Genomic DNA, 64,973 nt, shown 5'->3' on the forward strand with positions numbered 1-64,973 from the left:
AAGTCACATCGCAATCCCTAAATTGCTAAGTTAGTAAGATGATACCAGAAACCACACATCATGTTTCCGGAATCGCTAAGTTAGTAAGATGATACCAGAAACATCACATAGCAATACCTGAACTGCTACGTTAGTAAGATGATACCAGAAATGTGACATAACAATAGCTGAACTGCTAAGTTAGTAAGATGATAACAGAAATGTGACATAACAATACCTGAACTGCTAGGTTAGTGAGATGATACCAGAAAAGTCACATAACAATACCTGAACCGCTAAGTTAGTAAGGTGATACCAGAAAAGTCACATAACAATACCTGAACTGCTACGTTAGTAAGATGATACCAGAAACCACACAACACAGGTCCGGAATTGCTAAGTTAGTAATATGATACAGTCAATCATCAACAAAGATCTTCCAGGCAGGCAGAGGCAGAACATGCACTCAAGGTCAAAAGCCTAGTGTTATCAAATAAAGGAGGCACAATTTTAATAAACATGTACTGGGGGCATTGTAGAGCAGACTGTCTAGTTTCAGGAACACTTTGGATCATCTCCCTAGGCCACTGCTACCTGTAGTTATGCCCTGTCAAAGGACTCCATTCACTTAACATTGCCTACCATGGCAAATTCAAAGGGCCACGGCAGGACTTTGGTAAGGGCCACAGTCTTCAGACTGGGCACGGTCATTCCTGAAGGCGTCTAGTTTACGTGTGCCGAATTTCAGACCCATAGGTGGTACGGGTCAGTCGTAGGCCCCCCAGAAGTCCCCCTAGGCCATAAAGCGCATATCCGGAACCGCACGACGCATTTGTGGAAAGGTCACGAAAGGTCACCAAAAGTAAAGCCCATTGTTTGACATGAAGATCTGCTAATTAAGGTGATATCTATACATGAAATTAAAGGGCAGACTCTGTAGTTTTAGTAGCACTTTGAATGGTGTTCCTAGGCCACTCCTAGCTGAAGTTATGGGCCTAGAAGTGACAGGTGGGGTGCCTCCATTGACTTAACATTGCCGACCTCACTGACTTTGAGGGCCTATAAAAACAGTTCTGTGAGGTCTACACCTTTGAAACTCTACAGGTGTGGTCTTCAGTCTCCCATGTGTGTGCAGTAAAAAATCCAGACCTCTGGGTCGCACGGCCTAGGCCGCAGGTACCTTTTTGTACTTTGCGGCCTAGTGCTGAGGTCTAGACCGCTGATTCTCCAGTATGTGATATAGACCTCGGTGGGGCTCCACTGTGCCAAATCTCACGCTCCTAGCTCAAACGGGCCGGCCGTGAGACCACCAGACGCTAAAGGGTTAATAAAACCTGCCCCGTGTGGTCTAGACCTCCAAAATTCGGGTCACTGATGCAGGCCACCCTCCTCCGTCAGTATTCCAAATTTCAGACCTCTAGCTCTAAGCGAACTGCAGTTATGATCATTTTTCTAATGACGTCCCCTCCGAGCTTCGGCAGCCTTTCGACATGGGGTAGAGGGCCTAGGACCTTACCCCCATTTTTTGGCCCAGATGAGGCAAAATATCATCAACTTGTGCTCCTGCCGTATGTAGGGGGCATAATTCTAACGGACATATATGGAGGGACTTTGCGCCGCCGGCGTCCGGTGTCGGGAGAGCCTCGACCCGACCCCCTACGTCGCACCTCCGCCGAGATATCCGCTAATTGGCTCTAATATGGGGAGCGCTCATACGGCGCAGAGTGGTCCTCTTTGATGTTGGGAAACCCCTTCTACGGGCATCTTGGGGGCATAATTTTAACAGAGGTGTATGGAGGGCCTTCTCTGGAGGGGCTCGTAGTTCACGGCGAAGTTTGACCGGTCGTCCTTCGTCGCTGCTCCGCGGGGCCATTCCCTAATTGACGTCGATTGAAAGCTTAATGACCCAGAAATGCGTCGTGACAATTCTGGAAACGGGATTACGCCTAACAGTTCCGGCATTGCCACATCTGAAGGCACTCACCTGCTAATTTCAAATCAAGGAGGCATAATTTTAATGGATATGTATAGGGAGGATTGTACAGTACACTGTCCAGTTTCAGAAACATCTTGGATCATCTTCCTAGGTCACTGCTACGTGAAGTTATGGCCTGTCAAAGGCAGCCATTCACTTAACATTGCCTACATACTGAAATTTAAAAATTAACTGCGGGACACGGGTGCGAGCTACGGTCACGCAACTCGGCTCGGTCGTTCCGGCGGGTGTCTAGTTTTGCCGTGCCGAATTTCAGACCTCTAGCTCGTACGGCTTGGCCGTGACCCCCCGTGACGTTGTCTGAGAGGGGGAGTCGATCATCTGCTTAAAGATCTTCCGTCTAGGCAGATAAAGAAACAGTCTATTTTCAAATTAAGGAGGCACAACTTTAATAAACATGTATAGGGGCAATTGAAGGGCAGACCGTCTAGTTTCAGGAACACTTTGAACCATCTTCCTAGCTTCTACGGCCGTGCAGTTATGCCCCCTTAAGTTAGTTTGAGGCCTACACGGGCCTAAACAGCCTTGCCTACCATAGCAAATTCAAGAGATCACTGTAGGCCTTTCGTAAGGGTCACATTCATAAAACTTGGCAGACTTGATCCAGAGCTGATCTAGTTAATGCATGCCAAAGGCCAGATGTGTAGGTCATACGGTTCGGCCGTGACGCCCCCTAATGTTAGTTTGAGGCCTAGTAAGACGGGAAAACACTTAGTACTCCCGACATTGCTAAGTTAGTAAGATGATACCAGAAATGTCACATAACAATACCTGAACTGCTAAGTTAGTGAGATGATACCAGAAATGTCACATAACAATACCTGAACTGCTAAGTTAGTAAGATGATACCAGAAAAGTCACATAACAATTCCTAATCTGCTACGTTATTGAGATGATACCAGAAAAGTCACATAACAACACCTGAAGTGCTAGGTTAATATGATGATACCAGAAAAGACACATCACAATGCCGTAATTGCTAAGTTAGTAATATCATACCAGAAAAGTCACATCGCAATTCCTACAGTGCTAAGTTAGTAAGATGATACCAGAAAAGGCACGTCACAATACCTGAAGTGCTAAGTTAGTAATATGATACCAGAAAACACACGTCACAATTCCGCCGTTGCTAAGTTAGTCAAACCAGAAAACGCACGTTTCCGGAAATATCACTAACAAAGTTGGTTTTGTAATATTAAAAACATTGTAGAAATTTTTTGGTCAGGTCTGCACTGATGATGCTGCACGTGCTTCATCAGGCATCCGTCTAGTATGTCTCCACCGAGTTTCAGACCTGCAGCTCGTACGGCTGGGCCGTTACTGCCCCTCATGTTCGTTTGCGGCCTACTCTCTCATATGTCCCCATTGACTTGCATTGCCCAACTTAGCAAATTCTACAGCCCACTATAGCTCTTTGGTAAGTGCTGCGTTCATGAGGCTTGGCACACTTATTCATACGTATACCTAGTTTGTGCAGGCCGAATTTCAGACCTCTAGCTCGTACGGCTCAGCCGTGACGCCCCCACATGTTAGTTTGAGGCCTAGTGAAAAAAGTGCAGCCACTAATGATAAAATATGCGTTGGTTTCAAATTAAGGAGGCATAATTTTAATGGACATGTATAGGTTACATTTAGGAGCAGACTATCTAGTATCAGGAACACTTTTAATCATTTTCCTAAGTCACTGCTACCTGAACTTATGGCCTGTCTAATGAGAGGTGTGGTGTCTCCATTCACTTAACATTGCCGACAATAGCAAATTCAAGAGGTCACTGTAGGCCTTTCGTAAGGGTCACATTCATAAAACTTGGCAGACTTGATCCAGAGCTGATCTAGTTTATGCATGCCAAAGGTCAGATGTGTAGGTCATACGGTTCGGCCGTGACGCCCCCTAATGTTAGTTTGAGGCCTAGTAAGACGGGAAAACACTTAGTACTTCCGACATTGCTAAGTTAGTAAGATGATACCAGAAACATCACGTCACAGTACCGGAATCGCTAGATTAGTAAGATGATACCAGAAATGTCACGTCGCAGTTCCGGGATTGCTAAGTTAGTAAGATGATACCCGAAAAGTCACATAACAATTGCTAATCTGCTACGTTAGTAATATGATACCAGAAAAGTCACATCGCAATCCCTAAAGTGCTACGTTAGTAAGATGATACCAGAAACCACACATCATGATTCCGGAATCGCTACGTTAGTAAGATGATACCAGAAACGTCACATAGCAATACCTGAACTGCTAAGTTAGTAAGATGATACCAGAAATGTCACATAACAATACCTGAACTGCTACGTTAGTGAGATGATACCAGAAATGTCACATAACAATACCTGAACCGCTAAGTTAGTGACATGATACCAGAAATGTGACATAACAATACCTGAACTGCTAAGTTAGTGAGATGATACCAGAAAAGTCACATAACAATACCTGAACCGCTAAGTTAGTGAGATGATACCAGAAATGTCACATAACAATACCTGAACTGCTAAGTTAGTGAGATGATACCAGAAAAGTCACATAACAATACCTGAACTGCTAAGTTAGTCAGATGATACCAGAAACCACACAACACAGGTCCGGAATTGCTAAGTTAGTAATATGATACAGTCAATCATCAACAAAGATCTTCCAGGCAGGCAGAGGCAGAACATGCACTCAAGGTCAAAAGCCTAGTGTTATCAAGTTAAGGAGGCACAATTTTAATAAACATGTATTGGGGGGATTGTACAGCAGACTGTCTAGTTTCAGGAACACTTTGGATCATCTCCCTAGGCCACTGCTACCTGTAGTTATGCCCTGTCAAAGGACTCCATTCACTTAACATTGCCTACCATGGCAAATTCAAAGGGCCACTGCGGGACTTTGGTAAGGGCCACAGTCTTCAGACTGGGCACGGTCATTCCTGAAGGCGTCTAGTTTACGTGTGCCGAATTTCAGACCCATAGGTGGTACGGGTCAGTCGTAGGCCCCCCAGAAGTCCCCCTAGGCCATAAAGCGCACATCCGGAACCGCACGACGCATTTGTGGAAAGGTCACGAAAGGTCACCAAAAGTAAAGCCCATTGTTTGACATGAAGATCTGCTAATTAAGGTGATATCTATAGATGAAATTAAAGGGCAGACTCTGTAGTTTTAGTAGCACTTTGAATGGTGTTCCTAGGCCACTCCTAGCTGAAGTTATGGGCCTAGAAGTGACAGGTGGGGTGCCTCCATTGACTTAACATTGCCGACCTCACTGACTTTGAGGGCCTATAAAAACAGTTCTGTGAGGTCTACACCTTTGAAACTCTACAGGTGTGGTCTTCAGTCTCCCATGTGTGTGCAGTAAAAAATCCAGACCTCTGGGTCGCACGGCCTAGGCCGCAGGTACCTTTTTGTACTTTGCGGCCTAGTGCTGAGGTCTAGACCGCTGATTCTCCAGTATGTGATATAGACCTCGGTGGGGCTCCACTGTGCCAAATCTCACGCTCCTAGCTCAAACGGGCCGGCCGTGAGACCACCAGACGCTAAAGGGTTAATAAAACCTGCCCCGTGTGGTCTAGACCTCCAAAATTCGGGTCACTGATGCAGGCCACCCTCCTCCGTCAGTATTCCAAATTTCAGACCTCTAGCTCTAAGCGAACTGCAGTTATGATCATTTTTCTAATGACGTCCCCTCCGAGCTTCGGCAGCCTTTCGACATGGGGTAGAGGGCCTAGGACCTTACCCCCATTTTTTGGCCCAGATGAGGCAAAATATCATCAACTTGTGCTCCTGCCGTATGTAGGGGGCATAATTCTAACGGACATATATGGAGGGACTTTGCGCCGCCGGCGTCCGGTGTCGGGAGAGCCTCGACCCGACCCCCTACGTCGCACCTCCGCCGAGATATCCGCTAATTGGCTCTAATATGGGGAGCGCTCATACGGCGCAGAGTGGTCCTCTTTGATGTTGGGAAACCCCTTCTACGGGCATCTTGGGGGCATAATTTTAACAGAGGTGTATGGAGGGCCTTCTCTGGAGGGGCTCGTAGTTCACGGCGAAGTTTGACCGGTCGTCCTTCGTCGCTGCTCCGCGGGGCCATTCCCTAATTGACGTCGATTGAAAGCTTAATGACCCAGAAATGCGTCGTGACAATTCTGGAAACGGGATTACGCCTAACAGTTCCGGCATTGCCACATCTGAAGGCACTCACCTGCTAATTTCAAATCAAGGAGGCATAATTTTAATGGATATGTATAGGGAGGATTGTACAGTACACTGTCCAGTTTCAGAAACATCTTGGATCATCTTCCTAGGTCACTGCTACGTGAAGTTATGGCCTGTCAAAGGCAGCCATTCACTTAACATTGCCTACATACTGAAATTTAAAAATTAACTGCGGGACACGGGTGCGAGCTACGGTCACGCAACTCGGCTCGGTCGTTCCGGCGGGTGTCTAGTTTTGCCGTGCCGAATTCCAGACCTCTAGCTCGTACGGCTTGGCCGTGACCCCCCGTGACGTTGTCTGAGAGGGGGAGTCGATCATCTGCTTAAAGATCTTCCGTCTAGGCAGATAAAGAAACAGTCTATTTTCAAATTAAGGAGGCACAACTTTAATAAACATGTATAGGGGCAATTGAAGGGCAGACCGTCTAGTTTCAGGAACACTTTGAACCATCTTCCTAGCTTCTACGGCCGTGCAGTTATGCCCCCTTAAGTTAGTTTGAGGCCTACACGGGCCTAAACAGCCTTGCCTACCATAGCAAATTCAAGAGGTCACTGTAGGCCTTTCGTAAGGGTCACATTCATAAAACTTGGCAGACTTGATCCAGAGCTGATCTAGTTTATGCATGCCAAAGGTCAGATGTGTAGGTCATACGGTTCGGCCGTGACGCCCCCTAATGTTAGTTTGAGGCCTAGTAAGACGGGAAAACACTTAGTACTTCCGACATTGCTAAGTTAGTAAGATGATACCAGAAACATCACGTCACAGTACCGGAATCGCTAGATTAGTAAGATGATACCAGAAATGTCACGTCGCAGTTCCGGGATTGCTAAGTTAGTAAGATGATACCCGAAAAGTCACATAACAATTGCTAATCTGCTACGTTAGTAATATGATACCAGAAAAGTCACATCGCAATCCCTAAAGTGCTACGTTAGTAAGATGATACCAGAAACCACACATCATGATTCCGGAATCGCTACGTTAGTAAGATGATACCAGAAACGTCACATAGCAATACCTGAACTGCTAAGTTAGTAAGATGATACCAGAAATGTCACATAACAATACCTGAACTGCTACGTTAGTGAGATGATACCAGAAATGTCACATAACAATACCTGAACCGCTAAGTTAGTGACATGATACCAGAAATGTGACATAACAATACCTGAACTGCTAAGTTAGTGAGATGATACCAGAAAAGTCACATAACAATACCTGAACCGCTAAGTTAGTGAGATGATACCAGAAATGTCACATGACAATACCTAAACTGCTAAGTTAGTGAGATGATACCAGAAAAGTCACATAACAATACCTGAACTGCTAAGTTAGTCAGATGATACCAGAAACGTCACATAGCAATACCTGAACTGCTACGTTAGTGAGATGATACCAGAAATGTCACATAACAATACCTGAACCGCTACGTTAGTGAGATGATACCAGAAATGTGACATAACAATGCTGGCATTGCTAAGTTAGTAATATGATACCAGAAATGTGACATAACAATGCTGTAATCGCTAAGTTAGTAATATAATACCAGAAATGTCACATAACAATACCTGAACTGCTAAGTTACTGAGATGATACCAGAAAAGACACCTAACAATACCTGAACCGCTAAGTTAGTAATATGATACAGTCAATCATCAACAAAGATCTTCCAGGCAGGCAGAGGCAGAACATGCACTCAAGGTCAAAAGCCTAGTGTTATCAAGTTAAGGAGGCACAATTTTAATAAACATGTATTGGGGGGATTGTACAGCAGACTGTCTAGTTTCAGGAACACTTTGGATCATCTCCCTAGGCCACTGCTACCTGTAGTTATGCCCTGTCAAAGGACTCCATTCACTTAACATTGCCTACCATGGCAAATTCAAAGGGCCACTGCGGGACTTTGGTAAGGGCCACAGTCTTCAGACTGGGCACGGTCATTCCTGAAGGCGTCTAGTTTACGTGTGCCGAATTTCAGACCCATAGGTGGTACGGGTCAGTCGTAGGCCCCCCAGAAGTCCCCCTAGGCCATAAAGCGCATATCCGGAACCGCACGACGCATTTGTGGAAAGGTCACGAAAGGTCACCAAAAGTAAAGCCCATTATTTGACATGAAGATCTGCTAATTAAGGTGATATCTATACATGTAATTAAAGGGCAGACTCTGTAGTTTTAGTAGCACTTTGAATGGTGTTCCTAGGCCACTCCTAGCTGAAGTTATGGGCCTAGAAGTGACATGTGGGGTGCCTCCATTGACTTAACATTGCCGACCTCACTGACTTTGAGGGCCTATAAAAACAGTTCTGTGAGGTCTACACCTTTGAAACTCTACAGGTGTGGTCTTCAGTCTCCCATGTGTGTGCAGTAAAAAATCCAGACCTCTGGGTCGCACGGCCTAGGCCGCAGGTACCTTTTTGTACTTTGCGGCCTAGTGCTGAGGTCTAGACCGCTGATTCTCCAGTATGTGATATAGACCTCGGTGGGGCTCCACTGTGCCAAATCTCACGCTCCTAGCTGAAACGGGCCGGCCGTGAGACCACCAGACGCTAAAAGGTTTATAAAACCTGCCCCGTGTGGTCTAGACCTCCAAAACTGGGGTCACTGATGCAGGCCACCCTCCTCCGTCAGTATTCGAAATTTCAGACCTCTAGCTCTAAGCGAACTGCAGTTATGATCATTTTTCTAATGACGTCCCCTCCGAGCTTCGGCAGCCTTTTGACATGGGGTAGAGGGCCTAGGACCTTACCCCCATTTTTTGGCCCAGATGAGGCAAAATATCATCAACTTGTGCTCCTGCCGTATGTAGGGGGCATAATTCTAACGGACATGTATGGAGGGACTTTGCGCCGCCGAAGTCCGGTGTCGGGAGAGCCTCGACCCGACCCCCTACGTCGCACCTCCGCCGAGATATCCGCTGATTGGCTCTAATATGGGGAGCGCTCATACGGCGCAGAGTCGTCCTCTTTGATGTTGGGAAACCCCTTCTAGGGGCATCTTGGGGGCATAATTTTAACAGAGGTGTATGGAGGGCCTTCTCTGGAGGGGCTCGTAGTTCACGGCGAAGTTTGACCGGTCGTCCTTCGTCGCTGCTCCGCGGGGCCATTGCCTAATTGATGTCGATTGAAAACTTAATGACCCAGAAATGCGTCGTGACAATTCTGGAAACGGGATTACGCCTAACAGTTCCGGCATTGCCACATCTGATGGCACTCACCTGCTAATTTCAAATCAAGGAGGCATAATTTTAATGGACATGTATAGGGAGGATTGTACAGTACACTGTCCAGTTTCAGAAACATCTTGGATCATCTTCCTAGGTCACTGCTACGTGAAGTTATGGCCTGTCAAAGGCAGCCATTCACTTAACATTGCCTACATACTGAAATTTAAAAATTAACTGCGGGACACGGGTGCGAGCTACGGTCACGCAACTCGGCTCGGTCGTTCCGGCGGGTGTCTAGTTTTGCCGTGCCGAATTTCAGACCTCTAGCTCGTACGGCTTGGCCGTGACCCCCCGTGACGTTGTCTGAGAGGGGGAGTCGATCATCTGCTTAAAGATCTTCCGTCTAGGCAGATAAAGAAACAGTCTATTTTCAAATTAAGGAGGCACAACTTTAATAAACATGTATAGGGGCAATTGAAGGGCAGACCGTCTAGTTTCAGGAACACTTTGAACCATCTTCCTAGCTTCTACGGCCGTGCAGTTATGCCCCCTTAAGTTAGTTTGAGGCCTACACGGGCCTAAACAGCCTTGCCTACCATAGCAAATTCAAGAGATCACTGTAGGCCTTTCGTAAGGGTCACATTCATAAAACTTGGCAGACTTGATCCAGAGCTGATCTAGTTAATGCATGCCAAAGGTCAGATGTGTAGGTCATACGGTTCGGCCGTGACGCCCCCTAATGTTAGTTTGAGGCCTAGTAAGACGGGAAAACACTTAGTACTCCCGACATTGCTAAGTTAGTAAGATGATACCAGAAATGTCACATAACAATACCTGAACTGCTAAGTTAGTGAGATGATACCAGAAATGTCACATAACAATACCTGAACTGCTAAGTTAGTAAGATGATACCAGAAAAGACACATAACAATACCTGAACTGCTACGTTATTGAGATGATACCAGAAAAGTCACATAACAACACCTGAAGTGCTAGGTTAATATGATGATACCAGAAAAGACACATCACAATGCCGTAATTGCTAAGTTAGTAATATCATACCAGAAAAGTCACATCGCAATTCCTACAGTGCTAAGTTAGTAAGATGATACCAGAAAAGGCACGTCACAATACCTGAAGTGCTAAGTTAGTAATATGATACCAGAAAACACACGTCACAATTCCGCCGTTGCTAAGTTAGTCAAACCAGAAAACGCACGTTTCCGGAAATATCACTAACAAAGTTGGTTTTGTAATATTAAAAACATTGTAGAAATTTTTTGGTCAGGTCTGCACTGATGATGCTGCACGTGCTTCATCAGGCATCCGTCTAGTATGTCTCCACCGAGTTTCAGACCTGCAGCTCGTACGGCTGGGCCGTTACTGCCCCTCATGTTCGTTTGCGGCCTACTCTCTCATATGTCCCCATTGACTTGCATTGCCCAACTTAGCAAATTCTACGGCCCACTATAGCTCTTTGGTAAGTGCTGCGTTCATGAGGCTTGGCACACTTATTCATACGTATAACTAGTTTGTGCAGGCCGAATTTCAGACCCCTAGCTCGTACGGCTCAGCCGTGACGCCCCCACATGTTAGTTTGAGGCCTAGTGAAAAAAGTGCAGCCACTAATGATAAAATGTGCGTTGGTTTCAAATTAAGGAGGCATAATTTTAATGGACATGTATAGATTACATTTAGGTGCAGACTGTCTAGTATCAGGAGCACTTTTAATCATTTTCCTAGGTCACTGCTACCTGAAGTTATGGCCTGTCTAATGAGAGGTGTGGTGTCTCCATTCACTTAACATTGCCGACAATAGCAAATTCAAGAGGTCACTGTAGGCCTTTCGTAAGGGTCACATTCATAAAACTTGGCAGACTTGATCCAGAGCTGATCTAGTTTATGCATGCCAAAGGTCAGATGTGTAGGTCATACGGTTCGGCCGTGACGCCCCCTAATGTTAGTTTGAGGCCTAGTAAGACGGGAAAACACTTAGTACTTCCGACATTGCTAAGTTAGTGAGATGATACCAGAAATGTCACATAACAATACCTGAACTGCTAAGTTAGTCAGATGATACCAGAAATGTCACATAACAATACCTGAACCGCTAAGTTAGTCAGATAATACCAGAAATGTCACATAACAATACCTGAACTGCTAAGTTAGTCAGATGATACCAGAAATGTCGCATAACAATACCTGAACTGCTACGTTAGTCAGATGATACCCGAAATGTCACATAACAATACCTGAACTGCTAAGTTAGTGAGATGATACCAGAAAAGTCACATCGCAATCCCTAAATTGCTAAGTTAGTAAGATGATACCAGAAACCACACATCATGTTTCCGGAATCGCTAAGTTAGTAAGATGATACCAGAAACATCACATAGCAATACCTGAACTGCTACGTTAGTAAGATGATACCAGAAATGTGACATAACAATAGCTGAACTGCTAAGTTAGTAAGATGATAACAGAAATGTGACATAACAATACCTGAACTGCTAGGTTAGTGAGATGATACCAGAAAAGTCACATAACAATACCTGAACCGCTAAGTTAGTAAGGTGATACCAGAAAAGTCACATAACAATACCTGAACTGCTACGTTAGTAAGATGATACCAGAAACCACACAACACAGGTCCGGAATTGCTAAGTTAGTAATATGATACAGTCAATCATCAACAAAGATCTTCCAGGCAGGCAGAGGCAGAACATGCACTCAAGGTCAAAAGCCTAGTGTTATCAAATAAAGGAGGCACAATTTTAATAAACATGTACTGGGGGCATTGTAGAGCAGACTGTCTAGTTTCAGGAACACTTTGGATCATCTCCCTAGGCCACTGCTACCTGTAGTTATGCCCTGTCAAAGGACTCCATTCACTTAACATTGCCTACCATGGCAAATTCAAAGGGCCACGGCAGGACTTTGGTAAGGGCCACAGTCTTCAGACTGGGCACGGTCATTCCTGAAGGCGTCTAGTTTACGTGTGCCGAATTTCAGACCCATAGGTGGTACGGGTCAGTCGTAGGCCCCCCAGAAGTCCCCCTAGGCCATAAAGCGCATATCCGGAACCGCACGACGCATTTGTGGAAAGGTCACGAAAGGTCACCAAAAGTAAAGCCCATTGTTTGACATGAAGATCTGCTAATTAAGGTGATATCTATACATGAAATTAAAGGGCAGACTCTGTAGTTTTAGTAGCACTTTGAATGGTGTTCCTAGGCCACTCCTAGCTGAAGTTATGGGCCTAGAAGTGACAGGTGGGGTGCCTCCATTGACTTAACATTGCCGACCTCACTGACTTTGAGGGCCTATAAAAACAGTTCTGTGAGGTCTACACCTTTGAAACTCTACAGGTGTGGTCTTCAGTCTCCCATGTGTGTGCAGTAAAAAATCCAGACCTCTGGGTCGCACGGCCTAGGCCGCAGGTACCTTTTTGTACTTTGCGGCCTAGTGCTGAGGTCTAGACCGCTGATTCTCCAGTATGTGATATAGACCTCGGTGGGGCTCCACTGTGCCAAATCTCACGCTCCTAGCTCAAACGGGCCGGCCGTGAGACCACCAGACGCTAAAGGGTTAATAAAACCTGCCCCGTGTGGTCTAGACCTCCAAAATTCGGGTCACTGATGCAGGCCACCCTCCTCCGTCAGTATTCCAAATTTCAGACCTCTAGCTCTAAGCGAACTGCAGTTATGATCATTTTTCTAATGACGTCCCCTCCGAGCTTCGGCAGCCTTTCGACATGGGGTAGAGGGCCTAGGACCTTACCCCCATTTTTTGGCCCAGATGAGGCAAAATATCATCAACTTGTGCTCCTGCCGTATGTAGGGGGCATAATTCTAACGGACATATATGGAGGGACTTTGCGCCGCCGGCGTCCGGTGTCGGGAGAGCCTCGACCCGACCCCCTACGTCGCACCTCCGCCGAGATATCCGCTAATTGGCTCTAATATGGGGAGCGCTCATACGGCGCAGAGTGGTCCTCTTTGATGTTGGGAAACCCCTTCTACGGGCATCTTGGGGGCATAATTTTAACAGAGGTGTATGGAGGGCCTTCTCTGGAGGGGCTCGTAGTTCACGGCGAAGTTTGACCGGTCGTCCTTCGTCGCTGCTCCGCGGGGCCATTCCCTAATTGACGTCGATTGAAAGCTTAATGACCCAGAAATGCGTCGTGACAATTCTGGAAACGGGATTACGCCTAACAGTTCCGGCATTGCCACATCTGAAGGCACTCACCTGCTAATTTCAAATCAAGGAGGCATAATTTTAATGGATATGTATAGGGAGGATTGTACAGTACACTGTCCAGTTTCAGAAACATCTTGGATCATCTTCCTAGGTCACTGCTACGTGAAGTTATGGCCTGTCAAAGGCAGCCATTCACTTAACATTGCCTACATACTGAAATTTAAAAATTAACTGCGGGACACGGGTGCGAGCTACGGTCACGCAACTCGGCTCGGTCGTTCCGGCGGGTGTCTAGTTTTGCCGTGCCGAATTCCAGACCTCTAGCTCGTACGGCTTGGCCGTGACCCCCCGTGACGTTGTCTGAGAGGGGGAGTCGATCATCTGCTTAAAGATCTTCCGTCTAGGCAGATAAAGAAACAGTCTATTTTCAAATTAAGGAGGCACAACTTTAATAAACATGTATAGGGGCAATTGAAGGGCAGACCGTCTAGTTTCAGGAACACTTTGAACCATCTTCCTAGCTTCTACGGCCGTGCAGTTATGCCCCCTTAAGTTAGTTTGAGGCCTACACGGGCCTAAACAGCCTTGCCTACCATAGCAAATTCAAGAGATCACTGTAGGCCTTTCGTAAGGGTCACATTCATAAAACTTGGCAGACTTGATCCAGAGCTGATCTAGTTAATGCATGCCAAAGGTCAGATGTGTAGGTCATACGGTTCGGCCGTGACGCCCCCTAATGTTAGTTTGAGGCCTAGTAAGACGGGAAAACACTTAGTACTCCCGACATTGCTAAGTTAGTAAGATGATACCAGAAATGTCACATAACAATACCTGAACTGCTAAGTTAGTGAGATGATACCAGAAATGTCACATAACAATACCTGAACTGCTAAGTTAGTAAGATGATACCAGAAAAGACACATAACAATACCTGAACTGCTACGTTATTGAGATGATACCAGAAAAGTCACATAACAACACCTGAAGTGCTAGGTTAATATGATGATACCAGAAAAGACACATCACAATGCCGTAATTGCTAAGTTAGTAATATCATACCAGAAAAGTCACATCGCAATTCCTACAGTGCTAAGTTAGTAAGATGATACCAGAAAAGGCACGTCACAATACCTGAAGTGCTAAGTTAGTAATATGATACCAGAAAACACACGTCACAATTCCGCCGTTGCTAAGTTAGTCAAACCAGAAAACGCACGTTTCCGGAAATATCACTAACAAAGTTGGTTTTGTAATATTAAAAACATTGTAGAAATTTTTTGGTCAGGTCTGCACTGATGATGCTGCACGTGCTTCATCAGGCATCCGTCTAGTATGTCTCCACCGAGTTTCAGACCTGCAGCTCGTACGGCTGGGCCGTTACTGCCCCTCATGTTCGTTTGCGGCCTACTCTCTCATATGTCCCCATTGACTTGCATTGCCCAACTTAGCAAATTCTACAGCCCACTATAGCTCTTTGGTAAGTGCTGCGTTCATGAGGCTTGGCACACTTATTCATACGTATACCTAGTTTGTGCAGGCCGAATTTCAGACCTCTAGCTCGTACGGCTCAGCCGTGACGCCCCCACATGTTAGTTTGAGGCCTAGTGAAAAAAGTGCAGCCACTAATGATAAAATATGCGTTGGTTTCAAATTAAGGAGGCATAATTTTAATGGACATGTATAGGTTACATTTAGGAGCAGACTATCTAGTATCAGGAACACTTTTAATCATTTTCCTAAGTCATTGCTACCTGAACTTATGGCCTGTCTAATGAGAGGTGTGGTGTCTCCATTCACTTAACATTGCAGACAATAGCAAATTCAAGAGGTCACTGTAGGCCTTTCGTAAGGGTCACATTCATAAAACTTGGCAGACTTGATCCAGAGCTGATCTAGTTTATGCATGCCAAAGGTCAGATGTGTAGGTCATACGGTTCGGCCGTGACGCCCCCTAATGTTAGTTTGAGGCCTAGTAAGACGGGAAAACACTTAGTACTTCCGGCATTGCTAAGTTAGTGAGATGATACCAGAAATGTCACATAACAATACCTGAACTGCTAGGTTAGTAAGATGATACCAGAAAACAACCGACACAGTTCTGAAATCACTAAGTTAAACCAAGTTTACAGTTAACAATTGCAGAATAAAATTATTTAAAACTCAGTCATGCCACCCAGTGGCAAATGTGTGGAATTTGTATGTCCCCCCAGTAAAGAAATTCACAATTGCTAATTTATTAGCAATTGTGTAATTTTGAATACATGTGATTTTACATAGGCAAGGACAGAATTGCCACTGCAAGGACTAATTAACATCTTCACCCAAATTTGCGTTGCATGGCAATGTTAACGGCATAAGCAATTCCGGAATATTACTTAGAAATTCTGGGTAGGTCCCTAACCCTAACACGTCACAGTTCCGGAGGTGCTAAGTTAATAAGAAAACACGCATCACAGTTCTGGGATTGCTAAGTCATTCTGATGAAACAAGGAAATATCATTCACAGTTCCGAGAATGCTAAGTCATTGTAATGAAACCAGAAAACACTCGTAGTTTCTAGTGAACTTTGACCCGTCGTCCTACGTCACTCCTCCGTGGAGCCATAGGGCTTGGAGTTTTAGGGTTAGGGAAGGGGTTTGGGGTTAAGGTTTGGAGTTTTATGGTTAGGGAAGGGGTTTGGGGTTAGAGTTAAGTTTAGGGATCGGAGGTGGGTTGGGGGTTAGGGCAGGAGTATGGTTGGAGTTGGGATTTGGGGTTAGGGCCTGGAGAATTGGGGTTAGGGTTTGGGTAAGGGTTAGGTTTAGGGACCGGAGGTGGGTTGGGGGTTAGGGTAGGAGTTTGAGGTTAGGAAGGAGGTTTGAGTAAGGGTTTGGAGACCCCCATGCTACATGAAATGCACTGGCCATCTAATACCATGCACTCGACCAGGCCACAATAAAGTCAGGGGATGCATGATACCTGATCCCTGATCTTGCACTGGAACTGCCAAACTTAGCAAATTCAAGAGGTCACTGTAGGCAATTCGTAAGGGTCACAGTCATAAACCTGTGGCAGACTTGTTCCTGAGCTGACCTAGTGTATGCATGCCAAAGGTCAGATGTGTAGGTCATACGGTTCGGCCGTGACGCCCCCTAATGTTAGTTGAGGCCTAGTAAGATCGGGGAAAACACTTAGTACCTCCGGAATTGCTAGGTTAGTAATATGATACCAGAAACGTCACATAGCAATACCTGAACCGCTAAGTTAGTGAGATGATACCAGAAATGTCACATAACAATACCTGAACTGCTAAGTTAGTAAGATGATACCAGAAAAGTCACATAACAATACCTGAACTGCTACGTTATTGAGATGATACCAGAAAAGTCACATAACAACACCTGAAGTGCTAGGTTAATATGATGATACCAGAAAACACATCACAATGCCGTAATTGCTAAGTTAGTAATATGATAACAGAATTGTCACATCGCAATTACTAAAGTGCTAAGTTAGTAAGATGATACCAGAAAAGTCACGTCACAATACTGGAATTGCTAGATTAGTAAGATGATACCAGAAATGTCACGCCGCAGTTCCGGGATTGCTAAGCTAGTAAGATGATACCAGAAAAGTCACGTCACAATGCCGTAATTGATAAGTTAGTAAGATGATACCAGAAAACACACGTCACAATTCCGACGTTGCTAAGTTAGTCAAACCGGAAAACGCATGTTTCCGGAAATATCACTAACAAAGTTGGTTTTGTAATATTAAAAACATTGTAGAAATTTTTTGGTCAGGTGTGCACTGATGATGCTGCACGTGCTTCATCAGGCATCCGTCTAGTATGTCTCCACCGAGTTTCAGACCTGCAGCTCGTACGGCTGGGCCGTTACTGCCCCTCATGTTCGTTTGCGGCCTACTCTCTCATATGTCCCCATTGACTTGCATTGCCCAACTTAGCAAATTCTACAGCCCACTATAGCTCTTTGGTAAGTGCTGTGTTCATGAGGCTTGGCACACTTATTCATACGTATACCTAGTTTGTGCAGGCCGAATTTCAGACCTCTAGCTCGTACGGCTCAGCCGTGACGCCCCCACATGTTAGTTTGAGGCCTAGTGAAAAAAGTGCAGCCACTAATGATAAAATATGCGTTGGTTTCAAATTAAGGAGGCATAATTTTAATGGACATGTATAGATTACATTTAGGAGCAGACTATCTAGTATCAGGAGCACTTTTAATCATTTTCCTAGGTCACTGCTACCTGAACTTATGGCCTGTCTAATGAGAGGTGTGGTGTCTCCATTCACTTAACATTGCCTACCATAGCAAATTCAAGAGGTCACTGTAGGCCTTTCGTAAGGGTCACATTCATAAAACTTGGCAGACTTGATCCAGAGCTGATCTACTTTATGCGTGCCAAAGGTCAGATGTGTAGGTCATACGGGTCGGCCGTGGCGCCCCCTAATGTTAGTTTGAGGCCTAGTAAGACGGGAAAACACTTAGTACTTCCGACATTGCTAAGTTAGTAAGATGATACCAGAAATGTCACGTCACAGTACCGGAATCGCTAGATTAGTAAGATGATACCAGAAATGTCACGTCACAATACCTGAAGTGCTAAGTTAGTAGGATGATACCAGAAATGTCACATAACACTACCTGAACTGCTAAGTTAGTGAGATGATACCAGAAATGTGACATAACAATACCTCAATTGCTAAGTTAGTGAGATGATACCAGAAATGTCACATAACAATACCTGAACTGCTAAGTTAGTGACATGATACCAGAAATGTGACATAACAATACCTGAACTGCTAAGTTAGTGAGATGATACCAGAAAAGTCACATAACAATACCTGAACCGCTAAGTTAGTGAGATGATACCAGAAATGTCACATGACAATACCTGAACTGCTAAGTTAGTGAGATGATACCAGAAAAGTCACATAACAATACCTGAACTGCTAAGTTAGTCAGATGATACCAGAAACGTCACATAGCAATACCTGAACTGCTACGTTAGTGAGATGATACCAGAAATGTCACATAACAATACCTGAACCGCTACGTTAGTGAGATGATACCAGAAATGTGACATAACAATACCTGAACTGCTAAGTTAGTGACATGATACCAGAAATGTGACATAACAATACCTGAACTGCTTAGTTAGTGAGATGATACCAGAAATGTGACATAACAATACCTGAACTGCTAAGTTAGTGAGATGATACCAGAAATGTCACATAGCAGTACCTGAACTGCTACGTTAGTGAGATGATACCAGAAATGTGACATAACAATACCTGAACTGCTACGTTAGTGAGATGATACCAGAAATGTCACATAACAATACCTGAACCGCTACGTTAGTGAGATGATACCAGAAATGTCACATAACAATACCTGAACTGCTAAGTTAGTGAGATGATACCAGAAAACACACATCACAATGCCGTAATCGCTAAGTTAGTAATATGATAACAGAATTGTCACATCGCAATTACTAAAGTGCTAAGTTAGTAAGATGATACCAGAAAAGTCACGTCACAATACCGGAATTGCTAGATTAGTAAGATGATACCAGAAATGTCACGCCGCAGTTCCGGGATTGCTAAGTTAGTAAGATGATACCAGAAAACACACGTCGCAATTCCGACGTTGCTAAGTTAGTCAAACCGGAAAACGCACGTTTCCGGAAATATCACTAACAAAGTTGGTTTTGTAATATTAAAAACATTGTAGAAATTTTTTGGTCAGGTCTGCACTGATGATGCTGCACGTGCTTCATCAGGCATCCGTCTAGTATGTCTCCACCGAGTTTCAGACCTGCAGCTCGTACGGCTGGGCCGTTACTGCCCCTCATGTTCGTTTGCGGCCTACTCTCTCATATGTCCCCATTGACTTGCATTGCCCAACTTATCAAATTCTACAGCCCACTATAGCTCTTTGGTAAGTGCTGCGTTCATGAGGCTTGGCACACTTATTCATACGTATACCTAGTTTGTGCAGGCCGAATTTCAGACCTCTAGCTCGTACGGCTCAGCCGTGACGCCCCCACATGTTAGTTTGAGGCCTAGTGAAAAAAGTGCAGCCACTAATGATAAAATATGCGTTGGTTTCAAATTAAGGAGGCATAATTTTAATGGACATGTATAGATTACATTTAGGTGCAGACTGTCTAGTATCAGGAGCACTTTTAATCATTTTCCTAGGTCACTGCTACCTGAAGTTATGGCCTGTCTAATGAGAGGTGTGGTGTCTCCATTCACTTAACATTGCCGACAATAGCAAATTCAAGAGGTCACTGTAGGCCTTTCGTAAGGGTCACATTCATAAAACTTGGCAGACTTGATCCAGAGCTGATCTAGTTAATGCTTGCCAAAGGTCAGATGTGTAGGTCACACGGTTCGGCCGTGACGCCCCCTAATGTTAGTTTGAGGCCTAGTAAGACGGGAAAACACTTAGTACTTCCGACATTGCTAAGTTAGTGAGATGATACCAGAAATGTCACATAACAATACCTGAACCGCTAAGTTAGTAAGATGATACCAGAAATGTCACATAACAATACCTGAACCGCTAAGTTAGTCAGATGATACCAGAAATGTCACATAACAATACCTGAACTGCTAAGTTAGTGAGATGATACCAGAAAAGTCACATCGCAATCCCTAAATTGCTAAGTTAGTAAGATGATACCAGAAACCACACATCATGTTTCCGGAATCGCTAAGTTAGTAAGATGATACCAGAAACATCACATAGCAATACCTGAACTGCTACGTTAGTAAGATGATACCAGAAATGTGACATAACAATAGCTGAACTGCTAAGTTAGTAAGATGATAACAGAAATGTGACATAACAATACCTGAACTGCTAGGTTAGTGAGATGATACCAGAAAAGTCACATAACAATACCTGAACCGCTAAGTTAGTAAGGTGATACCAGAAAAGTCACATAACAATACCTGAACTGCTACGTTAGTAAGATGATACCAGAAACCACACAACACAGGTCCGGAATTGCTAAGTTAGTAATATGATACAGTCAATCATCAACAAAGATCTTCCAGGCAGGCAGAGGCAGAACATGCACTCAAGGTCAAAAGCCTAGTGTTATCAAATAAAGGAGGCACAATTTTAATAAACATGTACTGGGGGCATTGTAGAGCAGACTGTCTAGTTTCAGGAACACTTTGGATCATCTCCCTAGGCCACTGCTACCTGTAGTTATGCCCTGTCAAAGGACTCCATTCACTTAACATTGCCTACCATGGCAAATTCAAAGGGCCACGGCAGGACTTTGGTAAGGGCCACAGTCTTCAGACTGGGCACGGTCATTCCTGAAGGCGTCTAGTTTACGTGTGCCGAATTTCAGACCCATAGGTGGTACGGGTCAGTCGTAGGCCCCCCAGAAGTCCCCCTAGGCCATAAAGCGCATATCCGGAACCGCACGACGCATTTGTGGAAAGGTCACGAAAGGTCACCAAAAGTAAAGCCCATTGTTTGACATGAAGATCTGCTAATTAAGGTGATATCTATACATGAAATTAAAGGGCAGACTCTGTAGTTTTAGTAGCACTTTGAATGGTGTTCCTAGGCCACTCCTAGCTGAAGTTATGGGCCTAGAAGTGACAGGTGGGGTGCCTCCATTGACTTAACATTGCCGACCTCACTGACTTTGAGGGCCTATAAAAACAGTTCTGTGAGGTCTACACCTTTGAAACTCTACAGGTGTGGTCTTCAGTCTCCCATGTGTGTGCAGTAAAAAATCCAGACCTCTGGGTCGCACGGCCTAGGCCGCAGGTACCTTTTTGTACTTTGCGGCCTAGTGCTGAGGTCTAGACCGCTGATTCTCCAGTATGTGATATAGACCTCGGTGGGGCTCCACTGTGCCAAATCTCACGCTCCTAGCTCAAACGGGCCGGCCGTGAGACCACCAGACGCTAAAGGGTTAATAAAACCTGCCCCGTGTGGTCTAGACCTCCAAAATTCGGGTCACTGATGCAGGCCACCCTCCTCCGTCAGTATTCCAAATTTCAGACCTCTAGCTCTAAGCGAACTGCAGTTATGATCATTTTTCTAATGACGTCCCCTCCGAGCTTCGGCAGCCTTTCGACATGGGGTAGAGGGCCTAGGACCTTACCCCCATTTTTTGGCCCAGATGAGGCAAAATATCATCAACTTGTGCTCCTGCCGTATGTAGGGGGCATAATTCTAACGGACATATATGGAGGGACTTTGCGCCGCCGGCGTCCGGTGTCGGGAGAGCCTCGACCCGACCCCCTACGTCGCACCTCCGCCGAGATATCCGCTAATTGGCTCTAATATGGGGAGCGCTCATACGGCGCAGAGTGGTCCTCTTTGATGTTGGGAAACCCCTTCTACGGGCATCTTGGGGGCATAATTTTAACAGAGGTGTATGGAGGGCCTTCTCTGGAGGGGCTCGTAGTTCACGGCGAAGTTTGACCGGTCGTCCTTCGTCGCTGCTCCGCGGGGCCATTCCCTAATTGACGTCGATTGAAAGCTTAATGACCCAGAAATGCGTCGTGACAATTCTGGAAACGGGATTACGCCTAACAGTTCCGGCATTGCCACATCTGAAGGCACTCACCTGCTAATTTCAAATCAAGGAGGCATAATTTTAATGGATATGTATAGGGAGGATTGTACAGTACACTGTCCAGTTTCAGAAACATCTTGGATCATCTTCCTAGGTCACTGCTACGTGAAGTTATGGCCTGTCAAAGGCAGCCATTCACTTAACATTGCCTACATACTGAAATTTAAAAATTAACTGCGGGACACGGGTGCGAGCTACGGTCACGCAACTCGGCTCGGTCGTTCCGGCGGGTGTCTAGTTTTGCCGTGCCGAATTTCAGACCTCTAGCTCGTACGGCTTGGCCGTGACCCCCCGTGACGTTGTCTGAGAGGGGGAGTCGATCATCTGCTTAAAGATCTTCCGTCTAGGCAGATAAAGAAACAGTCTATTTTCAAATTAAGGAGGCACAACTTTAATAAACATGTATAGGGGCAATTGAAGGGCAGACCGTCTAGTTTCAGGAACACTTTGAACCATCTTCCTAGCTTCTACGGCCGTGCAGTTATGCCCCCTTAAGTTAGTTTGAGGCCTACACGGGCCTAAACAGCCTTGCCTACCATAGCAAATTCAAGAGATCACTGTAGGCCTTTCGTAAGGGTCACATTCATAAAACTTGGCAGACTTGATCCAGAGCTGATCTAGTTAATGCATGCCAAAGGTCAGATGTGTAGGTCATACGGTTCGGCCGTGACGCCCCCTAATGTTAGTTTGAGGCCTAGTAAGACGGGAAAACACTTAGTACTCCCGACATTGCTAAGTTAGTAAGATGATACCAGAAATGTCACATAACAATACCTGAACTGCTAAGTTAGTGAGATGATACCAGAAATGTCACATAACAATACCTGAACTGCTAAGTTAGTAAGATGATACCAGAAAAGACACATAACAATACCTGAACTGCTACGTTATTGAGATGATACCAGAAAAGTCACATAACAACACCTGAAGTGCTAGGTTAATATGATGATACCAGAAAAGACACATCACAATGCCGTAATTGCTAAGTTAGTAATATCATACCAGAAAAGTCACATCGCAATTCCTACAGTGCTAAGTTAGTAAGATGATACCAGAAAAGGCACGTCACAATACCTGAAGTGCTAAGTTAGTAATATGATACCAGAAAACACACGTCACAATTCCGCCGTTGCTAAGTTAGTCAAACCAGAAAACGCACGTTTCCGGAAATATCACTAACAAAGTTGGTTTTGTAATATTAAAAACATTGTAGAAATTTTTTGGTCAGGTCTGCACTGATGATGCTGCACGTGCTTCATCAGGCATCCGTCTAGTATGTCTCCACCGAGTTTCAGACCTGCAGCTCGTACGGCTGGGCCGTTACTGCCCCTCATGTTCGTTTGCGGCCTACTCTCTCATATGTCCCCATTGACTTGCATTGCCCAACTTAGCAAATTCTACGGCCCACTATAGCTCTTTGGTAAGTGCTGCGTTCATGAGGCTTGGCACACTTATTCATACGTATAACTAGTTTGTGCAGGCCGAATTTCAGACCCCTAGCTCGTACGGCTCAGCCGTGACGCCCCCACATGTTAGTTTGAGGCCTAGTGAAAAAAGTGCAGCCACTAATGATAAAATGTGCGTTGGTTTCAAATTAAGGAGGCATAATTTTAATGGACATGTATAGATTACATTTAGGTGCAGACTGTCTAGTATCAGGAGCACTTTTAATCATTTTCCTAGGTCACTGCTACCTGAAGTTATGGCCTGTCTAATGAGAGGTGTGGTGTCTCCATTCACTTAACATTGCCGACAATAGCAAATTCAAGAGGTCACTGTAGGCCTTTCGTAAGGGTCACATTCATAAAACTTGGCAGACTTGATCCAGAGCTGATCTAGTTTATGCATGCCAAAGGTCAGATGTGTAGGTCATACGGTTCGGCCGTGACGCCCCCTAATGTTAGTTTGAGGCCTAGTAAGACGGGAAAACACTTAGTACTTCCGACATTGCTAAGTTAGTGAGATGATACCAGAAATGTCACATAACAATACCTGAACCGCTAAGTTAGTAAGATGATACCAGAAATGTCACATAACAATACCTGAACCGCTAAGTTAGTCAGATGATACCAGAAATGTCACATAACAATACCTGAACTGCTAAGTTAGTCAGATGATACCAGAAACCACACAACACAGTTCCGTTATTGCTAAGTTAGTAATATGATACAGTCAATCATCAACAAAGATCTTCCAGGCAGGCAGAGGCAGAACATGCACTCAAGGTCAAAAGCCTAGTGTTATCAAGTTAAGGAGGCACAATTTTAATAAACATGTATTGGGGGGATTGTAGAGCAGACTGTCTAGTTTCAGGAACACTTTGGATCATCTCCCTAGGCCACTGCTACCTGTAGTTATGCCCTGTCAAAGGACTCCATTCACTTAACATTGCCTACCGTAGCAAATTCAAAGGGCCACTGCGGGACTTTGGTAAGGGCCACAGTCTTCAGACTGGGCACGGTCATTCCTGAAGGCGTCTAGTTTACGTGTGCCGAATTTCAGACCCATAGGTGGTACGGGTCAGTCGTAGGCCCCCCAGAAGTCCCCCTAGGCCATAAAGCGCACATCCGGAACCGCACGACGCATTTGTGGAAAGGTCACGAAAGGTCACCAAAAGTAAAGCCCATTGTTTGACATGAAGATCTGCTAATTAAGGTGATATCTATACATGAAATTAAAGGGCAGACTCTGTAGTTTTAGTAGCACTTTGAATGGTGTTCCTAGGCCACTCCTAGCTGAAGTTATGGGCCTAGAAGTGACAGGTGGGGTGCCTCCATTGACTTAACATTGCCGACCTCACTGACTTTGAGGGCCTATAAAAACAGTTCTGTGAGGTCTACACCTTTGAAACTCTACAGGTGTGGTCTTCAGTCTCCCATGTGTGTGCAGTAAAAAATCCAGACCTCTGGGTCGCACGGCCTAGGCCGCAGGTACCTTTTTGTACTTTGCGGCCTAGTGCTGAGGTCTAGACCGCTGATTCTCCAGTATGTGATATAGACCTCGGTGGGGCTCCACTGTGCCAAATCTCACGCTCCTAGCTCAAACGGGCCGGCCGTGAGACCACCAGACGCTAAAGGGTTAATAAAACCTGCCCCGTGTGGTCTAGACCTCCAAAATTCGGGTCACTGATGCAGGCCACCCTCCTCCGTCAGTATTCCAAATTTCAGACCTCTAGCTCTAAGCGAACTGCAGTTATGATCATTTTTCTAATGACGTCCCCTCCGAGCTTCGGCAGCCTTTCGACATGGGGTAGAGGGCCTAGGACCTTACCCCCATTTTTTGGCCCAGATGAGGCAAAATATCATCAACTTGTGCTCCTGCCGTATGTAGGGGGCATAATTCTAACGGACATGTATGGAGGGACTTTGCGCCGCCGAAGTCCGGTGTCGGGAGAGCCTCGACCCGACCCCCTACGTCGCACCTCCGCCGAGATATCCGCTGATTGGCTCTAATATGGGGAGCGCTCATACGGCGCAGAGTCGTCCTCTTTGATGTTGGGAAACCCCTTCTAGGGGCATCTTGGGGGCATAATTTTAACAGAGGTGTATGGAGGGCCTTCTCTGGAGGGGCTCGTAGTTCACGGCGAAGTTTGACCGGTCGTCCTTCGTCGCTGCTCCGCGGGGCCATTGCCTAATTGATGTCGATTGAAAACTTAATGACCCAGAAATGCGTCGTGACAATTCTGGAAACGGGATTACGCCTAACAGTTCCGGCATTGCCACATCTGATGGCACTCACCTGCTAATTTCAAATCAAGGAGGCATAATTTTAATGGACATGTATAGGGAGGATTGTACAGTACACTGTCCAGTTTCAGAAACATCTTGGATCATCTTCCTAGGTCACTGCTACGTGAAGTTATGGCCTGTCAAAGGCAGCCATTCACTTAACATTGCCTACATACTGAAATTTAAAAATTAACTGCGGGACACGGGTGCGAGCTACGGTCACGCAACTCGGCTTGGTCGTTCCGGCGGGTGTCTAGTTTTGCCGTGCCGAATTTCAGACCTCTAGCTCGTACGGCTTGGCCGTGACCCCCCGTGACGTTGTCTGAGAGGGGGAGTCGATCATCTGCTTCAAGATCTTCCGTCTAGGCAGATAAAGAAACAGTCTATTTTCAAATTAAGGAGGCACAATTTTAACAAACATGTATAGGGGCAATTGAAGGGCAGACCGTCTAGTTTCAGGAACACTTTGAACCATCTTCCTAGCTTCTACGGCCGTGCAGTTATGCCCCCTTAAGTTAGTTTGAGGCCTACACGGGCCTAAACAGCCTTGCCTACCATAGCAAATTCAAGAGGTCACTGTAGGCCTTTCGTAAGGGTCACATTCATAAAACTTGGCAGACTTGATCCAGAGCTGATCTAGTTAATGCATGCCAAAGGTCAGATGTGTAGGTCACACGGTTCGGCCGTGACGCCCCCTAATGTTAGTTTGAGGCCTAGTAAGACGGGAAAACACTTAGTACTTCCGACATTGCTAAGTTTGTAAGATGACACCAGAAAAGTCACGTCACAATACCTGAATTGCTAAGTTAGTCAGATGATACCAGAAAAGTCACATAACAATACCTGAACTGCTACGTTAGTCAGATGATACCAGAAATGTCACATAACAATACCTGAACTGCTAAGTTAGTCAGATGATACCAGAAATGTCACATAACAATACCTGAACTGCTACGTTAGTCAGATAATACCAGAAATGTCACATAACAATACCTGAACTGCTAAGTTAGTCAGATGATACCAGAAATGTCACATAACAATACCTGAACTGCTACGTTAGTCAGATGATACCCGAAATGTCACATAACAATACCTGAACTGCTAAGTTAGTGAGATGATACCAGAAAAGTCACATCGCAATCCCTAAATTGCTAAGTTAGTAAGATGATACCAGAAACCACACATCATGTTTCCGGAATCGCTAAGTTAGTAAGATGATACCAGAAACATCACATAGCAATACCTGAACTGCTACGTTAGTAAGATGATACCAGAAATGTGACATAACAATAGCTGAACTGCTAAGTTAGTAAGATGATAACAGAAATGTGACATAACAATACCTGAACTGCTAGGTTAGTGAGATGATACCAGAAAAGTCACATAACAATACCTGAACCGCTAAGTTAGTAAGGTGATACCAGAAAAGTCACATAACAATACCTGAACTGCTACGTTAGTAAGATGATACCAGAAACCACACAACACAGGTCCGGAATTGCTAAGTTAGTAATATGATACAGTCAATCATCAACAAAGATCTTCCAGGCAGGCAGAGGCAGAACATGCACTCAAGGTCAAAAGCCTAGTGTTATCAAATAAAGGAGGCACAATTTTAATAAACATGTACTGGGGGCATTGTAGAGCAGACTGTCTAGTTTCAGGAACACTTTGGATCATCTCCCTAGGCCACTGCTACCTGTAGTTATGCCCTGTCAAAGGACTCCATTCACTTAACATTGCCTACCATGGCAAATTCAAAGGGCCACGGCAGGACTTTGGTAAGGGCCACAGTCTTCAGACTAGGCACGGTCATTCCTGAAGGCGTCTAGTTTACGTGTGCCGAATTTCAGACCCATAGGTGGTACGGGTCAGTCGTAGGCCCCCCAGAAGTCCCCCTAGGCCATAAAGCGCATATCCGGAACCGCACGACGCATTTGTGGAAAGGTCACGAAAGGTCACCAAAAGTAAAGCCCATTGTTTGACATGAAGATCTGCTAATTAAGGTGATATCTATACATGAAATTAAAGGGCAGACTCTGTAGTTTTAGTAGCACTTTGAATGGTGTTCCTAGGCCACTCCTAGCTGAAGTTATGGGCCTAGAAGTGACAGGTGGGGTGCCTCCATTGACTTAACATTGCCGACCTCACTGACTTTGAGGGCCTATAAAAACAGTTCTGTGAGGTCTACACCTTTGAAACTCTACAGGTGTGGTCTTCAGTCTCCCATGTGTGTGCAGTAAAAAATCCAGACCTCTGGGTCGCACGGCCTAGGCCGCAGGTACCTTTTTGTACTTTGCGGCCTAGTGCTGAGGTCTAGACCGCTGATTCTCCAGTATGTGATATAGACCTCGGTGGGGCTCCACTGTGCCAAATCTCACGCTCCTAGCTCAAACGGGCCGGCCGTGAGACCACCAGACGCTAAAGGGTTAATAAAACCTGCCCCGTGTGGTCTAGACCTCCAAAATTCGGGTCACTGATGCAGGCCACCCTCCTCCGTCAGTATTCCAAATTTCAGACCTCTAGCTCTAAGCGAACTGCAGTTATGATCATTTTTCTAATGACGTCCCCTCCGAGCTTCGGCAGCCTTTCGACATGGGGTAGAGGGCCTAGGACCTTACCCCCATTTTTTGGCCCAGATGAGGCAAAATATCATCAACTTGTGCTCCTGCCGTATGTAGGGGGCATAATTCTAACGGACATATATGGAGGGACTTTGCGCCGCCGGCGTCCGGTGTCGGGAGAGCCTCGACCCGACCCCCTACGTCGCACCTCCGCCGAGATATCCGCTAATTGGCTCTAATATGGGGAGCGCTCATACGGCGCAGAGTGGTCCTCTTTGATGTTGGGAAACCCCTTCTACGGGCATCTTGGGGGCATAATTTTAACAGAGGTGTATGGAGGGCCTTCTCTGGAGGGGCTCGTAGTTCACGGCGAAGTTTGACCGGTCGTCCTTCGTCGCTGCTCCGCGGGGCCATTCCCTAATTGACGTCGATTGAAAGCTTAATGACCCAGAAATGCGTCGTGACAATTCTGGAAACGGGATTACGCCTAACAGTTCCGGCATTGCCACATCTGAAGGCACTCACCTGCTAATTTCAAATCAAGGAGGCATAATTTTAATGGATATGTATAGGGAGGATTGTACAGTACACTGTCCAGTTTCAGAAACATCTTGGATCATCTTCCTAGGTCACTGCTACGTGAAGTTATGGCCTGTCAAAGGCAGCCATTCACTTAACATTGCCTACATACTGAAATTTAAAAATTAACTGCGGGACACGGGTGCGAGCTACGGTCACGCAACTCGGCTCGGTCGTTCCGGCGGGTGTCTAGTTTTGCCGTGCCGAATTCCAGACCTCTAGCTCGTACGGCTTGGCCGTGACCCCCCGTGACGTTGTCTGAGAGGGGGAGTCGATCATCTGCTTAAAGATCTTCCGTCTAGGCAGATAAAGAAACAGTCTATTTTCAAATTAAGGAGGCACAACTTTAATAAACATGTATAGGGGCAATTGAAGGGCAGACCGTCTAGTTTCAGGAACACTTTGAACCATCTTCCTAGCTTCTACGGCCGTGCAGTTATGCCCCCTTAAGTTAGTTTGAGGCCTACACGGGCCTAAACAGCCTTGCCTACCATAGCAAATTCAAGAGGTCACTGTAGGCCTTTCGTAAGGGTCACATTCATAAAACTTGGCAGACTTGATCCAGAGCTGATCTAGTTTATGCATGCCAAAGGTCAGATGTGTAGGTCATACGGTTCGGCCGTGACGCCCCCTAATGTTAGTTTGAGGCCTAGTAAGACGGGAAAACACTTAGTACTTCCGACATTGCTAAGTTAGTAAGATGATACCAGAAACATCACGTCACAGTACCGGAATCGCTAGATTAGTAAGATGATACCAGAAATGTCACGTCGCAGTTCCGGGATTGCTAAGTTAGTAAGATGATACCCGAAAAGTCACATAACAATTGCTAATCTGCTACGTTAGTAATATGATACCAGAAAAGTCACATCGCAATCCCTAAAGTGCTACGTTAGTAAGATGATACCAGAAACCACACATCATGATTCCGGAATCGCTACGTTAGTAAGATGATACCAGAAACGTCACATAGCAATACCTGAACTGCTAAGTTAGTAAGATGATACCAGAAATGTCACATAACAATACCTGAACTGCTACGTTAGTGAGATGATACCAGAAATGTCACATAACAATACCTGAACCGCTAAGTTAGTGACATGATACCAGAAATGTGACATAACAATACCTGAACTGCTAAGTTAGTGAGATGATACCAGAAAAGTCACATAACAATACCTGAACCGCTAAGTTAGTGAGATGATACCAGAAATGTCACATAACAATACCTGAACTGCTAAGTTAGTGAGATGATACCAGAAAAGTCACATAACAATACCTGAACTGCTAAGTTAGTCAGATGATACCAGAAACCACACAACACAGGTCCGGAATTGCTAAGTTAGTAATATGATACAGTCAATCATCAACAAAGATCTTCCAGGCAGGCAGAGGCAGAACATGCACTCAAGGTCAAAAGCCTAGTGTTATCAAGTTAAGGAGGCACAATTTTAATAAACATGTATTGGGGGGATTGTACAGCAGACTGTCTAGTTTCAGGAACACTTTGGATCATCTCCCTAGGCCACTGCTACCTGTAGTTATGCCCTGTCAAAGGACTCCATTCACTTAACATTGCCTACCATGGCAAATTCAAAGGGCCACTGCGGGACTTTGGTAAGGGCCACAGTCTTCAGACTGGGCACGGTCATTCCTGAAGGCGTCTAGTTTACGTGTGCCGAATTTCAGACCCATAGGTGGTACGGGTCAGTCGTAGGCCCCCCAGAAGTCCCCCTAGGCCATAAAGCGCACATCCGGAACCGCACGACGCATTTGTGGAAAGGTCACGAAAGGTCACCAAAAGTAAAGCCCATTGTTTGACATGAAGATCTGCTAATTAAGGTGATATCTATACATGAAATTAAAGGGCAGACTCTGTAGTTTTAGTAGCACTTTGAATGGTGTTCCTAGGCCACTCCTAGCTGAAGTTATGGGCCTAGAAGTGACAGGTGGGGTGCCTCCATTGACTTAACATTGCCGACCTCACTGACTTTGAGGGCCTATAAAAACAGTTCTGTGAGGTCTACACCTTTGAAACTCTACAGGTGTGGTCTTCAGTCTCCCATGTGTGTGCAGTAAAAAATCCAGACCTCTGGGTCGCACGGCCTAGGCCGCAGGTACCTTTTTGTACTTTGCGGCCTAGTGCTGAGGTCTAGACCGCTGATTCTCCAGTATGTGATATAGACCTCGGTGGGGCTCCACTGTGCCAAATCTCACGCTCCTAGCTCAAACGGGCCGGCCGTGAGACCACCAGACGCTAAAGGGTTAATAAAACCTGCCCCGTGTGGTCTAGACCTCCAAAATTCGGGTCACTGATGCAGGCCACCCTCCTCCGTCAGTATTCCAAATTTCAGACCTCTAGCTCTAAGCGAACTGCAGTTATGATCATTTTTCTAATGACGTCCCCTCCGAGCTTCGGCAGCCTTTCGACATGGGGTAGAGGGCCTAGGACCTTACCCCCATTTTTTGGCCCAGATGAGGCAAAATATCATCAACTTGTGCTCCTGCCGTATGTAGGGGGCATAATTCTAACGGACATATATGGAGGGACTTTGCGCCGCCGGCGTCCGGTGTCGGGAGAGCCTCGACCCGACCCCCTACGTCGCACCTCCGCCGAGATATCCGCTAATTGGCTCTAATATGGGGAGCGCTCATACGGCGCAGAGTGGTCCTCTTTGATGTTGGGAAACCCCTTCTACGGGCATCTTGGGGGCATAATTTTAACAGAGGTGTATGGAGGGCCTTCTCTGGAGGGGCTCGTAGTTCACGGCGAAGTTTGACCGGTCGTCCTTCGTCGCTGCTCCGCGGGGCCATTCCCTAATTGACGTCGATTGAAAGCTTAATGACCCAGAAATGCGTCGTGACAATTCTGGAAACGGGATTACGCCTAACAGTTCCGGCATTGCCACATCTGAAGGCACTCACCTGCTAATTTCAAATCAAGGAGGCATAATTTTAATGGATATGTATAGGGAGGATTGTACAGTACACTGTCCAGTTTCAGAAACATCTTGGATCATCTTCCTAGGTCACTGCTACGTGAAGTTATGGCCTGTCAAAGGCAGCCATTCACTTAACATTGCCTACATACTGAAATTTAAAAATTAACTGCGGGACACGGGTGCGAGCTACGGTCACGCAACTCGGCTCGGTCGTTCCGGCGGGTGTCTAGTTTTGCCGTGCCGAATTCCAGACCTCTAGCTCGTACGGCTTGGCCGTGACCCCCCGTGACGTTGTCTGAGAGGGGGAGTCGATCATCTGCTTAAAGATCTTCCGTCTAGGCAGATAAAGAAACAGTCTATTTTCAAATTAAGGAGGCACAACTTTAATAAACATGTATAGGGGCAATTGAAGGGCAGACCGTCTAGTTTCAGGAACACTTTGAACCATCTTCCTAGCTTCTACGGCCGTGCAGTTATGCCCCCTTAAGTTAGTTTGAGGCCTACACGGGCCTAAACAGCCTTGCCTACCATAGCAAATTCAAGAGATCACTGTAGGCCTTTCGTAAGGGTCACATTCATAAAACTTGGCAGACTTGATCCAGAGCTGATCTAGTTAATGCATGCCAAAGGTCAGATGTGTAGGTCATACGGTTCGGCCGTGACGCCCCCTAATGTTAGTTTGAGGCCTAGTAAGACGGGAAAACACTTAGTACTCCCGACATTGCTAAGTTAGTAAGATGATACCAGAAATGTCACATAACAATACCTGAACTGCTAAGTTAGTGAGATGATACCAGAAATGTCACATAACAATACCTGAACTGCTAAGTTAGTAAGATGATACCAGAAAAGACACATAACAATACCTGAACTGCTACGTTATTGAGATGATACCAGAAAAGTCACATAACAACACCTGAAGTGCTAGGTTAATATGATGATACCAGAAAAGACACATCACAATGCCGTAATTGCTAAGTTAGTAATATCATACCAGAAAAGTCACATCGCAATTCCTACAGTGCTAAGTTAGTAAGATGATACCAGAAAAGGCACGTCACAATACCTGAAGTGCTAAGTTAGTAATATGATACCAGAAAACACACGTCACAATTCCGCCGTTGCTAAGTTAGTCAAACCAGAAAACGCACGTTTCCGGAAATATCACTAACAAAGTTGGTTTTGTAATATTAAAAACATTGTAGAAATTTTTTGGTCAGGTCTGCACTGATGATGCTGCACGTGCTTCATCAGGCATCCGTCTAGTATGTCTCCACCGAGTTTCAGACCTGCAGCTCGTACGGCTGGGCCGTTACTGCCCCTCATGTTCGTTTGCGGCCTACTCTCTCATATGTCCCCATTGACTTGCATTGCCCAACTTAGCAAATCCTACAGCCCACTATAGCTCTTTGGTAAGTGCTGCGTTCATGAGGCTTGGCACACTTATTCATACGTATACCTAGTTTGTGCAGGCCGAATTTCAGACCTCTAGCTCGTACGGCTCAGCCGTGACGCCCCCACATGTTAGTTTGAGGCCTAGTGAAAAAAGTGCAGCCACTAATGATAAAATATGCGTTGGTTTCAAATTAAGGAGGCATAATTTTAATGGACATGTATAGGTTACATTTAGGAGCAGACTATCTAGTATCAGGAACACTTTTAATCATTTTCCTAAGTCATTGCTACCTGAACTTATGGCCTGTCTAATGAGAGGTGTGGTGTCTCCATTCACTTAACATTGCAGACAATAGCAAATTCAAGAGGTCACTGTAGGCCTTTCGTAAGGGTCACATTCATAAAACTTGGCAGACTTGATCCAGAGCTGATCTAGTTTATGCATGCCAAAGGTCAGATGTGTAGGTCATACGGTTCGGCCGTGACGCCCCCTAATGTTAGTTTGAGGCCTAGTAAGACGGGAAAACACTTAGTACTTCCGGCATTGCTAAGTTAGTGAGATGATACCAGAAATGTCACATAACAATACCTGAACTGCTAGGTTAGTAAGATGATACCAGAAAACAACCGACACAGTTCTGAAATCACTAAGTTAAACCAAGTTTACAGTTAACAATTGCAGAATAAAATTATTTAAAACTCAGTCATGCCACCCAGTGGCAAATGTGTGGAATTTGTATGTCCCCCCAGTAAAGAAATTCACAATTGCTAATTTATTAGCAATTGTGTAATTTTGAATACATGTGATTTTACATAGGCAAGGACAGAATTGCCACTGCAAGGACTAATTAACATCTTCACCCAAATTTGCGTTGCATGGCAATGTTAACGGCATAAGCAATTCCGGAATATTACTTAGAAATTCTGGGTAGGTCCCTAACCCTAACACGTCACAGTTCCGGAGGTGCTAAGTTAATAAGAAAACACGCATCACAGTTCTGGGATTGCTAAGTCATTCTGATGAAACAAGGAAATATCATTCACAGTTCCGAGAATGCTAAGTCATTGTAATGAAACCAGAAAACACTCGTAGTTTCTAGTGAACTTTGACCCGTCGTCCTACGTCACTCCTCCGTGGAGCCATAGGGCTTGGAGTTTTAGGGTTAGGGAAGGGGTTTGGGGTTAAGGTTTGGAGTTTTATGGTTAGGGAAGGGGTTTGGGGTTAGAGTTAAGTTTAGGGATCGGAGGTGGGTTGGGGGTTAGGGCAGGAGTATGGTTGGAGTTGGGATTTGGGGTTAGGGCCTGGAGAATTGGGGTTAGGGTTTGGGTAAGGGTTAGGTTTAGGGACCGGAGGTGGGTTGGGGGTTAGGGTAGGAGTTTGAGGTTAGGAAGGAGGTTTGAGTAAGGGTTTGGAGACCCCCATGCTACATGAAATGCACTGGCCATCTAATACCATGCACTCGACCAGGCCACAATAAAGTCAGGGGATGCATGATACCTGATCCCTGATCTTGCACTGGAACTGCCAATCTTAGCAAATTCAAGAGGTCACTGTAGGCAATTCGTAAGGGTCACAGTCATAAACCTGTGGCAGACTTGTTCCTGAGCTGACCTAGTGTATGCATGCCAAAGGTCAGATGTGTAGGTCATACGGTTCGGCCGTGACGCCCCCTAATGTTAGTTGAGGCCTAGTAAGATCGGGGAAAACACTTAGTACCTCCGGAATTGCTAGGTTAGTAATATGATACCAGAAACGTCACATAGCAATACCTGAACCGCTAAGTTAGTGAGATGATACCAGAAATGTCACATAACAATACCTGAACTGCTAAGTTAGTAAGATGATACCAGAAAAGTCACATAACAATTCCTAATCTGCTACGTTAGTAAGATGGTACCAGAAAAGTCACATAACAATACCTGAATCGCTAAGTTAGTAAGATGGTACCAGAAAAGTCACATAGCAATACCTGAACTGCTAAGTTAGTAAGATGATACCAGAAATGTCACATAACAATACCTGAACTGCTAAGTTAGTGAGATGATACCAGAAATGCCACATAACAATACCTGAACTGCTAAGTTAGTAAGATGATACCAGAAATGTCACATAACAATACCTGAACTGCTAAGTTAGTGAGATGATAACAGAAATGTGACATAACAATACCTGAACTGCTAAGTTAGTGAGATGATATCAGAAAAGTCACATAACAATACCTGAACTGCTAAGTTAGTGAGATGATACCAGAAATGTCACATAACAATACCTGAACTGCTAAGTTAGTGAGATGATACCGGAAAAGACACATAACAATACCTGAACTGCTAAGTTAGTCAGATGATACCAGAAATGTCACATAACAATACCTGTACTGCTAAGTTAGTGAGATGATACCAGAAATGTGACATAACATTACCTGAACTGCTAAGTTAGTCAGATGATACCAGAAATGTCACATGACAGTTCCGACATTGCTAAGTTAGTAAGATGATACCGGAAAAGACACATAACAATACCTGAACTGCTAAGTTAGTAAGATGGTACCAGAAAAGTTACATGGCAATACCTGAACTGCTAAGTTAGTCAGATGATACCAGAAATGTCACATAACAATACCTGAACTGCTAAGTTAGTGAGATGATACCAGAAATGTGACATAACAATACCTGAACTGCTAAGTTAGTGAGATGATACCAGAAAAGTCACATAACAGTACCAGAATTGCTAAGTTAGTAAGATGATAACAGAAAAGTCACATAACAATCCATAAAGTGCTAAGTTAGTAAGATGATACCAGAAACCACACATCATGATTCCGGAATCGCTAAGTTAGTAAGACGATAACAGAAAAGTCACATAACAATTCCTAATATGCTAAGTTAGTAAGATGATACCAGAAATGTCACATAACAATACCTGAACTGCTACGTTAGTGAGATGATACCAGAAATGTCACATAACAATACCTGAACTGCTAAGTTAGTGAGATGATACCAGAAATGTCACATAACAATACCTGAACTGCTAAGTTAGTGAGATGATACCGGAAAAGACATAACAATACCTGAACTGCTAAGTTAGTCAGATGATACCAGAAATGTCACATAACAATACCTGTACTGCTAAGTTAGTGAGATGATACCAGAAATGTGACATAACATTACCTGAACTGCTAAGTTAGTCAGATGATACCAGAAATGTCACATGACAGTTCCGACATTGCTAAGTTAGTGAGATGATACCGGAAAAGACACATACCAATACCTGAACTGATAAGTTAGTGAGATGATACCAGAAATGTCACATCACAGTTCCGACATTGCTAAGTTAGTGAGATGATACCGGAAAAGACACATAACAATACCTGAACTGCTAAGTTAGTGAGATGATACCGGAAAAGACACATAACATTACCTGAACTGCTACGTTAGTGAGATGATACCAGAAATGTCACATAACAATACCTGAACTGCTAAGTTAGTGAGATGATACCAGAAATGTCACATAACAATACCTGAACCGCTAAGTTAGTCAGATGATACCAGAAATGTCACAGGAATACCTGAATTGCTAAGTTAGTAAGATGATACCAGAAAAGTCACATAACAATTCCTAATCTGCTAAGTTAGTAATATGATACCAGAAAAGTCACATAGCAATATCTGAACTGCTAAGTTAGTAAGATGGTACCAGAAAAGTCACATAACAATTCCTAATCTGCTAAGTTAGTAAGATGATACCAGAAACCACACATCGCACTTCCGAAATTGCTAAGTCCAGAAAGTTAGTGTAATGAAACATATCTGTCAATGATTTATTCATGATATGCAAATATATTCATAGACTTTGGTCATGTGAGTCGGTGGTTCAGTATAAAAGTCTCTGTAATATTTTACGAGCTCACAAACACATTGGAAAGCTGTTTAGACGTGCATCTGGCAAGCATAACTTTTAGAAGCATTATTTGGTAATGTAAAACCTTTCTTTAGTAGCATTTAGTCTTCTACAATAAGTTTTAAGCCATCTCACTGTTTTTCATAGTGAAACCGTTAGACTATAATTTTCGAATGTTATTATCGAAAACCGCTGCACCCGTCAAATAACGGTGACTGAAAATTGTTTGATAGGCTAATGAAGATTAAAAACGTGCAGGTACTTATGCATATTATTGCATTTGACTTATAATCAAGTCTATTGATGTTTTTCCAATGCTTAGAAACTTCTAGAAGGTTCTTGACGTAATTCGGAAATTCTATGAAGCTTCATGCTAGATAATGCAATTTCAGAAATGCTACAATGAAATTACGGCAATGCTATGAAGCTTGACGCTAGATGATGCAATTCTGGAAATGTTATAACGGAATTCTGGCAATGCTATGAAGCTTCATGCTAGATGATGCAATTACGGAAATGCTATAACGTAATTACGGCAATGCTATGACGCTTCACGCTGGAGAATGCAATTACGGAAAGGGTTGTGTGTCAATCAGAGTCAGTCTAAGAGACTTTGTGGTGGCTTGTATTCTGTAGTGCCATATATTGCAATTGATGAGATATAAAAGACTAACTTTAATCTTTTCCAGGATAATCATCATCAGCATGGCAAAGAGGACCAGTAAAACTGACAAACCAGTAGATGAAGAATGTGAGTCAACTCCGAAACGTAAAGATGAAGAGGCTGAAGTAAGTAACAACAATTTATTGTGATTGATACATGCAGAGGTAAAACTAAAAACATACATGATTAAAGTTCTTGTCTATATATATATAAATCAATGCATATGCTGTTATTAAACATATGTTTGTCTTCATTGATTAAAGACAGAATCTGAAAGTTTGAAATCTATCCTGGCTGATATTGAAGACTGGAATCATACAATCGATGAGGACACTGTAAGAACACTTTAATTTAATTTCAGTAGTTGTTTAAAATTAAAAACATTACACTGATTAAATACTTACCATTCAGAACAGCCCATTTGTGAAAGACGATCCTCAACTGCTAAGGACGATGAAACAGTTGAAGGCCAGTCTGCTCGATGTCAGCTATGTTTTGAAGAATTTGCTGAAGTAAGCTGCATCAAAATGTTGAAAAAGCTAATGTGCTACTGCCAATACTATTGCTTTACTGTTATAGTTGCTGTCGCTGGTGATTGATGTGTCTGCTGTCTGCCTAAATTTCAGGCCTGAGGATGCAGTGGTGCCGACTGCTCCAGTCCATCAAAGTTAGATTTTATGAAGATGCTGTTAAGTTTAATAAAAGATTGTTAAGTTAAATCATTGTCTGACTTCTTTGTTTTGCATATTGGTCACTAGACAAGTCATAGTGTCTTACCGGTTTGTAATAGTCAAATGAACCCATAAAAGGTACATTGCAATTCCGGAGTTAAGTTAGTGAAAAGGACATATCGCAATACCGAAGTTGCTAAGTTAGTAAGATGATACCAGAAAAGTCACGTCACAATACCTGAAGTGCTAGGTTAGTAGGATGATAACAGAAAACACACATCACAATGCCGTAATTGCTAAGTTAGTAATATGATACCAGAAAAGTCACATAGCAATACCTGAACTGCTAAGTTAGTGAGATGATACCAGAAATGTGACATAACAATACCTGAACTGCTAAGTTAGTAAGATGATACCAGAAATGTCACATAACACTACCTGAACTGCTAGGTTAGTCAGATGATACCAGAAATGTCACATACCAATACCTGAACTGCTAGGTTAGTCAGATGATACCAGAAACCACACATCACAATGCCATAATTGCTATGTTAGTAATATGATACCAGAAAAGTCACATCGCAATTCCTAAAGTGCTACGTTGGTGAGATGATACCAGAAATGTCACATAACAATACCTGAACCGCTACGTTAGTCAGATGATACCAGAAATGTCACATAACAATACCTGAACTGCTAAGTTAGTCAGATGATACCAGAAATGTCACATGACAATACCTGAACCGCTAAGTTAGTCAGATGATACCAGAAATGTCACATACCAATACCTGAACTGCTAGGTTAGTCAGATGATACCAGAAATGTCACATAACAATACCTGAACTGCTACGTTAGTGAGATGATACCAGAAATGTCACATAACAATACCTGAACTGCTAAGTTAGTGACATGATACCAGAAATGTGACATAACAATACCTGAACTGCTAAGTTAGTGAGATGATACCAGAAAAGTCACATAACAATACCTGAACCGCTAAGTTAGTGAGATGATACCAGAAATGTCACATAACAATACCTGAAGTGCTAAGTTAGTAATATGATACCAGAAAACACACGTCACAATTCCGCCGTTGCTAAGTTAGTCAAACCAGAAAACGCACGTTTCCGGAAATATCACTAACAAAGTTGGTTTTGTAATATTAAAAACATTGTAGAAATTTTTTGGTCAGGTCTGCACTGATGATGCTGCACGTGCTTCATCAGGCATCCGTCTAGTATGTCTCCACCGAGTTTCAGACCTGCAGCTCGTACGGCTGGGCCGTTACTGCCCCTCATGTTCGTTTGCGGCCTACTCTCTCATATGTCCCCATTGACTTGCATTGCCCAACTTAGCAAATTCTACAGCCCACTATAGCTCTTTGGTAAGTGCTGCGTTCATGAGGCTTGGCACACTTATTCATACGTATACCTAGTTTGTGCAGGCCGAATTTCAGACCTCTAGCTCATACGGCTCAGCCGTGACGCCCCCACATGTTAGTTTGAGGCCTAGTGAAAAAAGTGCAGCCACTAATGATAAAATATGCGTTGGTTTCAAATTAAGGAGGCATAATTTTAATGGACATGTATAGATTACATTTAGGTGCAGACTGTCTAGTATCAGGAGCACTTTTAATCATTTTCCTAGGTCACTGCTACCTGAAGTTATGGCCTGTCTAATGAGAGGTGTGGTGTCTCCATTCACTTAACATTGCCGACAATAGCAAATTCAAGAGGTCACTGTAGGCCTTTCGTAAGGGTCACATTCATAAAACTTGGCAGACTTGATCCAGAGCTGATCTAGTTAATGCTTGCCAAAGGTCAGATGTGTAGGTCACACGGTTCGGCCGTGACGCCCCCTAATGTTAGTTTGAGGCCTAGTAAGACGGGAAAACACTTAGTACTTCCGACATTGCTAAGTTAGTGAGATGATACCAGAAACATCACGTCACAGTACCGGAATCGCTAGATTAGTAAGATGATACCAGATATGTCACTTCGCAGTTCCGGGATTGCTAAGTTAGTCAGATGATACCAGAAATGTCACATAACAATACCTGAACCGCTACGTTAGTGAGATGATACCAGAAATGTCACATAACAATACCTGAACTGCTAAGTTAGTGACATGATACCAGAAAAGTCACATAACAATTCCTAATCTGCTAAGTTAGTAAGATGGTACCAGAAAAGTCACATAACAATTCCTAATCTGCTACGTTAGTAAGATGATACCAGAAACCACACATCGCAATGCCGGAATTGCTAAGGCCAGAAAGCTAGTGTAATGAAACATATCTGTCAATGATTTATTCATGATATGCAAATATATTCATAGACTTTGGTCACGTGAGTCGGTGGTTCAGTATAAAAGTCTCGGTAATTTTTCCGAGCTCACAAACACATTGGAAAGCTGTTTAGACGTGCATCTGGCAAGCATAACTTTTAGAAGCATTATTTGGTAAGTAATGTAAAACCTTTCTTTAGTAGCATTTAGTCTTCTACAATAAGTTTTAAGCCATCTCACTGTTTCTCATAGTGAAACCGTTAGACTATAATTTTTAAATGTTAGTAACCCGCTGCACCCGTCAAATAGACTGAAATTTGTTTGATAGGCTAATGAAGATTCAAAACGTGCAGGTACTTATGCATATTATTGCATTTGACTTATAATCAAGTCTATTGATGTTTTTCCAATGCTTAGAAACTTCTAGAAGGTTCTTGACGTAATTCAGAAATTCTATGAAGCTTCATGCTAGATAATGTAATTTCGGAAATGCTATAACGTAATTGCAGCAATGCTATGAAGCTTGACGCTAGATGATGCAATTCCGGAAACGTTATAACGTAATTCTGGCAATGCTATGAAGCTTCATGCTAGATGATGCAATTACGGAAATGCTATAACGTAATTACGGCAATGCTATGACGCTTCACGCTAGAGAATGCAATTACGGAAAGGGTTGTGTGTCAATCAGAGTCAGTCTAAGAGACTTTGCGGTGGCTTGTATTCTGTAGTGCCATATATTGCAATTGATGAGATATAAAAGACTAACTTTAATCTTTTCCAGGATAATCATTGTCATCATGGAAAAGACAACCAATAAGACTGACAAACCAGGAAATGAAGAAAGTGCGTCAGCTCAGAACCCCATAAATGAAGATGCTAAAGTAAGTAACAACAGTTTATTGTCATGGACAATTACATAGATAAAACTAAAAACATATATCATTATATATCTTGTCATAACATCACATTACCTTGAGAATATCTCTGAGATTATGAAAAGGCAAGTTGGTTGAGGTATTGCACAGAAACCAAAATAAATATATATTTATATCAATGCATATGTTTATTATCATCTTAGTGATAAAGATGTTTGTCCTGATTTAAAGAAGGCAGCGTTTGAATCCTTGAACTCCATCCTGGCTGATACTGAAGCCTGGATCCGTGCAATCGATGAGAGCTTTGTAAGAATACTTTCATTTAATTTCATTAGTTGTTCAAAAATTAAAAACATGAAACTGATTAAATACTTACCTTTTAGATCTGCCCATTTGTGAAAGAAGATCCTCCCCTGCTAGCGGCGCTGACACAGTTGAAAATCAATCTGCTCGATATCGGCGATATTTTGAAGACATTTCCAAAGTAAGCTGCATCGAGACATTGAAAAAGTTAATGTGCTACTGCCACTACTATTACTTAATGTTATGGTTGCTGTCACTGGTGATTGATGTTTGCTGTCTGTCTGTCTAAATTTCAGGCATGACGATGCATCCGGGCGAACTGCTTGAGTCCCTACACATCAACATGTTTTATTTTCAGTTGTGATTAATAAAAGTTACTTAGGTTTCATCATTGTCTGACTTTTTGATTTTCCATAATGCTTACTGATAATGTCTTATTGGTCATGTTAATGTTTCATAATTACATCAGTGTTATTAGCAATACCTGAATTGCTAAGGTAGTAAGATGATACCAGAAACCACACATCACGGTTCCAAAATCACTAAGTTTGTTAGATGATACCACAAAAGTCACATAACAATTCCGAATCTGCTACGTTAGTAAGATGGTACCAGAAAAGTCACATAACAATACCTAAACTGCTACGTTAGTAAGATGATACCAGAAAACACACATCACAATTCCGGAATTGCTAAGCTAGTAAGATGATACCAGAAAAGTCACATAACAATACCTGAATTGCTAAGTTAGTAAGATGATACCAGAAAAGTCACGTCACAATACCTGAATTGCTAAGTTAGTAAGATGATAACAGAAAAGTCACATAACAATTCCTAATCTGCTAAATTAGTAAGATGATACCAGAAAAGCCACATAACAATACCTGTATTGCTAAGTTAGTAAGATAATAACAGAAAAGTCACATAACAATTCCTAATCTGCTAAATTAGTAAGATGATACCAGAAAAGCCACATAACAATACCTGGATTGCTAAGTTAGTAAGATGATACCAGAAACGTCACGTCACAATGCCGTAATTGCTAGGTTAGTAATATGATACCAGAAAAGACACATCGCAATTCCTAAAGTGCTAAGTTAGTAAGATGATAACAGAAAAGACACATCGCAATTCCTAAACTGCTAGGTTAGTAATATGATACCAGAAACGTCACATAGCAATACCTGAATTGCTACGTTAGTAAGATGATTCCAGAAACCACACATCACAGTTCCGAAATCGCTAAGTTAGTAAGATGATATCAGAAAAGTCACATAACAATTCCTAATCTGCTAGGTTAGTAATATGATATCAGAAAAGTCACGTCACAGTACCGGAAGTGCTAGGTTAGTAGGATGATACCAGAAAAGTCACGTCACAATACCTGAAGTGCTAGGTTAGTAGGATGATAACAGAAAACACACATCACAATGCCGTTATTGCTAAGTTAGTAATATGGTACCAGAAAAGCCACATCGCAATCCCTAAAGTGCTAAGTTAGTAAGATGATACCAGAAAAGTCACGTCACAGTACCGGAATTGCTAGATTAGTAAGATGGTACCAGAAAAGTCACATAGCAATACCTGAATTGCTAAGTTAGTGAGATGATACCAGAAAAGTCACATAACAATTCCTACAGTGCTAAGTTAGTAAGATGATACCAGAAATGTGACATAACAATACCTGAACTGCTATGTTAGTGAGATGATACCAGAAAAGTCACATAACAATACCTGAACTGCTACGTTAGTAAGATGGTACCAGAAAAGTCACATAGCAATACCTGAAATGCTATGTTAGTAAGATGATACCAGAAAAGTCACGACACAATACCTGAAGTGCTAAGTTAGTAGGATGATACCAGAAACCACACATCGCAATCCCGGAATCGCTAAGTTAGTAAGATGATACCAGAAAAGTCACATAACAATACCTGAACTGCTATGTTAGTAAGATGATACCAGAAATGTCACATAACAATACCTGAACTGCTAAGTTAGTAAGATGATACCAGAAGTCACATAACAATTACTGCAGTGCTAAGTCAGTAAGATGATACCAGAAACCACACATCGCAATGCCGGAATTGCTAAGACCAGAAAGCTAGTGTAATGAAACATATCTGTCAATGATTTATTCATGATATGCAAATATATTCATAGACTTTGGTCACGTGAGTCGGTGGTTCAGTATAAAAGTCTCGGTAATTTTTCCGAGCTCACAAACACATTGGAAAGCTGTTTAGACGTGCATCTGGCAAGCATAACTTTTAGAAGCATTATTTGGTAAGTAATGTAAAACCTTTCTTTAGTAGCATTTAGTCTTCTACAATAAGTTTTAAGCCATCTCACTGTTTCTCATAGTGAAACCGTTAGACTATAATTTTTAAATGTTAGTAACCCGCTGCACCCGTCAAATAGACTGAAAATTGTTTGATAGGCTAATGAAGATTCAAAACGTGCAGGTACTTATGCATATTATTGCATTTGACTTATAATCAAGTCTATTGATGTTTTTCCAATGCTTAGAAACTTCTAGAAGGTTCTTGACGTAATTCGGAAATTCTACGAAGCTTCATGCTAGATAATGTAATTTCGGAAATGCTATAACGTAATTGCAGCAATGCTATGAAGCTTGAAGCTAGATAATGCAATTTCAGAAATGCTACAATGAAATTACGGCAATGCTATGAAGCTTGACGCTAGATGATGCAATTCTGGAAATGTTATAACGGAATTCTGGCAATGCTATGAAGCTTCATGCTAGATGATGCAATTACGGAAATGCTATAACGTAATTACGGCAATGCTATGACGCTTCACGCTAGAGAATGCAATTACGGAAAGGGTTGTGTCAATCAGAGTCAGTCTAAGAGACTTTGTGGTGGCTTGTATTCTGTAGTGCCATATATTGCAATTGATGAGATATAAAAGACTAGCTTTAATCTTTTCCAGGATAATCATCTTCATAATGGCAAGAATGATGGACAAGTCAAACGACCCAGAGAATCAAAAAACTGAGTCATCTTACAGCAAAATAATTGATGAAGCTGACGTAAGTAACAGTAATTTTTTGTCATAGATAAATATATCGGTAAAACTAAAGGCATACATTATTAAAGTTCTTGTCATACCATCACAATACCTTGAGAATATATGCGAGATTATGAAAAGGCAAGCTGGTGAGGCATTGCACACATAAATATGTAATTGCATATATATATATGCTGTTTTTAAACATATGTTTATCCTGATTCATTGAAGGCAGCAACTGTAATGTTGCATCTGAAGTCCATCCTGGCTGATATTGAAGACTGGAATCGAGATATCGATAAGGACATTGTAAGAGCAATTTAATTTCATTTCATTAGTTGCTCAAAATTAAAAACGTGAAACTGATTAATGACGTACCTTTCAGATCTGCCCATTTGTGAAAGGTGATCCTCTCATGCTAGAGGCGATGAAACTGTTGAAGGCCAGCCTGCTTGAAGTCAGCGATATTCTGAAGAAGATGCTAAAGTAAGCTGCATCAAAACATTGAAATAGCTATTGTGCTACTGTCACTACTATTACTTCACTGTTATAGTTGCTGTCATTGGTAATTGATGTTTTTCTGCTGTCTGTTTAAATTTTAGGCCTGAGGATGCACCAACTGCCAAAGTCCCTCGACATCGGATTTAATCAAGATGTTAAATTTAATAAAAGGTTGTTGAGTTTCATCAGTGTCTGACTTTATTTTTCATACTGGTCACTAGGCAAGTGGTAATGTCTTACTGGTTTGTAATCTTAGATTATACACCTCACATTAACAATTTTGAACTGCATCATTAATGATCAGTCATGTTAAATTAAAAATTGCATTTGCAGTTCGTAATTCTGAATGTGCACCTACAGCTTAATAACATGTCACAAATCAGAAATTGCTATGTTTAAGATAACAGAAAACACATGACATAGTTATGAAGTTGCTAAGTTACTGTAATGAAACCAAATGTTGAATTGCTAAGTTAATGAGACAAAACCAGTAAAGACACGTCGCAGGTCCTGAATTGCTAAGTTAATAACACAAAACCGGAATTGCTAAGTTAGTCTAATGAAGCCAGAAAACACACAGTGCAATCACGGCATTGCTAAGTTAGTAAGATGATACCAGAGAAGCCACATAACAATTCCTAATCTGCTACCAGAAAAGTCACATAGCAATATCTGAATTGCTAAGTTAGTAAGATGATACCAGAAAAGTCACATAACAGTACCAGAATTGCTAAGTTAGTAAGATGATACCAGAAAAGTCTCATAACAGTACCAGAATTGCCACGTTAGTAAAATGATACCAGAAAAGTCACATAACAATTCCTAATCTGCTACGTTAGTAAGATAGTACCAGAAAAGCAACATAGCAATACCTGAATTGCTATGTTAGTGAGATGATACCAGAAAAGGCACATAACAATTTCTAATCTGCTATGTTAGTAAGATGATACCAGAAAAGTCACATAACAATCCCTAAAGTGCTAAGTTAGTAAGATGGTACCAGAAAAGTAACATAGCAACACCTGAATTGCTAAGGTAGTAAGATGATACCAGAAAAGTCACATAACAGTACCAGAATTGCTACGTTAGTAAGATGATAACAGAAACCACACATCGCAATTACGGAATTGCTAAGGCCGGAAAGTTAATGTAATGAAACATATCCGTCAATGATTTATTCATGATACGCAAATATATTCATAGACTTTGGTCACGTGAGTCTGTGGTTCAGTATAAAAGTCTCGGTATTTTTTTACGAGCTCACAAACACACTGGAAAGCTGTTTAGACGTGCATCTGGCAAGCATAACTTTTAGAAGCATTATTTGGTAAGTAATGTAAAACCTTTCTTTAGTAGCATTTAGTCTTCTACAATAACTTTTAAGCCATCTCACTGTTTCTCATAGTGAAACCGTTAGACTATAATTTTTAAATGTTAGTAACCCGCTGCACCCGTCAAATAGACTGAAAATTGTTTGATAGGCTAATGAAGATTAAAAATGTGCAGGTACTTATGCATATTATTGCATTTGACTTATAATCAAGTCTATTGATGTTTTTGCAATGCTTAGAAACTTCTAGAAGGTTCTTGACGTAATTCGGAAATTCTATGAAGCTTCATGCTAAATAATGTAATTTCGGAAATGCTATAACGTAATTGCAGCAATGCTATGAAGCTTGAAGCTAGATAATGCAATTTCAGAAATGCTACAATGAAATTACGGCAATGCTATGAAGCTTGACGCTAGATGATGCAATTCCGGAAATGTTATAACGGAATTCTGGCAATGCTATGAAGCTTCATGCTAGATGATGCAATTACGGAAATGCTATAACGTAATTACGGAAAGGGTTGTGTGTCAATCAGAGTCAGTCTAAGAGACTTTGTGGTGGCTTGTATTCTGTAGTGCCATATATTGCAATTGATGAGATATAAAAGACTAACTTTAATCTTTTCCAGGATAATCATCAGCATGGCAAAGAGGACCAGTAAAACTGACAAACCAGTAGATGAAGAATGTGAGTCAACTCCGAAACGTAAAGATGAAGAGGCTGAAGTAAGTAACAACAATTTATTGTGATTGATACATGCAGAGGTAAAACTAAAAACATACATGATTAAAGTTCTTGTCTATATATATATATAAATCAATGCATATGCTGTTATTAAACATATGTTTGTCTTCATTGATTAAAGACAGAATCTGAAAGTTTGAAATCTATCCTGGCTGATATTGAAGACTGGAATCATACAATCGATGAGGACACTGTAAGAACACTTTAATTTAATTTCAGTAGTTGTTTAAAATTAAAAACATTACACTGATTAAATACTTACCTTTCAGAACAGCCCATTTGTGAAAGACGACCCTCTCCTGCTAGGGACGATGAAACAGTTGAAGGCCAGTCTGCTCGATGTCAGCTATGTTTTGAAGAATTTGCTGAAGTAAGCTGCATCAAAATGTTGAAAAAGCTAATGTGCTACTGCCAATACTATTGCTTTACTGTTATAGTTGCTATCACTGGTGATTGATGTGTCTGCTGTCTGTCTAAATTTCAGGACTGAGGAGGAATTGGTGGCGACTGCTCGAGTCCCTCCAAGCCAGAAATAATCACAATGTTGTAGATAAAGAGTTGTTTAGTTACATCAGTGTCTGACATCATTATCCATGTTGGACGTTAGACAAATGGTAGTCTTATCTTTTGTTTTTGTTGTGATAAATACAACTATAGTTTCATCAGTGTCTGACATTGATTTTCCAAAATGATTACTAGACAACTGATAGTCTTACTGGTCATGTTAAAGGTTCTCAATTACATAAGTGATATTATTAATGAAACCAGAAAACACGTCGCAATTTGAAAATTGCTAAATTAATGTAATGAAACCAGGAAACAAATGTCACAATTTCAAATTTGCTAAGTTAGTTAGATGACACCGGAAAAGACACGTCGCAGTTGCTAAATTGTTAAGTTAGTCGAATGAAACCAGAAAAGACACGTCACAGTTCCGGAGCTGCTAAATTAGTCTAATGAAACCAGAAAAGACACATTGCAATTACAAAGTTGCTAACTTACTATAATGAAACCAGAAAAGACACATCACACTTCCATAATTGCTAACTTACTATAATGAAACGTTTAAAGACACGTCACAGTTCCGTAATTGCTAACTTACTATAATGAAACCAGAAAACACACGTAACAGTTCCTAATCCGCTAAGTTAGTAAGATGATACCAGAAACGTCACATAGCAATACCTGAACTGCTAAGTTAGTAAAATGATAACAGAAAAGTCACATAACAATACCTAAGCTGCTAAGTTAGTAAGATGATACCAGAAACCACACATCACAATTCTGGAATCGCTAAGCTAGTAAGATGATACCAGAAAAGTCACATAACAATACCTGAATTGCTATGTTAGTAAGATGATACCAGAAAAGTCACGTCACAATACCTGAAGTGCTAAATTAGTAGGATGATACCAGAAAACACACATCACAATGCCGTAATTGCTAAGTTAGTAATATGATACCAGAAACGTCACATCACAATTCCTAAAGTGCTAAGTTAGTAAGATGATACCAGAAACCACACATCATGATTCCGGAATCGCTAAGTTAGTAAGATGATACCAGAAAAGTCACATAGCGCTACCTGAATTGCTAAGTTAGTAAGATGATACCAGGAAAGTCACATAGCAATACCTGAACTGCTAAGTTAGTGAGATGATACCAGAAACCACACATGGCAATACCTGAATTGCTAAGTTAGTAAGATGATACCAGAAAAGTCACATAACAATTCCTAAAGTGCTAAGTTAGTAAGATACCAGAAACCACACATCATGATTCCGGAATTGCTACGTTAGTAAGATGATACCAGAAACGTCACATAGCAATACCTGAACTGCTAAGTTAGTAAGATGATACCGGAAATGTCCCATAACAATACCTGAACTGCTACGTTAGTGAGATGATACCAGAAAAGTCACATAACAATGCCTAAAGTGCTAAGTTAGTAAGATGGTACCAGAAAAGTAACATAGCAACACCTCAATTGCTAAATTAGTAATATGATACCAGAAAAGTCACATAGCAATACCTGAATTGCTAAGTTAGTGAGATGATACCAGAAAAGTCACATAACAATACCTCAATTACTAAATTAGTAATATGATACCAGAAAAGTCACATAGCAATACCTCAATTGCTAAGGTAGTAACATGATACCAGAAAAGTCACATAACAATACCTCAATTACTAAGTTAGTAAGATGATACCAGAAAAGTCACATAGCAATACCAGAATCGCTAAGTTAGTAAGATGATACCAGAAACCACACATCACAATTCCGGAATCGCTAAGTTAGTAAGATGGTACCAGAAAAGTCACATAGCAATACCAGAATCGCTAAGTTAGTAAGATGATACCAGAAACCACACATCACAGTTCCGGAATCGCTAAGTTAGTAAGATGATACCAGAAAAGTCACATAATTCCTAATCTGTTAAGTTAGTAAGATGGTACCAGAAAAGTCACATAGCAATACCTGAATTGCTAAGTTAGTAAGATGATAATAGAAAAGACATGTCACAGTTCCTAATTCGCTAAGTTAGTCTATTGAAACCAAAAAACACATGTCACAGTTCCTAATCTGCTAAGTTAGTCTAATGAAACTAGAAAAGACACGTCACAATTACAAAGTTGACTTAGCAAATCTGGGTATGGTTGGACTAATGAACAAATCTGTCATAATTTCACTTAGCATATATCGGTACGGTTGGTAAGTTTACACTAGTTTTCCTAAGCTATTACAAATGACAACTTGACCACAAATTACAGAACAAGAGCCTTTATTAAAACAATGTCATGTAATTAAAATCAAAACAATGGCACCTTAACTTTAAACAGAAATGTAAGTATTGCAATTTTAATAACAAAAGGTTTTATTTAAACAGAAATGAATTTTCAAATCAAAACAATGCCACCTTAATTTTAAACATAAATATGTTTTGCAAATCTAATAACAAAAGGCTTTATTTAAATTGAAATCTATTTTCAAATACAGAAATGAATTTTCAAATCAAAACAATGCCACCTTAATTTTAAACATAAATATGTTTTGCAAATCTAATAACAAAAGGCTTTATTTAAATTGAAATCTATTTTCAAATACAGAAATGAATTTTCAAATCAAAACAATGCCACCTTAATTTTAAACAGAAATATTTTTTGCAAATCTAATAACAAATGGCTTTATTTAAATGATGCAAATGTATTTTTAAATCAAAATCATGACAACTGGACTTTAAAACAAATAAAAAAGTTTCTTAAATTATAACAGCCACTGCAACTTAAAAAATAAGAGCTTTACTGACACCTGGACGTTCATTGTCGATTATGGTCACTGAGTCTTGTCTGAAAAACAAAAACAATAACAACCAAAACCACAACATAATAGTTATTATAAGAATTGCTTTTAAATATTAAATGTTGGTCAATTACCGTTGTAGTAGCTTGATTAAGCCCCTCAAGTTGTCAATGGTCATTCGTAACACTTTGCACGATAGCAGCAAGTCTTCATTATTCATTAAAGTTGTGTTTATCTGAAAAAACAGCAATAAGTTTGATTACTAAGCTAAAACCATTGGTTCCTTTAAACCAGAGCTAGATAAGATTTAAACAACTGTGAGCTATTAGTTATCTCCAAACAACCTTTGACAGGCCGAATGGCCCACGCTCGTTTGTAAATTTGTTATGTTCTTATGTACTGTTTATAAATATCAATAATCAAAGTGTACTTACCATTTGTGTTGTAATTTTTTGGTTCCAGTAGCTAGTAAACTTCTGCCTCACCATTGCCTTTAGGGATTCTGGATAAACAAGTCTTCGTCTGCATCTTAATTTCTGAAATAACAACACAGACAGCATGTCTTTCATAACAACATAAATGTTTTCTGTATATCACACCTATTTAAAAAAATATCTCGAGCCTCACCCTTCCCTCTATGTCTTCCACATATTTCGGTAGCGGACTGGGAAGCTGTCACAATAAAGTTAACAGATTACAAATTTTACATAGGCAAGTATATTGCAGTCAACAGAGATCATTATGCTTTTTCCCTTACTGGTACAAGATATTGTTTAGACTTACCTCATGGTTAACTTCCTCTTCCTTGTCACTATCAATAACAAACTTAAAATCAATGTTATGTTCCTCCTCCTCATCTTTCTCCACTTCCTCCTGATCTTCCTCTGCTTCCTCCATATCGCTCTGCCATTGCTGCATATATTCTTCCCCTTCCTCCATATCTTTCTCCACTTCCTGCACATCTTCTTCCCCTTCATCCATATCTTTCTCCACTTCCTGCACATCTTCTTCCCCTTCATCCATATCTGCCTCCCATTGCTCCATATCTTCCTGCACTTCATCCATATCTCTCTCCACTTCTCCCTCTTGTTGTCCGACCTCGACCACTTCTTCTCCAACTTCAAGAGGCATGTAGATAATATCTGTTGAAAAGACATACATTGTTAACATCATAATTACTATTTCTACAATTATCTATAACTGACATTTACCTGCTTCTTTCTCATGTTCACTGGCAACAACTTCCATTGAAAGCTGACTGGGAACTGGCTCTGACAAATCAACTGCCTCCTGACAGTCATCTTCATCAGAGTCAATCAGCCGTCTCGAATACCGTTTATTACTTTTCATTGGCTGCATGGTAGCCTTCTTTTTACCAATGCCCAGGGCATCATTAAGAAGAGCTCGACCACGGTGAAGATCAGCCAGTTCAGGTTCGGCGACGTAAAACCGGTCCGCCGTTTCGACACTGTGGCACATGATTTGGGCCACCAGTCGGCGCTGCTCTTCGGGCAGGCTTCTCTGTACCTGTAAACAAGATAGATAAACTGATGACTACGGCCAGTACAGTTAAGACAAAACCAGAAAAGACATGTTGCAAATCCGTAATTGCTACGTCAGTGAGACAAAACCGGAAAAGACACGTTGCCAATCAGAAATTGCTAAGTTAGTTAGACAACACCAGAAAAGACACAGCGACAATCAGAAATTGCTAAGTCAGTAAGGCAAAACCGGAAAAGACACAGCGACAATCAGAAATTGCTAAGTCAGTAAGGCAAAACCGGAAAAGACACAGCGACAATCAGAAATTGCTAAGTCAGTAAGGCAAAACCGGAAAAGACACGTCGCCAATCAGAAATTGCTAAGTCAGTAAGGCAAAACCGGAAAAGACACGTCGCCAATCAGAAATTACTTAGCAGTTCCAACTTTGCTAAGTTAGTCTAATGAAACCAGAAAAGACACGTCACAGTTCCTAATCTGCTAAGTTAGTCTAATGAAACCAGAAAAGACACATCACAGTTCCGACTTTGCTAAGTTAGTCAAATGAAACCAGAAAAGACACGTCACAGTTCCTAATCTGCTAAGTTAGTCTAATGAAACCAGAAATGACATGTCTCAGTTCCGACTTTGCTAAGTTAGTAAGACGAAACCAGAAAACACACGTCACAGTTCCTAATCTGCTAAGTTAGTCTAATGAAACCAGAAATGAGACATCACAGCTCCGACTTTGCTATGTTAGTCTACTGAAACCAGAAAAGACACGTTGCACTCCCGAAGCTGCTAAGTTAGTAAGACAAAACCGGAAAAGACACGTCACCAATCAGAAATCCCTAAGTTAGTTAGACAACACAGGAAAACATACCTCGCAAATCAGAAATGGCACATTAACATCGCTTGAAATGAAGACTTACACAAGTCGAAACGGCGGACCGGATGTCCGTAACGCCGAATCCCCGGGGCATCCCACAATCAAGACATGCTTTCTGAACAAGCTCACAGAGCTTGTTCAGAGGCTCTCCAGACGATGAAAAAAATAAGGTGACAGGATTGTAACAGTATCCTGGCAGTTTTGGTCTCATTTCATTAAACTGCTGTATCCAAAAATGCTCCCTGCTAGTGAGGGCAATTTTTGCCCTCCCAAATGAGGCCGATGTCTTGTGGCTGGAGACCTTTGAGAATGGGACAATGTGTTACTAAGCATGGTGGAAAACAGCAGGTAAATGTAGTCAAAACAAACATCACTTACATGTTACACCAGGGGTCCCCAACTCCAGTCCTGGAGGGCCGGAGCCCTGCACATTTTTGGGTTTCCCCTCATTTAACACACCTGATTCAACTCCTTGTGCTAATTACCACACAGCTCTTGAGCTGAATCATTTGTGGTGGAACAGGGAAAGAACTAAGCTACATAGGGCTCCGGCCCCCCAGGACTGGAGTTGGGTATCCATGGGTTACACAGTTGAATAATTTAATTACACTTAATTTCTGTTTATATACTACCTTTTACAACTTAGCTGTCCCAAGTCACTTTATGTCATGTCATGATCGAAAAATGAGCACAATGTCAATTAATTTTTAGGTACTCACATTGATGACATACTGATCATCGATCACCTGGCACTCCTGAAATTCAACCGTTGTGAGGTTGACCAAAACACTCACACGGTGCCCGGTGCAGACAAATATATATGTTGCCAACGCCCCTATGGTCTTGTTCCTTATATTAATGTTACTCGGGTCTTCAGAGAGTGCATCTGTGACCAAAACAGAGCAAGGTACTTACAAGACATTAGCAAGCATTCTTTTGCATTATACGAACAATAATTTCTATAATTTTTTTTATAAATTAGTGATTAGTGGTCATTGTTAACACATCACAGCACACAATGCACAACATGTGTCCTTTGCATTTAACAAATATGTGACATCGTGACATAGCAACGGGCAGCTAATTAAGCAAACGCAGCCCCACAATACCAGGAATTATGCAATTGAGATTTACATATTTAAGAAATTTGCAGGGGTCACAGGCTGCCCGCTTACCAAGAGCATCTGGAATTCTGCTCCGTAGCTCCGTGATGAGGTCACATAGGTCGTCTCTGGTAGGCATCCTCTTTCTTTTAGAATCTTTAACACATTGCCTGTGCACTACAATTTCTTTAGCTATGGCACTTCTTTGCATTTTTAAATGCCGTAGCAGACCCTGTAAAATTCTCTGGCCAAGGCGGACAGCTGTTGGCCGTCTATCGATGAGAAATTGCAAAAACTTGCAAACTGAAAGCAGATAGTTTCTGCAGGTCGTGACCTTAAATTTTTGTGACAAATCCTTCACCCAGTTATTTAATTTACTGGGGTCATTAAGAAATTTCAGGTGACCAGGTGCTGTTTCCATTGAAGAGCCCCACATGAACTTGATGAAGCCATTGACATAACCTAGCTCCTGCTTCATGTTTTGAGCTCTTCTCCTGTTGTCACCAACACGGAATAAGCTCTCCTTATAATCTGGAAGAATTTTATCTAAGAAAGGAACAAAATTAACCATCTGTAATGAGGCTATTTAGAATGTGAATAGCGATCTTCCGGTGACAGCGGTACTACACGCCCCCAATGCAGGTAAAACAAAGGTGACATGATTTACTTTTTTACCAGTTTAACCTAATTTTAATAACTAATATTTACAACAATTAACATTTTGAAAAGAATACAGGTTATGGATTTAGTTAGCATTTTTATTCACGTTTCTGTAAGATTTCAGATAGTTATGAACTGAAATAAACAAGAAAGATATTAGGCATCGCCAGCAATGACATCAACTACAGGTTAAATTGACTGCATGATATAAGAAATGTCATAATGATTATTATACTTACCAAAGAAGAAGATCTTATGCATTACTTGGCTATCGCCTGATTTGTCCCGATTCGGCCCCTCAAATTGCTCAAGGCGGCACTCAAGCTCCTCGATTCGGCGCTTCATTATTTCCATCTCATTATCTTTCTCCTTTATTTCTTCTCTGTGCTTTAAAACTGCCTTTTTGGCAGCTGCACATTTTGCTTGGTGAACCGTGGTCTTAATCTCTTCATCACTTAAATCATGATTTAGTTGCAGGTGCTTGTCTAGCCGAATTAATTGTTTTGCAGGGCAATCAGTGATTGGGCAGTCTAGTGGACCAGCAAACCGGCCCGTCTTACAAGAAACGAGGAGCTTTCGCTCCTTGCTGCTTGCAATGTTATGTACATCTCTTAAATGTACTGTCACATTCATATAGGATACGTGACACAATGGGCAAGGCACCTTTTTACGACCCATGTTTCCTTTGAAAAAATAAAAATGAAATTAGATATATAGATAGACAGATAGATACTTACCTTATCATAAAGTAAAATATATAAATAGATGTCATTAAACCATAAAACACACGTCACACTTCCAAAGTTGCTAAGTTAGTAAGATGATAACAGATGACATACGTCACAATTCCATAATCGCTAGGTTAGTGTAATGAAACCAGACAACACACACATCACAGTTCCGAAGTTGCTAAGTAAGTGTAATAAAACCAGAAAACACATGTCACACTTCCAAAGTTGCCAAGTTAGTAAGATGACACCGGAAGACATACATCACAATACCGGAATCGCTAGGTTAGTGTAATGAAACCAGACAACACACATCACAGTTCCAAAGTTGCCAGGTTAGTGTAATAAAACCGGAAAGCACACGTAACACTTCCAAAGTTGCTAGGTTAGTAAGATGACACCGGAAGACATACGTCACAATTCCGGTATCGCTATGTTAGTGTAATGACAACAGACAACACACATCACAGTTCCAAGGTTGTTAAGTTAGTATGATACAACAGAAAATACACATCGCGATTCCAGAATTGCTAAGTTAGTAAGATGACACCGGAAAACATACATCGCAATTCTAAAATTGCTAAGTTTGTATAATGATACTAGAAAACACACAACATAATTCCTGATTTGCTATGTCAGTAAGATGACACCAGGAAACACACATTGCAATTCCTGTATTGCTAAGTTAGTAAGATGACACCGGAAAAGACACTTCACAATTATAAAATTAAAATAAGATAAACATAAAATAAGTACAGAAGTTGTTCAGCTCAATTATACATGGAAAAAATTACACGTCACAGTTCTGAAGTTGCTAAGTTAGTAAGATGACACCAGAGAAGACACGTCGCAATTCCAGAATTGCCAGGTTAGTAAGATGATACCAGAAAAGTCACATCGCAATTCCTAAAGTGCTAAGTTAGTAAGATGATACCAGAAAAGTGACGTCACAATACCTGAAGTGCTAAGATAGTAGGATGATACCAGAAAAGTCACATAACAATTCCTGATCTGCTATGTTAGTAAGATGATACCAGAAACCACACATCACAATTCCAAAACTGCTAAGTTAGTCTAATGAACCCATAAGAGGTATGTCGCAATTGCAAAGTTGCTAAGTTGGTAAGATGATACCAGAAAGACACTTCGCAATTCCGAAATTAAAATAAGATAAACATAAAATAAGTACAGAAGTTGTTCAGCTCAACTAGAGAAATTATATAACTATACATAAAGTGCATTCGCAAGAAAAGTCAAAAGACTGAAGTTATAAATTAAGTGTACAATCTTATGGCAGTAGGGAAGACTAATTTTTTTTCTAAACAATTAAACATATTCATGTTTTTCAAGATGAATCATCATATCCACAAACTACACAGCAAACCGAATAACTACTTACCAAAAATGATCAGAAATGCAATTCCGGAAAATGATTTGTATTCCCCTGATGATCCGCTGTTCCACAAAGTAACACGCTGCAAGTCTGAAGAGTTCTGAGCAGCCTGAGAGTGAGCAAAGCCTTTTATACTGCCCCACCCACTGTGCTGATTGACACAGATTCGCCCCAATGAATGCTCTCAGTTTATAAAATGAAATATTTTATGCATGTTTAAATGTCCCCTTTAACAAAAAAATTATAATTATTTTTAAAGTAATTTGTTACATTTATTTTAATTAATTATACATGGAAAAAATTACACGTCACAGTTCTGAAGTTGCTAAGTTAGTAAGATGACACCAGAGAAGACACGTCGCAATTCCAGAATTGCCAGGTTAGTAAGATGATACCAGAAAAGTCACATCGCAATTCCTAAAGTGCTAAGTTAGTAAGATGATACCAGAAAAGTGACGTCACAATACCTGAAGTGCTAAGTTAGTAGGATGATACCAGAAAAGTCACATAACAATTCCTAATCTGCTATGTTAGTAAGATGATACCAGAAACCACACATCACAATTCCAAAACTACTAAGTTAGTCTAATGAACCCATGAGGTACTTCGCAATTCCGAAATTAAAATAAGATAAACATAAAATAAGTACAGAAGTTGTTCAGCTCAACTAGAGAAATTATATAAAGTTCTATACATAAAGTGCATTCGCAAGAAAAGTCAAAAGACTGAAGTTATAAATTAAGTGTACAATCTTATGGCAGTTGGGAAGACTGTATTTAATTTTTTTTCTAAACAATTAAACATATTCATGTTTTTCAAGATAAATCATATCCACAAACTACACAGCAAACCGAATAACTACTTACCAAAAATGATCAGAAATGCAATTCCGGAAAATGATTTGTATTCCCCTGATGATCCGCTGTTCCACAAAGTAACACGCTGCAAGTCTGAAGAGTTCTGAGCAGCCTGAGAGTGAGCAAAGCCTTTTATACTGCCCCACCCACTGTGCTGATTGACACAGATTCGCCCCAATGAATGCTTTCAGTTTATAAAATGAAATATTTTATGCATGTTTAAATGTCCCCTTTAACAAAAAAAATTATAATTATTTTTAAAGTAATTTGTTACATTTATTTTAATTAATTATACATGGAAAAAATTACACGTCACAGTTCTGAAGTTGCTAAGTTAGTAAGATGACAACAGAGAAGACACGTCGCAATTCCAGAATTGCCAGGTTAGTAAGATGATACCAGTAAAGTCACATCGCAATTCCTAAAGTGCTAAGTTAGTAAGATGATACCAGAAAAGTGACGTCACAATACCTGAAGTGCTAAGTTAGTAGGATGATACCAGAAAAGTCACATAACAATTCCTAATCTGCTATGTTAGTAAGATGATACCAGAAACCACATATCACAATTCCAAAACTACTAAGTTAGTCTAATGAACCCATGAGGTACTTCGCAATTCCGAAATTAAAATAAGATAAACATAAAATAAGTACAGAAGTTGTTCAGCTCAACTAGAGAAATTATATAAAGTTCTATACATAAAGTGCATTCGCAAGAAAAGTCAAAAGACTGAAGTTATAAATTAAGTGTACAATCTTATGGCAGTTGGGAAGACTATTTAATTTTTTTTCTAAACAATTAAACATATTCATGTTTTTCAAGATAAATCATCATATCCACAAACTACACAGCAAACCGAATAACTACTTACCAAAAATGATCAGAAATGCAATTCCGGAAAATGATTTGTATTCCCCTGATGATCCGCTGTTCCACAAAGTAACACGCTGCAAGTCTGAAGAGTTCTGAGCAGCCTGAGAGTGAGCAAAGCCTTTTATACTGCCCCACCCACTGTGCTGATTGACACAGATTCACCCCAATGAATGCTCTCAGTTTATAAAATGAAATATTTTATGCATGTTTAAATGTCCCCTTTAACAAAAAAAATTATAACTATTTTTAAAGTAATTTGTTACATTTATTTTAATTAATTATACATGGAAAAAATTACACGTCACAGTTCTGAAGTTGCTAAGTTAGTAAGATGACACCAGAGAAGACACGTCGCAATTCAAGAATTGCCAGGTTAGTAAGATGATACCAGAAAAGTCACATCGCAATTCCTAAGGTGCTAAGTTAGTAAGATGATACCAGAAAAGTCACATCGCAATTCCTACAGTGCTAAGTTAGTAAGATGATACCAGAAAAGTGACGTCACAATACCTGAAGTGCTAAGTTAGTAGGATGATACCAGAAAAGTCACATAACAATTCATAATCTGCTATGTTAGTAAGATGATACCAGAAACCACACATCACAATTCCAAAATTGCTACGTTAGTCTAATGAACCCATAAGAGGTACGTCGCAGTTCCAAAGTTGCTAAGTTGGTAAGATGATACCAGAAAGACACTTCGCAATTCCAAAATGTGTCAGTCACTAATTTTCACACTTTGTGAATTTTGCACTATTTTTGAACTTTATCACCACAAAGGTCTGACAGGGCATTACTAACATTTCAGGAAATATTACAAAAAAAAATTTAAGTGTAATTGTGGAAGTGCACGGTCAGTTGATGGTCACAATATTAAATTATGGTTTTGTTAATGATTTATTCGTAATATGTAAATCAATTTATAGACTTTAGGTATTCATTGGGCGAAAATCTGTCACGTGAGTGGGTGGTTCAGTATAAAAGTCTTGGTACTTTTTCACCTCACAACAACATCAAAAAGCTGGCTGCAAGCTTTATTGTTCAAAGCATTATTTGGTAAGTAATGTAAAAAAAAATTAGTAGAATTTAGCAGTTTTAATCAATCTCACTGTTTATTTGTGAGTGAAATGCTTAGACTAAAATGTTTAAATGTAAGCGAGATGCTGTGCCCGTCTAATACGGTGACTGAGAAACATTTGGTAGGCTAATGAAGATCAGAAACGTGAAGCGGCATATTAATGTGATTGCATTTGACTTGCAATCAAGTCTATTGATGTTTTTCCAATGCTTGGAAACTTCTAGAAGGTTCTTGCTGTAATTAAAAAATGCTATGAAACTTCACGCTAGATAACGCAATTCTGGAGATGCTATAACGAAACTCCGGCAGTGCTATGAAGCTTGAAGCTAGATGACGGAATCCTGGAAATGCTTAGAAACTTCTAGAAGGTTCTTGACGTAATTCAGAAATGCTATAAAGCTTCACGCTAGATTACGCAATTCTGGAAATGCTATAACGAAATTCTGACAGTGCTATGAAGCTAAAAGCTAGAAAGCTAGATAATGCAATTCCGGGAATGCTAAGAGACTTTATGGTGGCTTGTCTTCTGTAGTGTCATATATTGCAATGGATGAGATAGGAAAGCCTAACTTTAATCTTTTCCAGGATAATCATCATCATGGCAAGGGCAACCAGTAAAATTTACAAACAAGGAAAAGAAAATGCGTCTGCGCAGAACTGCAAAAATGAAGAGCGTGAAGTAAGTAATCATAATTTGTCACTGATAGATACACAGGTAAAACTAAAAACATATATTAAAGTTTTTTATTGTACCATCACAATACCTTGAGAATATCTGTGAGATTATGAAAATGCAAGCTGGTGAGGCATTGTACACAAACACACGCACAAACATGCATATATATATATATCAATGTGTATGGTGTTATGAAAGATATGTTTCTTCTGATTCATTAAAGGCAGCAGTTGAAAAACTAAATTACATCCTGACCGAAATTTGCCTTGACATGTGGACTCGCCCAATTCCTGAGGACATTGTAAGAACACTTTCATGTAATTTCATTGGTTGTTCAAAATTAAAAAGGTTAAACTGATTTAATGTTTACTTTTCAGCTCCGTCATTATACGAAAGGCTATCCTCATCTGCTAGCTGCAATGAAAGAGGTGAAGCTAAACCTGCGCGATATCTCTTATTATATGAAGAAGATAGAAAAGTAAGTTAAGACATTGAAAAACTGAATGTGCTACTGCAACTACTATTACTTTATGTTATGGTTGCTGTCGCTGGTGATTGATGTTTGTCTGCTGTCTGTTTAAATTTCAGGCATAAGGATGCATTGGCGCCGACTGCTCCAGTCCATCCAAATTAGATTTAATGAAGATGCTGTTAAGTGTAATAAAAGGTTGTTAAGTTAAATCAGTGTCTGACTTCTTTGTTTTGCATATTGGTCACTAGACAATTCATAGTGTCTTACCGGTTTGTAATAATCAAATGAACCCATAAAAGGTACATCGCAATTCTGAAGTTAAGTTAGTGAAAAGGACACGTCGCAATTCCGAAGTTGCTAAGTTAGTGAAATGACACCAGAAAACGTCAATTCCGGACTTGCTAAGTTAGTAAGATGATACCAGAAAAGTCACATAACAATCCCTAATCTGCTACGTTAGTAAGATGATACCAGAAAACACATGTCGCAATTCCGGGTTTGTAACTTAGTGCTACGTTAGTACGATGATACCAGAAACCACACATCGCAGTTACGGAGTCGCTAAGTTAGTAAGATGATAGCAGAAAAGTCACATAACAATACCTGAATTGCTAACTTAGTAAGACGATACCAGAAAACACACGTCACAATTTCGAAGTTGCTAAGTTAGTCAAACCGGAAAACGCATGTTTCCAGAAATATCACTAACAAAGTTGGTTTTGTAATATTAAAAACATTGTAGAAATTTTTTGGTCAGGTCTGCACTAATGATGCTGCACGTGCTTCATCAGACATCCGTCTAGTATGTCTCCACCGAGTTTCAGACCTGCAGCTCGTACGGCTGGGCCGTTACGGCCCCTCATGTTCGTTTGCGGCCTACTCGCTCATATGTCCCCATTGACTTGCATTGCCCAACTTAGCAAATTCTACGGCCCACTATAGCTCTTTGGTAAGTGCTGCGTTCATGAGGATAGGCACACTTATTCATACGTATAACTAGTTTGTGAAGGCCGAATTTCAGACACCTAGCTCGTACGGCTCAGCCATGACGCCACCACATGTTAGTTTGAGGCCTAGTCAAAAAAGTGCAGCCACTAATGATAAAATATGCGTTGGTTTCAAATTAAGGAGGCACAATTTTAATGGACATGTATAGATTACATTTAGGAGCAGACTGTCTAGTATCAGGAGCACTTTTAATCATTTTCCTAGGTCACTGCTACCTGAAGTTATGGCCTGTCTAATGAGAGGAGTGGTGTCTCCATTCACTTAACATTGCCAATAATAGCAAATTCAAGAGGTCACTATAGGCCTTTCGTAAGGGTCACATTCATAAAACTTGGCAGACTTGATCCAGAGCTGATCTACTTTATGCATGCCAAAGGTCAGATGTGTAGGTCATACGGTTCGGCCGTGACGCCCCCTAATGTTAGTTTGAGGCCTAGTAAGACGGGAAAACACTTAGTACTTCCGACATTGCTAAGTTAGTGAGATGATACCAGGAAAGTCACATAACAATCACTAAAGTGCTAAGTTAGTAAGATGATACCAAAAACCACACATCATGGTTCCGGAATCGCTAAGTTAGTAAGATGATACCAGACATGTCACATAGCAATACCTGAACTGCTACGTTAGTAAGATGATACCAGAAAAGTAACATAACAATTCCTAATCTGCTAAGTTAGTAATATGATACCAGAAAAGTCACATCGCAATTCCTACAGTGCTAAGTTAGTAAGATGATACCAGAAAAGGCACGTCACAATACCTGAAGTGCTAAGTTAGTAATATGATACCAGAAAACACACGTCACAATTCCGCCGTTGCTAAGTTAGTCAAACCAGAAAACGCACGTTTCCGGAAATATCACTAACAAAGTTGGTTTTGTAATATTAAAAACATTGTAGAAATTTTTTGGTCAGGTCTGCACTGATGATGCTGCACGTGCTTCATCAGGCATCCGTCTAGTATGTCTCCACCGAGTTTCAGACCTGCAGCTCGTACGGCTGGGCCGTTACTGCCCCTCATGTTCGTTTGCGGCCTACTCTCTCATATGTCCCCATTGACTTGCATTGCCCAACTTAGCAAATTCTACGGCCCACTATAGCTCTTTGGTAAGTGCTGCGTTCATGAGGCTTGGCACACTTATTCATACGTATAACTAGTTTGTGCAGGCCGAATTTCAGACCCCTAGCTCGTACGGCTCAGCCGTGACGCCCCCACATGTTAGTTTGAGGCCTAGTGAAAAAAGTGCAGCCACTAATGATAAAATGTGCGTTGGTTTCAAATTAAGGAGGCATAATTTTAATGGACATGTATAGATTACATTTAGGTGCAGACTGTCTAGTATCAGGAGCACTTTTAATCATTTTCCTAGGTCACTGCTACCTGAAGTTATGGCCTGTCTAATGAGAGGTGTGGTGTCTCCATTCACTTAACATTGCCGACAATAGCAAATTCAAGAGGTCACTGTAGGCCTTTCGTAAGGGTCACATTCATAAAACTTGGCAGACTTGATCCAGAGCTGATCTAGTTTATGCATGCCAAAGGTCAGATGTGTAGGTCATACGGTTCGGCCGTGACGCCCCCTAATGTTAGTTTGAGGCCTAGTAAGACGGGAAAACACTTAGTACTTCCGACATTGCTAAGTTAGTGAGATGATACCAGAAATGTCACATAACAATACCTGAACCGCTAAGTTAGTAAGATGATACCAGAAATGTCACATAACAATACCTGAACCGCTAAGTTAGTCAGATGATACCAGAAATGTCACATAACAATACCTGAACTGCTAAGTTAGTCAGATGATACCAGAAACCACACAACACAGTTCCGTTATTGCTAAGTTAGTAATATGATACAGTCAATCATCAACAAAGATCTTCCAGGCAGGCAGAGGCAGAACATGCACTCAAGGTCAAAAGCCTAGTGTTATCAAGTTAAGGAGGCACAATTTTAATAAACATGTATTGGGGGGATTGTAGAGCAGACTGTCTAGTTTCAGGAACACTTTGGATCATCTCCCTAGGCCACTGCTACCTGTAGTTATGCCCTGTCAAAGGACTCCATTCACTTAACATTGCCTACCGTAGCAAATTCAAAGGGCCACTGCGGGACTTTGGTAAGGGCCACAGTCTTCAGACTGGGCACGGTCATTCCTGAAGGCGTCTAGTTTACGTGTGCCGAATTTCAGACCCATAGGTGGTACGGGTCAGTCGTAGGCCCCCCAGAAGTCCCCCTAGGCCATAAAGCGCACATCCGGAACCGCACGACGCATTTGTGGAAAGGTCACGAAAGGTCACCAAAAGTAAAGCCCATTGTTTGACATGAAGATCTGCTAATTAAGGTGATATCTATACATGAAATTAAAGGGCAGACTCTGTAGTTTTAGTAGCACTTTGAATGGTGTTCCTAGGCCACTCCTAGCTGAAGTTATGGGCCTAGAAGTGACAGGTGGGGTGCCTCCATTGACTTAACATTGCCGACCTCACTGACTTTGAGGGCCTATAAAAACAGTTCTGTGAGGTCTACACCTTTGAAACTCTACAGGTGTGGTCTTCAGTCTCCCATGTGTGTGCAGTAAAAAATCCAGACCTCTGGGTCGCACGGCCTAGGCCGCAGGTACCTTTTTGTACTTTGCGGCCTAGTGCTGAGGTCTAGACCGCTGATTCTCCAGTATGTGATATAGACCTCGGTGGGGCTCCACTGTGCCAAATCTCACGCTCCTAGCTCAAACGGGCCGGCCGTGAGACCACCAGACGCTAAAGGGTTAATAAAACCTGCC

General features: G+C 41.7%; 1 protein-coding gene and 1 long non-coding RNA gene across 5 annotated transcripts; one reads left to right on the forward strand and one right to left on the reverse strand.

Annotated features, from left to right (window-relative positions):
• Positions 1–41,004: 41,004 nt before the first annotated feature.
• LOC140583909 (uncharacterized) lies at positions 41,005–42,066 on the forward strand. Its single transcript, XR_011985980.1, has 3 exons — positions 41,005–41,058; positions 41,669–41,768; positions 41,994–42,066. It is a non-coding gene; the product is annotated as an uncharacterized lncRNA (long non-coding RNA).
• An 8,642-nt stretch (positions 42,067–50,708) lies between these two features.
• Positions 50,709–59,908, reverse strand: LOC140583912 (uncharacterized). Of its 4 annotated transcripts, none has more exons than XM_072707874.1 (12): positions 58,956–59,908; positions 58,094–58,196; positions 55,346–57,336; positions 54,519–54,992; positions 54,063–54,229; positions 53,387–53,644; positions 52,187–52,502; positions 51,759–52,117; positions 51,603–51,647; positions 51,410–51,511; positions 51,110–51,210; positions 50,709–51,022 (listed from the first exon to the last, which is right to left on the reverse strand). In XM_072707874.1, exons 3-12 carry the CDS (start codon positions 55,782–55,784, stop codon positions 50,959–50,961), a joined length of 2,325 nt encoding a protein of 774 aa, XP_072563975.1. In that variant the 5' UTR covers positions 55,785–57,336; positions 58,094–58,196; positions 58,956–59,908; the 3' UTR covers positions 50,709–50,958. The 4 variants fall into 4 exon arrangements, with proteins under 4 accessions (XP_072563975.1, XP_072563974.1, XP_072563976.1 ...); XM_072707873.1 differs by having other exon boundaries at positions 55,346–55,789; positions 57,234–57,336; positions 58,094–59,908; XM_072707875.1 differs by having other exon boundaries at positions 52,187–52,427; positions 53,411–53,644; positions 58,094–59,908.
• Between the last annotated feature and the right edge of the window lie 5,065 nt (positions 59,909–64,973).

The sequence above is a fragment of the Paramormyrops kingsleyae genome, unplaced genomic scaffold (assembly GCF_048594095.1).
Source record: "Paramormyrops kingsleyae isolate MSU_618 unplaced genomic scaffold, PKINGS_0.4 ups26, whole genome shotgun sequence".
Classification (NCBI taxonomy): domain Eukaryota; kingdom Metazoa; phylum Chordata; class Actinopteri; order Osteoglossiformes; family Mormyridae; genus Paramormyrops; species Paramormyrops kingsleyae.

What these genes read in the sequence shown, in the direction of transcription:
- LOC140583912 (XM_072707874.1), bottom strand. Translation starts at nt 55,784, where the DNA reads ATGGGTCGTAAAAAGGTGCCTTGCCCATTGTGTCACGTATCCTATATG. An exon ending in CAGAATTCCAGATGCTCTTG is followed by an intron (nt 54,230 to 54,518) that starts GTAAGCGGGCAG and finishes TTTTGGTCACAG; the next exon opens with ATGCACTCTCTGAAGACCCG. An exon ending in TTAATCAAGCTACTACAACG is followed by an intron (nt 51,023 to 51,109) that starts GTAATTGACCAA and finishes TTTGTTTTTCAG; the next exon opens with ACAAGACTCAGTGACCATAA.